The 72,089-nt window shown below is 28.8% G+C and overlaps 5 protein-coding genes and 2 pseudogenes across 5 annotated transcripts; 3 read left to right on the top strand and 4 right to left on the bottom strand.

The window, feature by feature from the left end:
• The first annotated feature begins 6,859 nt into the window (after positions 1-6,859).
• LOC107028885 (dimethylallylcistransferase, chloroplastic) lies at positions 6,860-9,459 on the top strand. The gene is made up of 4 exons (XM_015230126.2): positions 6,860-6,989; positions 7,117-7,463; positions 8,106-8,161; positions 9,019-9,459. Exons 1-4 carry the CDS (start codon positions 6,860-6,862, stop codon positions 9,455-9,457), a joined length of 972 nt encoding a protein of 323 aa, XP_015085612.1. The 3' UTR covers positions 9,458-9,459.
• Positions 9,460-15,406: 5,947 nt separating this feature from the next.
• LOC107028886 (dimethylallylcistransferase, chloroplastic) lies at positions 15,407-18,890 on the bottom strand. The gene is made up of 4 exons (XM_015230127.2): positions 18,749-18,890; positions 18,333-18,658; positions 17,542-17,597; positions 15,407-15,978 (listed from the first exon to the last, which is right to left on the bottom strand). Exons 1-4 carry the CDS (start codon positions 18,837-18,839, stop codon positions 15,540-15,542), a joined length of 912 nt encoding a protein of 303 aa, XP_015085613.1. The 5' UTR covers positions 18,840-18,890; the 3' UTR covers positions 15,407-15,539.
• Positions 18,891-28,982: 10,092 nt separating this feature from the next.
• Positions 28,983-36,195, top strand: LOC107028883 (beta-phellandrene synthase (neryl-diphosphate-cyclizing), chloroplastic). The gene is made up of 14 exons (NM_001323454.1): positions 28,983-29,058; positions 29,194-29,252; positions 29,765-30,053; positions 30,417-30,597; positions 30,996-31,186; positions 31,538-31,658; positions 31,774-31,871; positions 32,067-32,281; positions 32,529-32,638; positions 33,264-33,362; positions 33,688-33,903; positions 34,022-34,163; positions 34,945-35,193; positions 35,905-36,195. Exons 1-14 carry the CDS (start codon positions 28,983-28,985, stop codon positions 36,193-36,195), a joined length of 2,337 nt encoding a protein of 778 aa, NP_001310383.1.
• A 425-nt stretch (positions 36,196-36,620) lies between these two features.
• Positions 36,621-39,290, bottom strand: LOC107027396 (annotated as a pseudogene).
• On the bottom strand, positions 39,238-41,462 carry LOC107028887 (beta-phellandrene synthase (neryl-diphosphate-cyclizing), chloroplastic-like). Its single transcript, XM_027919048.1, has 5 exons — positions 41,303-41,462; positions 41,131-41,191; positions 40,442-40,730; positions 39,906-40,086; positions 39,238-39,286 (listed from the first exon to the last, which is right to left on the bottom strand). Exons 2-5 carry the CDS (start codon positions 41,131-41,133, stop codon positions 39,238-39,240), a joined length of 522 nt encoding a protein of 173 aa, XP_027774849.1. The 5' UTR covers positions 41,134-41,191; positions 41,303-41,462.
• Positions 41,463-53,244: 11,782 nt separating this feature from the next.
• Positions 53,245-61,721, top strand: LOC107028746 (long-chain-alcohol oxidase FAO4A). Its single transcript, XM_015229931.2, has 4 exons — positions 53,245-53,646; positions 53,914-54,183; positions 59,266-60,708; positions 61,086-61,721. Exons 1-4 carry the CDS (start codon positions 53,428-53,430, stop codon positions 61,476-61,478), a joined length of 2,325 nt encoding a protein of 774 aa, XP_015085417.1. The 5' UTR covers positions 53,245-53,427; the 3' UTR covers positions 61,479-61,721.
• Positions 61,722-62,282: 561 nt separating this feature from the next.
• On the bottom strand, positions 62,283-63,006 carry LOC107028244 (annotated as a pseudogene).
• Between the last annotated feature and the right edge of the window lie 9,083 nt (positions 63,007-72,089).

The following is a 72,089-nucleotide window of genomic DNA, read 5'->3' as shown; positions in this document are numbered from 1 at the left end:
CTTATAATTTTAATAATTTTAAAATAAAAATACCGCATTCACTTGCTTTAAAGTGCATGCGGTCACACATTTATCTAACTCAGTTATTTTAATACCACATAAGCTCGGCCAATGGTGAGAGGAGTTTAGAAAATAGAGTTTTATCGAGTTTAAGAGTTTATTTAACAAAGTAATGAGTAGAAGGATTCAACTGACAAATAGAGTCAAGTACACGAGTCTCCTAAATCATTCCGCCTATTGAAATATTTGAGCCAAATTAAAGCCAACTAAAAAAAAATATGAAAAAGTTAAAAAAGAAGGAATCATGAATATACACAATATATATGCATGTGACTAAACAAAGAATTAGTAAGTTTCATGTGACATTGCAATCATGAAGACGTAAAAACGATTCAAATTTTAAAAAAGTTTCTGAACAACTTACATTTACTTATAGTTAAAGTTAAAAATTAAAATAAAAGCGTCAATTGTATAGTGGAATGACAACACATGCATCAACACCCTCTTTGGAATCTTTTTGTTTGTTCTCAAACAACACAAAAAACTTTAAAAGTAAGAGAAACTTAAAGACCAACTACATCAATAATTAATAACCTACACATACAAAATATGTGCACATGGACATCTCTCAACTAATTACCCACAGGGATCCAATGATAACATTAGGATATCAATGAACAATTTTGCATACATAATCAATAAATATCTCATGAACAATTAGCAATTAATATATAGCTGTTTGCAACAAATTTTAAACATATGGAAAATAAACAATACAAATAAAAAAATCTGAAGAAACATGATTTTATTCATCAACATAGCAGGTACAATTCTGTTGATCTCTTGATTCTACTCTCTTAGGATTTATCCATGATTCGAGGGCCGCTAGTGGCGTATTTTTCGAACTAGGATGATTTAGATTTGACCTGTCTTTATGAATAATCCATCAATTTGTGGAGTATTCGAGATCTTGATCTCTTTATGAAATTTTCGAGATACCTTTTAAGAGAATTTAGTACCCTTTATATGGGCATAAATTAGGATTTAGGGTTGAGTAGCCTCCAAGAATCCTAATTTGAGTTGATCACAATTTGTAGAGTCCCAACTCAAATTGAACACGTCGTGTAGAGTTCCACAAAATTTCAATATTTACAATAGCAATAAAAGAATGGATGATTTTCTTATATGAACGTTAGCCATTCTCATTTTTTTTTACCTTGTTTTATAACTACCCAAATATTATAACATGTTCAAAATCATAAATTTTAAAATGTGAAATTCATCTGAACTTGCGGGTGATAATAGTAGTGGTGATACTTTTTTATTTTTAGTAATGTAATTTTTAAAATTTTATTTTATTCTAGATGGAATCATTTATCATCATACAAGTATCATTAGGGAATATACTATGTGATAGAAGGATTAGGTTATTTGATGTGAATGGAGTTGACAGCAGAAGGATATAGGTTGTATCGAAAGTCAAGATAATGATACTTGTAATGAGGGTGGTGAATGGATGGATCAGTGCTCAAATTTTATATCCACATTCCTGCTACCTTGGTTATTTTGCATGCTATTACGTGGTGGGTTCAAGTTGATCGATATGTGTTGTCTGTACTGATACTATTTTTGTTATATTATTTGGCATAGTTTGTTTGTAAGATTATATTCAAGAGTATTTCATAGTTGAAGACGATAATGATCTCCCAGTTTCTACTCTCTTTTGTTATGGTGGGAAATGTATCGTATTTTCTTTATACAATATATTTTCTTAGTAGCTCCTGCACGTATTTAGACTAGTTTCTTGGAAGGATTTTTCAATTAATTGTACAAAGATGATCCATAATCTTGAGTTTTCATGACTACTTCAATTATTAAAAAGCTTTCTTATATTTAATTAATTTTCGTATTGCCCTAAATTTGATGGTAAAGATTCTCTTATTTAGATATTAGAATAAGTATTGTACGTTTTTTTATATTTAATTAATTTTCGCATTGCCCTAAATTTGATGGTAAAGATTCTCTTATCTAGATATTAGAATAAGTGATCGTACGCTTTCTTATATTTAATTAATTTCTGCATTGCCCTAAATTTGATGGTAAATATTCTCTTATCTAGATATTAGAATAAGTGATCGTACACCTCCTAGATTTGGATGGTGATAAGCACATGCATCGTCATCGTTAACATATTTTTGCCATTTTTAATGATTTTTATTTTGTTCATCTTTTTGATAAATCAAAGATGAATTAATTAACTATGCTCACCCGCGTCCAAAATTAGTATTAATTTATTACTTAGGGACTCAAATAATCTTAATCTTCACATTACTGTTACAAAAATATTCTCTCTTATCTAGGTTGTCTCCCACGGGAATCCATAGTTAAAAAAGGAAAAATCCTTTTCACCAGAATTCGATCAAAATGGTAAAATTAGTAACATATTTCACACTATAATATTTTCGTTTTTTTGAATATTTTCTATTTTAATTTTAATACTTTTTAATTAAAAAATAAAAGAAATTAGACTTTTAAAATTTCTCATCAATTTTCAGGCCATTTAGCAGCAATAGCGTAGCCGGAAATTTGTCGAAGGGTGTTCAAAAATTACATTAACTAAAAAAATGATGAATGGGTATAAAAAGAATTTTAAAATCAAACTACATAGTATTAATAATTAAATTTCTTTTATAAACAAATATACAAAAAGAATTCTAATTAAACTATATAATACTTAAGTTTAATGTATATATTTAGTTTAATATAATATGATCGGACAGAAGGAAAAAAAAAAGAAAAAAGAGAAAATTCAAGTTAGAATAATATCATTTTTATGCTTCGAGCGACGATGACAGTAACAACGAGACATGTAAAATAAAGAGTACAATCAAATATGTTCTTTAAAAAGAATTCTGTCTAAAGTCTTTCTTGCTTTTAGTTGTTTTATATAAAATTTCAGGGTTATTTATTAACTTAAATTAAATTTTAAAAAGGTAAATTTTATTTATTTTTTAATAAAGGTCAAATCAATTACAGTTTTGGCTTCTAAAATTTTTAATTTTTTTTTCTTAAATTTTCAAGTTCTATCTAATTAAGGATTATTTTATCAATTAATATTAAATTTAGTTATTTGTAATAATAGCTTATTAAAGTATTATTTATCTTAAATTTTCAAGTTGTATCTAATTGAGGATTATTTTATAAAATAATATTAAATTTTAGTTATTTGTAATAATAGATTATTAAAATATTATTTATTAATGAGGATCGAACTTGCGATTTTCAGCTCCCATAGCAGCTATACATGCTTGTTGGGTTTATGGTGTCCAAAATACATTAAATAGTCTTTTAAAATATCATTTTATTTATATATACAATATAATTTTTCGACAAAGCGGATATCCTGACACCATTGTAGCTCTGCTCCTGTTTAGCTGTGCCCTTAAAAAGGATCATCTAGGAAAAATATACATTCTTACAAGAGTAAGTTTAGTCATTTTAGTTAAAATAAAATAAGATAATTGGCATATATATAAGTATAACATTAATTAAACGACACATATTTATATAACTAAAACCCATTAAAGAATCTATAAAAGGAATAATATTTAATAGATTTTAAGACTGAACTGATCGAACTCAAATTCATTTAGGTAATTTTAATATAATGCTTATGATGGTGAAATAAATAGAATAAGAGGCAATATTTTGAAATAATAATTCTTGTATTATGTTTAGAATATTTCTTTTTAGTTAAATTTTCTCAACTTTCGGAGTATTCAGTTTTCTATAAAAAATCTAATTAATCGAAATAAATTAAATAAAAAATAAAAATATTCTTAAAATATTAAAACATATTAGGAGTATCATTTTATAATTAGAAGGAGGTGAAAAAAAAAAGAAAGAAAAATAAATTTATGAAGAGTAGAAATTAAACAAGTGAGATTGAAGAAATTCTTTATTTTCATTGTGAAATAAATATTTTTAGTCGCTTCCCCACAATAAGCATTAATGTAAAGGGTATTTTTGTCATTTAATAATTTTATTTTATTATTTTATTTATAAATTAATATAAATTATTAATTGTGTCAACGTCAAGAATTAGTATTAAATATTTAAATCTTCTTAGTCTTTGAAATTAGTACTATACAAATAATTTTTCCCTTATCTATGTTGTCTTCCAAGAAAATCCATAGCAAAAAAAGTATCTTTCTCTGGGAAAATATGTTTATTACCTTCTTATACAGTAAGTTTTGTCATGAAAAAAATAATTTTTTATGTATATATTAAGTATCGATCTCCTTTCAGCTATTTTGTATGTCTATTCTTCAGATTTTAAACTCCTTATTTAAAATTCTGGTTTTGCCTCTGTCAGTATTGATATAAGGGGTATTTTTGCACTTTAATGGTTTCTTATTTCATATATTTTATTCATCTTTCGATAAATCAAGATAAAAATTTTTATACGTGTCGCTTACCAAAATTAGTATTAAATTATTATTTAGGGACTCAAATCTTCTTAATCTTCACATTATTACGATAAAAATGATTTTTCGCTCATCTATGTTGTCTCCCACGGGAATCAATAGTAAAAAAATATATTCCCCTCTAGGAAAAATGTTCTCTTATTATATATGAGTCAGTAGGTCTTGGTCGGCGTGCTTGCTTCGGCGTGTTTTAAAAAAATTAAAATTATTTTCGTATGTTTTATTTTCATTTAATTAGTGTATAATATTTTTAAAGATGGAACCCAATTTAGCTATCAATTCTAGTTTTAAATTTACGTTCTTTAGTTATAAGTTTATTATTTTGAATGTCCGTAGTATTTTTTTGTATATCCTGTAATTACTTTGAGTAAAAAATCAATGATCGATGACGAAAAATACTCTAGTCATGAACATCTAAATAGACTTATTCATATTAAATTTGCACAAACAAAATGTAATTAAGAACTTAAAATATCTAAAAATTATATTAAAATTTAATTAACTCTCTAAATTTTATCTATATTACATAAATTAAAATAAAAAATAATAAATATTAAACGCGTGCTAGCATAAACACCTGTGTCTAATAGTACATTCTTATAAAAGTAAGTTTAGTCATTTTAAATAAAATAATTTACTCTCTGTCGCTAATTACTTGTTCATTTTTGTTTTTTTAGTTATCGATAATTACCTGTGACCTAAGCAATTTCCTAAAATGTGAAGAAATAATTAAGGTGGAAAATTGAAAGATATGCTCTAAACAATTTCCTAAAATGTACTAAGATAATTAGTTGTATTTATTATTAGTTCTTCTCGAAAAGGAAAATTAAAGCACACATCTTGTTTACTCTCTAAATACGATAAATACAAAGATAAAATAATACTTGTTTCGTCTTTAATTATTTGTTCTTTTTTTTCTTCTATAGTTATTTTTAATTATTTGTCTATTTTGACAAATCAAGAAAGAATAATTTTTTTTATTTATTATATTCTCAATTAAATGACTAATTACTTTGAAAAAATGTAGAATTTTTCATCGGCTTCATAATTAATAGGAATAAATTGATAAACTCACTATGTCATTAATTATTTTCTTAATACGTGTGTCAATTCAAAGTAGACAAGTAATTAGGGATAGAGAGAATACATATTAATTTAATGTAAAATAATCCTAATATATTAGGATTTTTAATTGAACTATTTCTTTTAATACTATTAAGGAACACAGTTGTGACTTGTAATATATTGTTTTTTTTAAAAAAAAAATTAGATAGATTTAATATTTTGATTTATTTAATTAAGGACAACTTTTGTTAATAGCAAAAAATATATATATATATTTGTATGCTATAATAAAATTTGCATAATTGCGCTCCATAGCAAACATATAAATATATAGTTCGCTATACATATACAATTCGCTGCAATTGTATAATTCGCTGGCCTATTTCGCTGCAACATCGGTATAAAATTTGCATTTGTATACAATTGAATCGAAGTAAAATATTTGTATATTGTATAATTATAAGTGTATAAGAACAACATATATGTTTTTGCATGTGTATATACAATTTTCTCTCGCTTTCTACTAAACAGAAACACAATTTATACACTTTAATTGTATAAAGCGAGAGAAAATTGTATTTCGCTGCAATTGTATAATTCGCTGGCCTATTTCGCTGCAATATCTGTATAAAATTTGCATTTGTATATAATTGAAATCGAAGTAAAATGTTTGTATAATGTATAATTAAGTGTATAGCACGAAGATATATGTTTTTGCATGTGTATATACAATTTTTTCTCGCTTTATACAAAACAAAAACCTAATTTATACACTTCTGTTGTATAAACGAGAGAGGCGAGCAGAGGGGGAGTGACGAGCGAGAGTTCAGGGAGAGAGACGACTGACAAACGTTTGGTATGAGGCACAATTAAATCAAACGATAGCTACTCCATTTATTTTAGATTATTAATTTACTATTCTGTACAATTATCTCTTTAATTAATGACATGGTCATATCATAATTAACCACTTATAGCAAATGATATATTAAAATCAAATAGTTTTTTTTTTAAAAAAAAAATAATAAAATGGATGACCGCTTTGTTGAACAAATAGTGTGTTAATAGATCTACTCCCAAATAAACTTTTATTTGGTTCAAATATTGGGAAAATTCTTCATATCATGAACACTTGAACTTAAAACTTTTAATCAAATAGTACATGAATATCAACTACCATCACACCCTTTAAAGGTAAGTAGGGTTATAATATTATAAAATTGAATTGGTGAAACATGTTTTACACTATTTAAACACTACCCCTCCCTTGTTTCACTTCACTAGAAACTAAAGCAAAGTAATAAATCATGAACTCTTCATTAGTATTCCAGCACCTCATCCCATCAAAGAGCTCTTTAGGTCTAAAATCCCAGAAATCATCATCACCATCTCTTATTTTACGGCGAAATACATCAATAACCATGGGTGAATTCAAAGGTTAATTAGTTACGAGTTCTATCTAGTAGTTTTTGTTCATACCTTGTATACGTATACCCTATAATTTTTTTTTACTATTTACTATTGTAAATGGTAAATATTATAAATTAATGTAATATTATTGTAGGAACTCATGATAAACAACTTCAAATTCTGAATCTGCCTTTGACAGTGTCTGCTTGTAGACTCAACAAGATTTCAAGCTCATTCAGCTTACAAACTGAAAAGCTTTGCTATGATAATGATAATGATGATAATGATGATCTCGAGCTTCATGAAGAGCTTATACCTAAACACATTGCTTTGATAATGGATGGTAATAGGAGATGGGCAAAGGCTAAGGGTTTAGAAGTATATGAAGGTCACAAACTTATTATTCCAAAATTAAAAGAGATTTGTGATATTTCTTCTAAATTGGGAATACAAATTATCACTGCTTTTGCCTTTTCTACTGAAAATTGGAAAAGATCCAAGGTACGTGTTTTGTCATTAGAGTATATTCACTAATTTAATTAGTTTGTTCTGTTTTAATTTGACATGAAGTTCAAAGAAGTAATGAAGATTTTTAAATATTATTTTGTAGAATTTTAAATTAAAGATATGTTAAATATATTAAAAATATCTATTAATCTTATAATCTTAAACATGTACGATAAAAAATTGAAATTAATGATTTGTTAAAAGAGAAAAAAAATCATTCCTTTTGAAATGCAATGCCCAAAGACTCTCATGTCTTTTTTTTCTTGATCAACAACCAAGCAAATCTCCAACGGATCTAAAACAGAAAGTGGGACAAATAAATTGAAACGAATGAATACAATTTATAGAATTTATATATTTTTCTTTTGTTCAAGCATATATAACGAGTTCGGAGCCTAAAGGATGAATAATGTTAACAAAAATTTTAAAACGGTATATGAAATTTCTTTTTAATCAAAACGGCAAAATCGCTCACGAAGTAGTGATTTTGTCCGCTAGAAAAAGCAAAATCGCTGCTATAGCAGCGATTTGTTAAATTTGACTTTTAAAATTTTATATACTGTTTTAGAATTTTTATTAACATTTTTCACCATTTAGGCTCCGGACTCCATATATAACTATTTGTTTTTGGAGCAGGAGGAGGTAGATTTGTTGATGCAACTATTTGAAGAATTCTTCGACGCATTTTCGAGGTACTGAATTTTTTGAATAAAATATAGGAATGTCATTAAAGGATAATGATATTGTGTATATGTATTTTATTAAAAAATATATTTATTTTGTTAAAATTATGTGAACCCCTTGAGGTTGTTTCTTTTATTATTATTTTTTTTTGGCTGGAATCGATAGACTTCTAGAGATTTTATTTTATTCTTTAAAAAAAAAGAGAATTATTTAAAATGTCCTTGAACAATGTAAAATTAAATATAAATGTTTTTAGTAATAGTTTGATCTAAAAATGTTCTTGTTGTCAATAATTGATCCAAATCGCCCCTTATATTGCTTAATGTGTCGAAAAATGTAATTTTCTCAAATAAATGTATTATCTTATTTCTTTTAATCACATTCTTTTCCTAATAATTTTTTTATTAGCAAATATTTATCCTTACAATTCGAAAAAAGAATTAAAAATAAAAATACGTTTAATTTTGTTAGATTTATTATTATTATTATTATTATTATTATTATTGAAATGAAATTATTGATGAGGTTACTATGATCTATATTATCAAAAGGTACATATACTTATTTCTTAGTTGAATTAAATCTAAAAGAAAATAACAAGGATAATGTTCTTTAAATGTGAAGTTTTTATTAGGGACAAAATGTGTTTTATAAGAAAAAAAAATAGTACTATATTTACTAGGAAAAGGATATTTTTGACCCATTAAAAAATAATAGACATTTCTGGATCATATTATTGATGACAAAGACATTTATATAGCAAACTATTAACTTGAATATGATCTATATTATCAAAAGAATTAAACTATTTTCAAATATAAATATATACCACTGTTTTAATTTTTCCCTTGCCTTTTATCAATAGGTTTGGAGTGCGAGTGTCTGTTATTGGTTGTAAATCCAACCTTCCAATGACATTACAAAAATGCATAGAATTAACAGAAGAGACTACAAAGGGAAACAAAGGACTTCACCTTGTGATTGCACTAAACTATGGTGGATATTATGACATTTTGCAAGCAACAAAAAGCATTGTTAATAAAGCAATGAATGGTTTATTAGATGTAGAAGATATCAACAAGAGTTTATTTGAACAAGAACTTGAAAGTAAGTGTCCAAATCCTGATTTACTTATAAGGACAGGAGGTGAACAAAGAGTTAGTAACTTTTTGTTGTGGCAATTGGCTTATACTGAATTTTACTTCACCAACACATTGTTTCCTGATTTTGGAGAGAAAGATCTTAAAGAGGCAATAATGAACTTTCAACAAAGGCATAGACGTTTTGGTGGACACACATATTGAAAGCCATTGTTAGTTTTTAGACCTAGCCCCTTGTATGTCTTGTTTTATGTGTTGTAGACTACAACAAATAAAAGACTTTTCAATAACTATTTAGTGGTAGTACTATAATTATTGCTATATATATTTGTAACATCTCGCAACTCTATTTTTATAATTCGAATCTTTTGTTATAAGTTTATAAGCTTGAATCTTATGTATTTAGATTCATTCCTATGTGTGAGAAGTGGTTTAGGGTCATAAGAGACCTTTAATACTAAGTTGAGTTCAAACCATCTTAACGGCGAAGTTTTTGCATTAGTTCATTCAAGGGTCAATTTCAAACGACCATAGCTCTCAACATATAGTGAATTAGATGGCCATAACCTACCAAATTAAAGGCCTATGAGTTTTTTTATTTGAATGTCCCCAAGGTTTTGTGTCAATAAGTGTTCGGAGTAAAAAGTTATGACCGTTTTACCAGAATACTCCAATAGAGTTTGACAACTACGAACTCTATTTACAGATCGTAAATTGAAGTACGGCCCATAGCTTAGACTTGTGAAAAAAACTTCAGAAACTGTCTTGTTTGGTATGACTTTCACAGACCCAATTACGGGTCACAAACGCGTGTGTGGAGTTCCAAGTGAAGCTACTTGGGATGAATCACATAGAGGCGATCTCAAACATAAATACAATATTTTTCAAGACGTACGTAAGTCAACATAATTTCATGTATATGTTCATTGAAGCTAGAGGCAATCAATAGAATGAAATGAAAGAATGATAAGTCTAGGGCGACGATTTATATTGATTTATGGTCTTTTTTCCAAACTTCTAACACATCTCATCTTTGTCCATCTCCTAACCCCTCACACCCCTCCCTCCCATCAGCCTACTCCACCTCTTTATATTATTTGTCTACATAATATGTGAATACTTTTAGATAATATTATTTATTAACAGGCCGACTTAACAAGATTGGAGATCAAAAGCCGAACTTTTAAGAGGGGCCTTAATATAATTTTTCACGTACTATATATATATATTACGTGAAAGTTATCTTGATAAGCCAAACTAAAATTAAAACAAAAAATACAAAAGTTGTTACCTTATAGGTTTGTAAACCATTGAGGAGCCTCATGAATATACCGGTACAATTGCATAAATTATATATTTCATCACTTTCTAAAAGATCCATGGAGCTGTTTATTCCAAGATAGTATTGTGTTGTAAGAGGAACCAATCTTGAACCAAATATTATAGATGTAACATACAAATACTCTTGACGAATTTTTTATTAAAGTAAGTCATCATTTAAATCAACTCACTAAAGTAATATGTTTCTTTTTGAAAATCTACAAAATTAGTATAAACGTATTTTTGAGTAACGTTTTTTAGGCTATATATATTTAATTTAAAAAAATTCTGACATGTAAAATATATGGCTAACGGCGTTAAATAAAAATAAAAATAAAGAAAACATTAGTGGAGGTAACGTTTTAAGCATAATACGCTACTGTCAAATATGTTTTATAATTTATTACTCTGAAGCACATTTTATATCTAAACTAGTAACGTTTCTTTGAAATCCATTTAGAGACGCGGTCTTTTAGTTTGGTTAGGACATTTCTTGTTAAAATGTATCCAACGTTAAATTTTTTCCATTCTTGTCCCTTTTGAATAAACTATGTTTGTGTGCATAACCATGTTCGATTGGATTTTTCTTGTGAAAATCAAGTGATTCACCATCAACTATGTTATCGTTGTTGGTTCCAAAACTACATAAATTCTCACAATTTATGGCTAAGACAAGGTTGTTGCAAAGAAAAGGTTGGAGTTAGTTAGGGGCATGTCTTAGAAGCTCACACCTTATAGAAAATTCAAATACTTGTCTATTTAATGTTGAGCTTTAGATTTAACATCCTCATCAATTTTCAGATATTACTAATATTTCTCCCCAATATTCTTAGGTCTTTTAATGGAGAAAGGGATGAAATGAGGGAAATCGGTGAAATTGGGGCTGGTGAAAGGATGAAATGTGGAGGTTGGGTGTGTTGGCATGCACATGTGGAGGTCCGTGTGGCATTTTAATGAACATATGGATGCCACATAACTCTTCCGTTAAACAGAAGGGTAAGATGAGAAGGGCACTTTTGAGTCAAAATATAGTTAAGGTTATATTTTATCCATTTCGAATAGTTTAAAGATACCTCCCCTCAAGTTTAGCTTTATAAAACTAAACTTCCCTTGTAGATTCAGTCTTTCAAATATTACACTTCTCTTATTTTCACATTTATGTAACCAAACTTCCCCTGTTAGAATAAAAGTTGTCCTTTACTCAACTTTTGAACATTTAAATAATTTTCATAAATTTTAATGTTTACCCATTGTCCATACTTGGCAGTGGTTTTACATCCTTGAAATCTTGCCAGCAGCAGCATATTCCTATTCCTGCCTATATCAGTCCAAGAGAATATATCTATTTTCACAGAACAAATACAAAAGATTCCCTGCTTTACATTCAACAAAGACCAAACAGAAGACATTGCCTCTTTGACCATGGATAATTTTCACTTTTTTCCGGAATTGTATGTCCACAACATTTTTATGGACTAAAGAGAAAGTACAATCACAACGACATATTCAGTGAGATTTCATTGGAGAGGGTAGAGTGTACGGAGACACAGTATTGGCAGGTGGAGACACAGTGTATAAACTCGTGGGCTAAGAACAAAGTCTAGTAGAGATGCTGTAATAAGCTGCTTATTTGCAATGTCAAAAGTTGTCATTACCTAGGAGGGAATGCAATCAGATTAGATCCCAGACTGGTAAATTCATACAAGACAGAGTATGTGAGGAGATTGCCATCCACATACATAGCATAACTGCATTTAAACTTTGAACTTAAGAAAGGATTTCGACAGGAATATAGTTGAACGGAGCAGTAGTGAGAATCAATAGTAGTATTAGGTGATGGGACTCTCCAAAATGCCGATGGGTGCGTGTCTTCCAAAGGTACTGCATTTTCAGAGGATTTTGATACAGATGCAGCAACATTTTTAGAGAGTCCAAGCAAAATAGGTAACAATAATCTTTTTCCAAAGTTCCATAACAGTTTCACAGCATCGTAGCTTTTCTAGTCAGTGAACTCTATGACCAATTAGAGTATAAAAATGTCTATAAAAGGCCTTTGGAAGACACACACCCATTGACATTTTGGAGAGTCCAAGAAAACTCTATGACCAATTAGAGTATCCAAAACATCGTTTAGCCATTAGTTTCATGAAAATTGCTGCAATCCCAAGAGAAATGAGTGTTAGGAAAGCAGAAGTTTTTAATTAATTTTCTCTTAAAATCCACATTCAATCACATATACGTAAATCTTCTAAACTTCATGCTAACAGTATCACCAGAACTCAAAGATCAAATCTTTATAAATTTGCCGATCAATCTATCAGATATGTGTAGCGGTAAGGCATCAAATCACAGAAGGCATCGGTAAAATCTTGGAGGGTGTTATGAGCAAACATTTCTAGATATATAAAAGTGTTCATAAGAAACCAAAGATCAAATCTTTATAGTTTTTGCCTCGCAGTCTATCAAATATATGCAACAGTGTGGCATTAAATCACAAAAGTTTTCAGTAAAATCTCGGAGGGTGGACATTGATAATTTAATGAGAAAGAGTTATCTTACATGCTTCTTCATGTCAAATCACCAAATATGATTTTTCCCTGTTCATTTCATAAAAGAAAGACTTGGAACATGTTAAAGTAAAAGAGTTTCCATATATATAAAAGTGATCACAAAAATCAAATACAAAACCTTTAACAATTCGCCACTTGAATCCATCAAATATATGTAACAAGGGCATCAGAAAATCGCAGAACGCATTAGTAACAACTTGGAGTTGAAAAAACAAATACTTTACAAAATCTTATGATTAAAGAGATCCCAACTATAACTATAAACTTAAATCATATAAAAAGGATAAAATAAATTGTATCTCTAACTGCAATCTAATGAAAACCTCCTACGTCCCGTGAACTACTCCCTCCGCTCACTTCTACTTATAAATGTTTTGCTTCACAAAAGTCAATTTAACTAATTTTCAAAGCTAAATCAAATTAGCTTAATTCAATATCTAAGTTTTAAATTCCAAAGTTTAACAACTATACTATAAATTACAATACTTTTTCATAACATTCATCGTAAAATATTAGTCAAAATCCCTATAACAATATACATGTATGTACGTGTGTGAGTCTATATAAAAACAAGATCTAGAAATTGAATCGCATGCTCACCAATCTACAAAGTCAGATCCAGGCAAATCTAATCTGAAATATAAATTACAAAACTTATACACATAACATAATTAATAATCGGAATCGAATCGAACAAATTAAACCTGAGGCGAAGCAAATCGCCAATACTAGATCGATCTAAACCGAATCGGAATTAGATTAAATCAATCCAAAATCTTCGATTTACAGCTGTCTCCAATTCAGTTGATGCAAGGCAGGACCCAAATTTCGCCGCTAATCAAACATATATTCGTCGGTGACAGCTTAGTAGAATTAAAACCGCCGTCGTTCGTCCGCCATTATTCCCGGCGCCGGCGAATGAGGTCCCGACCTGCACCAAGCGAATAAGAGGCGGCCGCAAAAAAGTTGAACTGAACAAAGGGCAGAGTTATGGCTAAAGGAAGAAAAGATCTTATTTATAGATAAAGCTAACGAATTATATGAAGACACGTGGAAGGAAGATAGATTTTTTTTGGCAAAATTTGGTAAAAATCGAGAGGGAGAAAAAAGGTTTAAAAATTGTGACATATAAATGTTGGAATTTACGATAACACATACTATATTTGTTTATTTTTAACAATAAGAAAAGATAATTTTTTTATATAAATATATTTTATTTTTATCATTAATAATTTATTTCTTAAATCACTTTTCAAGACTTAACTTAATATTATTTATTTTAGTTTATATGAAGTAAAAATATAAGACTTTTTTTGCATAGTTTAAAATAAATATTCTTTTTCATAGCCAAAGAGAATATTGTAGCTTTATTTTATCTTGAAAATACTTCTTTTTAATGAGTTTCTTAACTACCTTATACTTGAAAGGGTATATTTCGTTGTTTTGAATATATTATAACATAAATAAAAACATGAAGATGTGTATTGTAAAATAATTACTTTATTACTGTATATTTAAAACTAGCTCATATATATGTATAATTTTTACATCCTATACAAGATATTTTCAATGCCGGAAGTGACTCAAACATCAACTATAATTGAATGGGCCTAGATAAAAAAAGCCCAAATAGACTTTGAAAGGTGGAAAAAACAATAATTGATCATATTGTTATTAATTTGAAGTATTTTGAAGTTGGTTGTTAAAGAAACTCTCAAGCTTCATCATTATTAGGATCGAAATAATTAAGTGTTCTTACCAAGAGAATCAACAAAACAATGTGAGGTTAATGGTTACATTATACAAAACAAAACAATAGCCTTAGTGAATGGGAAGGGACCCTTAATATTGAGACGATTCTGAGAAATTTTTCCTAACCGATTCAATAATTATATCGTTAGCGATGACGATGTGAAAATAAAAGGATTATAAAATCTATCTAACGAGTTTTTGGCATTTGGATTTGGAAAAAGAATTTGTCCAAGAATGTTATTTTTATGTGGCAAGCATTGAGCATCACCATATGACTAACAAGGTTTGGTCTTTTTAGAATTACTTCCTCTCCTACATGTTTCAATTTATGTAGCATGCGTCTTTCGTATTTAAGATCATCAAACTAATTTTTTAAAAGCCGTGCCTTGTTAATATCTTAATTATCAATTATTATTTACATGAACTAATTTTTCTTTTGCGGACACTTGTGAGATGATTAACTTTCTTTAACAGAATAGATGCGTTAAAATCTATCTATGAGGTTAGGAGGTTTGAAATTTGTTATTTTATTGAACTAGCATCGTGCATAATGATGCTTGTAAGATTTAACAAATTGACATGACATTATTTTAGAAAAAAAAAAACACATTAAACAAGAGATACTAGAAACCTCTTTTTGTTCCTCAATATGTGTGTCCACCAAAACGTCTATGCCTTTGTTGAAAGTTCATTATTGCCTCTTTAAGATCTTCCTCTCCAAAATCAGGAAACAATGTGTTGGTGAAGTAAAATTCAGTATAAGCCAATTGCCACAACAAAAAGTTACTAACTCTTTGTTCACCTCCTGTCCTTATAAGTAAATCAGGATTTGGACACTTGCTTTCAAGTTCTTGTTCAAATAAATTCTTGTTGATATCTTCTACATCTAATAAACCATTCATTGCTTTGTTAACAATACTTTTTGTTGCTTGCAATATGTCATAATATCCACCATAGTTTAGTGCAATCACAAGGTGAAGTCCTTTGTTTCCCTTTGTAGTCTCTTCTGTTAATGCTATGCATTTTTGTAATGTCATTGGAAGGTTGGATTTACAACCAATAATAGACACTCTTACTCCAGACCTATTCATAATGGGAAAAAATAAATAATAAAACAATGTTATATATTTATTATATTGAGAAATAATTTAATTTTTAAAATTTGATCTGTTGTAAAAGTGAATCATTTCGAGTCAAATACATCAAAAGACTCAAAATATCGAGAGGGGCATTACAGAGACGGCTCTATATGCATGGAAAAATGAGGCCTTTGCCTTGGGGGCCTCAAATTTTTGTCTAACAATAAATTATGTGATAAATTTTTTATAGGAAAAATGATTATTTATGATTAAAAAAAGTATAATTTTTTTAAAAATAAATTATTTTGCCTACTTTAGCTTCTTTTGTACTTTATTAAAAATAAAAATTAATAGTGAAAAGTGTTGAACAAAGTGAATTACAAATTTTCTTTTATTTTTTATAATAGTATCAAGGATATTAAAATGAGGTATACCAAGTCTCAACTTCTTGAGTTTCAAGCATTATTTCAAGCAAAATTACATGTACCGGGTGCTTACACCAAGTCAAACATGCATGCCATGTGTTTAAATTTATAGTTCATATTTACTTCATTAAATCACGTAATAATACATTTTGCATTGGCTTGGTGTAAACACTCGAAGCGGGTAAGTTTTTTCCTTTATATATTTATCACTTATAGCATTATGTTAACAATACATATAATAATTGCCTCACTTAAAGGATGTTTTTCAATATTGAGTTGATAAAATCTTACCTAAAACTAGTAACTGAGAAAACATTATTGAATACTAATAGTTTTTATCTAAATAGTGTGAGAAAAATTAATTTTGAATAAATATATATATAAAGTTTATTTTTCTTTTAGACCGCCAATTGAAATTTCGCTTTAGATATCCAATTACGTTGAGCTGCCCCTAAGGGGCAAATATCTAGAATTTAGAACGTTTTAGAGGAGAATTGAGTATCACAATTGAGCCGTGTATATGAATGTGTGTGTATATATAGCTATGGCCAATAAAATGCACCATTTAGGTTGAAAATATCTTTTTCTTAATAAATATATTATTTCTTTTCTCGTTAAATAGATTTTATTCCTAATAAAAATTTACTCAGTAAGAATTTTTATTCTTGTTTGTTTTTTCCTTTAGATTTACTTCAACTAAGAAATAAGGAGGCATTTTACTTCTTATTCTCATTTTATCAATCAAAATAGAATATTAAATGTACCTTTGTTTAATTGATAATATGGATTTTATATATAAAAGATCATAATAACCTCATCATTAATTTTGTTTCAATAACAATTTAAAACACTAACAAAATAGAATGCATTTTTATTTTTTAATCTTTTTCTAATAGAAGAAGTATAAGTATTTGCTAATAAAAGAATTATTATTACCAAAAGAATGTGTTTAAAACTAAACAAATACAATATACTTATTTGGGAAAATGACAATTTTGACTCATTAAGTAATAATAGGAGTGTTTTAGATTAACTATTGACGAGGATATTTTTAGATCAAAATATTTTTATTTAATTAATTTTACATTATATAAGGAAATTTTGTACCCTTTTTCTATATTTTAATTTAGAAAATTCAGTACCTCGAAAACTCATCATAGAGTTCTTCGAACATTTGCAACAAGAAATCAACCTCCCCCTGCACCAAAATAAATGGTTATATATACTTCAGCAAAAGAAACACAAATAGAAATTCAATAAATTATATTCATTCGTCTCAACTTATTTGTTCTATTTTTTGTTTTAGTTCATTTCAAAAGGAATGACTTTTTTCCTCTTTTAGTGAATCGTTAGTTCAAACTTCGCACCTTAAGAATCATAAGATTAAAAGATACTTAGATGTATTTGACATATCTTTAATTTTAAGTTTTAATAAACTTTAAAGTCTTCATTACTTGTTAAACTTCTTAATTCAAATTAAAACAAAACAAACAAATTACATTTCTCTCGGAGCTAAAAAAGATTTACATTTTTCACCCCATACATCAAAATACTTAAGCAACGTTTAGTATAAAAATCTGACTCTCTCTATATATATGAAATAATTGTACTCGTAGAAATATAATACTCCCTCCGTCTCATTTTTTATGGTATCTTTCAAATTTTAAGAGTTCTGTAATTGGGATTTTAGGAGGTAAAAAATGTTCATTTTAAAAAAAGTACACCAATGTAAGTAATTAAAATAAAAATAGTTTAACTATTTTGAAATAAAAATATTTACATAAATGAAATTAAACGACATAAAAGTACAAGTCATAATTTTTAAAAAAACATGAAGAATATGCAGGAAAATATCTAACTCTGAAGATCAAAGTACGATTATGAACACCACATAAATTAGGACAGAGAAAGTAAAATGTACGAAAGCAAATACCTTGGATCGTTTCCAATTTTCAGTAGAGAATGCAAAAGCAGTGATAACTTGTATTCCCAATTTAGAAGAAATGTCACAAATCTCTTTTAATTTTGGAATAATATGTTTGTGACCTTCATATACTTCTAAACCCTTATCCTTTGCCCATCTCCTATTACCATCCATTATCAAAGCAATGTGTTTAGGCATAAGTTCTTCATCAAGATCATTATCATTATTGTCAGAACAAAGCTTTTCGGTTTGTAAGCTGAGTGAGCATGAAATCTTGTTGAGTCCACGAGCAGACACTGTCAGAGGCGAAATTGGGATTTGAAGTTTATGAATACCTACAATATTAATAGTTAATTTTTTCATATGTACGTATATAAAGTATGAACAAAAACTACTAGATTAATTAAATCCCATAAGTAATTAACCTTTGAATGCACCCATGGATATTGATGTATTTTGTAGTAAAATCAGAGATGGAGATGATAATTTCCAACATTGAAGAACCAAAAAACTCATGCTTTATTACTCAAATTTATTTTATTGTGAAGTGAAACAAGGGAGGTGGTGTTTAAATAGAATTATGGTATGACTTTTTTGATCAATAGTTCTATATTGAATCAATAGTTCTATATAGGGTTGTTAATGCTTATGGTTAAAAAATCATATTGAACCGCATTTCAAACCGAAATTGATTAATGAGATGCGAATTACATAAATTATTGTCCTCTCTCGCTCGGCTCTCTCTTTCCTTTTCCATTCTCGCTCGTTTCTCTCCTTCCTCTCCTCACTCACCAGATATACAAATACGTATGTATACCAGTTACATATATACAATTATTTTGACAAATATGCATACGCAATTCGCCTCTCTCCCACTCTCTACCTTGTCTCACTCGCTTCTCTCTTTCCTCTCCCAATCTCGCTCGCCACTCTCCTTCATATAACACGTAGCTACTAATTGTAATTAACAAATTATAACTATGAAGCATAATTAAGATATTTTTTCGATAATCTACCATTTTGCTGCACCATATGACTAACAAGCTCAATGGTAGAGTAAATTATTCGCATTGGTTTTACAAATCTCATGGATTGACTTCTTTCGACTACACTAGGGCCGTCAAAAATGAACCCAAACATGGTAATTTGCCCAATCCGTCCAGAATTTTAAGGGTTGGGCTCAAGATAATTTGAATTGGGTTCAATCTCGACACATTCAAGCTTAACCTATTTGAAGAAAATTCTCAATTGAGCCCAATTCAATCACTAATTTCAACCCGTTTTAGAACTTAGTATTAAGATATGTTCCTATATTTACAGTATCAATTATTATCGATTTGTTGCTTTTTTTTTTATGATTTATCTATCCATTTGTTACTTTTTTTTTTAACAAAAAATTCTTGAACGGAGCTTCAAATTGTGATTATAAAAGTTAAATATCAATATGTTAAATAACTAAAATTAATCGGGTCAAATTGGACGGATCAAGATCCAACCCATTTTTTAGCTCATTTGAGCCAAAGTAAATTTGAGCGGATCAAGCCCAACCTGATTTCTTTTCAACCCATTGTAATATTTCCAATTTTAACCCAACCCATCCATTTAACACCCCTGAACTACGCCATCACCAAGTTCAAAAATGTAAGTTATGAATTTGTGTTATGTTTTATAAAGTATATATAAAATAGATAAAGACTAAAAATTACTAAATCAATTATCTCCTAAATAACTGATAATACCAATAAAGAACGAATAAACCTTTCACTTTACTTATTTATCTAAAATGTCAGATGCAACCTTTCTTTAACATCTTATCAACATAAATATCTATCACTTTTTTTCTATGCCCTAATTTAATTAGTTATAGAATTTCAAGATTAATCAAAGTTAATGTATTTTCAAGATTAATTTATTAATCAATAAGAATATAATGAACAAAAAATGATATTTTATGCATAAATTTAATAAAATAATATATATTATGATCCAATTATTTTTAGGAGGAGGTGACTTATAATATAGGACGAAAAAGAAAATAAGGGACCATGTACGAGGAAAGGATATAAAACTCTATTTAATGTGTTTTAGTGTACAATGAATGCACTTTTAGTGATAAAAGAAAAAAAGTAAAAAAGATATCATCCATTGATTATTCCCTTTAAAATTCAATATTAATTCACCCCTAACTACTTACTATAATTGTATTTTCCATGTGTCATATAGCTCATAATCTATATAAAGAAAATAGGTTGGTAAAACTTTGTGGTAGGGTTGAGATATTTCAAAATATTCTTATTATCTTTCAATTATTCTTCCAATTTTTTCATGATATAGCTTTCTAGATCATAAATTTTCTCAAATCGTCATATGTGAAAATCAGAGTCACACACTTTTTAATAGTTATCAAGTCTGATTATAGCTCCGCTAAGGGTCTTATATAACTATAACTATAGTCATAAATTACATGATGGAATTAGCCTCAAGTTTTTAATAACATGACATTCAAAAATATAACCATTGGATGAAAAAAATTTCAAATCATCTCGAGTTTATAAAAATTATTTGGGAGACAGTTGATTTTGACCTTTTTATCACGTGTGATTCATAAACATGATTAAAAATCAACAACTTTTAATTTTGAATTGACTTTAAAGGTTTGCTAATAGGCTAAATGGAAGTCAAATTTCAAACTCACTAATTTCAATTAATTATTAATCATACTTGTTAAAAATAAAGAGATCATTTATTGTTAAATATAGTCCACGTAATGGCCAACAACTAGCAAAACTTATCACGAGATTCTATATGATACTATATATGCTTTGTTTTTTCGATATTTATTTTATTTAAAGTTTGATATTTATATTAAAATTAAAATAGATTTTGAATTTGTATTAAGAAAATTCATTATAAAAGGTTGAAATATTTTCTAACAAAAAAGGTATGATGTCCACATGAATCAAAGAGTAATAATGCTCATATACTTTTTCTGCTTCGAAATAAGATATGCTACAATGATTGACTAATAAAAATTAAAGATTAGTCATTTATAGGCCAAAATTAAAGACTAGTCATTTATAGGCCAAAACGTGCATTTTTACATTTAATTACACATCAAGTTTATACCAAAACGTGCATTTTTACATTTAATTACACATCAAGTTTATACGAAAGTGAGATATTATAAGGAAAAAAAATTTTGGCTAAAATATTTGGACAGAACGATATTTTATTTATGTTATTTTAATTTTAATACCTTTTAACTATAAAATGGAAAAAACATCAGTTTATTATAAAATAAAAAAATATTATAGTTTTTTTATTTTTCTAGACATTTAGCTCTTTTCATATTTTTTAATAATATAGAGAGAAAGGTATTTCAAATATCTCTAAATTTGGTGTGAATTAATAGGTTTGTCTCCGAATTATTGACAACATTAAAACTACTCACTACTTGACAAATTGAACTTAAACATATATACCCTTATCTTGCCACATCAGTGATATACAATCCCAAATTCTCATCAACTTTAGGGGTGTTTTGAACACTTCTTTTGACATTTTATTAAGAGTCTCACGTTCCTACAAGAGTTTGAGACCACTTGATATGTCATGTGGCAGACTGGAGTGTATTTTAAGTTCAGTTAGTCAACTAAACGATTTTTTAGAGTAAATTTTAGGTTTAACAAAACATAAAAATCATATTTATATGTTAATAATTATAGTTGGTATAATTGCGCTTGATAGAAAACTTTATGTTTGTTATGACTATTAATATGTATATTTTGATATACATATACAAAAGAATGAATTGTAAAATCTCTGTTTGTATAAAGCGAGCAATTGTATAATCACTGTTTGTATAAAGTGAGAACGAGAGAAGACAAACGAAAACTGCAATTTGAATTTGTATAAAACGAGAAAGGGAGAAAGGCAAAAGAGACTTGGGCAGGGAATATACAATTGAATCTAATTGTATAAAACGAGAAAGAGAAAAATTATATACAATTTGAATTTGTATAAAATGAGATAGAGAGAAAGAAAAAAGAGACTTGGGCAGTGAAATACTTTTATTGTATAATTATAAGTGTATAAGACGGAGATTTATGAATTTGCATGTGTATATATACAATTTTTCTCTCGCTTTATACAATTAGAAACAGAATTTATACAATTCTATTGTATAAAGCGAGAGAGGTGAGTGAAGGAAGCGAGTGAGAGAGGGAGAGTGGCGAGCGAGAATATGAGGGAGAGCGGGACTAACACACAGTTTGCGATAGAACACAAATAAATCAAACGGTAGCTACTATATTTATTTTATTTATTAGTTTGTCATTCTATACAATTATCCCTTTATTTAATTGAAAGAGTGATATAGTAAAATTATCCCTTTATTTATAGTTTCTTAAGAAGTTGTCACGACCCAAAAATCACGAGTCGTGATGGCACCTATGTTCCCAACCGATAGGTAAGCCAACCCAACAAGTATCACCAATTCAACTTAAACGTGAGAAAGATAAGTATCAAACTAATATCTAACATACTAAGTATTCAAATAAATGCGGAATATAAATAAAACTACCCCAAGATTTAGTGTCATAAGTACAAGAGCTTCTACAATATGATACAATTCCAAACTAATATAAAAATCTAAACATAAGAATTATCCTATCAGCATAACAAAATAACCTAATAAATAGAGGTAGACTGAAGGTGTGGGCCGCAGAATATCCCAAACAGCACACCACAACTCCAAGATAATTCAAACTCATATCCAATCTCGAAGAACGTTCCCAAATTGAAAGTCAATCACTCAATCTGCACCACAAAAGTGCAGCAAGTGTAGTATGAGTACGAAACCACGTGTACCCAGTATGTCTCATTGACCGACAACGAAGAAGTAGTGACGGGAGTTATATAAGAAAATAAATTCTTAGATTATACAAGTATATATATATATATATATATATATATTAAACTTACTATTTAAGTTTCATCAATAAAGGAAATCAACATTAAGTATTTTCCAAACACCAAACGAAACATAAAATCATCAAGAATGAATGATGGGATGAAATGCAATGCAATATGATACCATGTAATGATATGTCTCAGAATACCCAGTACTCACTCAACCGTATATACATGATACTCCTCGGAAATACATCGAGAGTTCATGACCCATGGGGGACTCGCGAGGTCCATATACCGACACGGACGATCTCCACGTGTCTGTGCGGACGATCTCAACGCACTATCATAATATCAAACAATTTTCGCACGGACGGTCTCCACGTGCCCAAATTACAATCTTAACATCTCACCATCCCCAGCACGGACGATCTCCACGTGCCCAACTTATACTCAATCTCATGTCTATGCACGTGCACAATATTATTTCAATATAGGGGATGATGATGCATCTCAATCAATCAATATGAACATAATACATAACCACCTCAATAATCACAACTATACGGGTGAAATAAATAAAACACAATCACACAAGGAATTCAAGTCAATAATATATCAGCTAATGCCCATATGCTTTGGCATTCTCAAATTTCAGTCCACATTCTATAATAGTACTTTTCCTTTTTATAACACCGGTACTCGTACCAATGCCCGTCACACCATTGATACGAGACCACCATCTTTCCCCCTTACCCCTTGTCTATTTTCATTTTTTTTAATCTTTAATTAGGAAAACGTCCTTCAACAAGTCTAAAAAGTCTTAACATACCTTAGATGCCGAGCTTGTGCCACGAATCTTTTAAGATTTTTCCTTTCCTTTTCGCAAGGTTTCGGAACGTTCCCAATCTACCAATTTTGCAATATTCGTAAGTAAGCAATTTTTGTAGACATTCAAATTATTATATGTCTATCATAGACGCTAAAACTCACTCATATTTTTCAACAAACTCCAAATCTTGATATATATTGGCATGCCAAATTTTTCATACTTGCTAAATTTCAAGCCAAGAACTTAACTCTAACCTCTTCAAATGGACTAAAATTCAATGTTAGATCATATAAAATAACACCTAATAATTAATTACCAATTAAAAAATCTATTATCATTGTATACATTATTATTATTTTTATTTTTTGCAGAAACCCATTTGTAAACAAGTGCCAATTTTCTAGAATATTTATCAAATTCCAATCATTGGCAATCATTGACAATGATTGGCTCAATCTTATTCCTACCATTCTGAAACTAACAATATATATAATAAATTCTTTTGACAAAATCACAGAAAACATTAACCTGCAGCCATTCAACTATTCGACTTCGATCGATTTTTATATATATATATATATTTTTGAATACTAACCCAATTGCTAACAATGTAATATAATTTAGTAATCATCACCAACTTACCCATTATTTCTTATCACCCATTATCAATATAGCATAAAATAATAACATAATCCCAAGCACTCCGACAATATATTACTATATATAGAATTGAAAAGAACGAATATCTCATATCTTTACCTGAACAATGGCTATGATTTTTCTCCCTCTCGCTGGTCGCCTGTGGTAAGGTTTCGCATCCATTTTTTTTTTTAAACAAGAGTTTATTAACCGTGAAACCCCACTAACCTATTATCTATATTACTTATTTAATAAAAGTTTCATCAATTGGGTACTCATAGTTATCTAATAGTTTAAAAATACCCCTTTAAATTTTTAAATGGAGTCAAACTAGTCCTAGTTTTCAAAACGACCTAGCGGGTCGTTACATCATCTACCACTAAAACAAACGTTCGTCCTCGAACGGTAAAATAATAGGATATCAATAGACGCTCAAAAAGTTAGAGATATCTGGTCTATATGTTTGAATTGTACTCCTTAGTAGCCTGATCATCCAGATGATACTTCTTCAATATCAAAAACATTACTATTACACTCAACAATAAAAAAAAAACAATATAACTCAAGTTCAACTTTCCTTTCTTTTTGAATCTCATCACACCTTTTATGAGTGAAACCTTTAACAAAACATGTTCTCCAATCATGAACTATAAATCACGAACCTTTTTAATTTGTATAACTCTCACCTGTTTTTAAGCGATGAGAAACCTATCTTGAAGAACTTGACCTTATATAAGAATTTTCTCAATCGATCAGTGTCCCACAACCCAATCAGCTCAATACATCATATTTATCTTTTGGATATCAATATGTCCTACCATGCAATATCTCGAATGACGCTATCTCACTATTCAAATGATAATTGTTGTTCTATGTATACTCTACTAAAAATAAGAACTTGACCCAATCACCACTATAGTTTCTTAAGAAGTACTCCCCCATCCCATTTTATAATGACATCCCTTTCTATAAATAGTTGGTCTATAATACTTGTCACTTCATAAAATCAATGCATAAATTACCATAGAAAAAGTTCCCTTTACCTTTGTGAGTAATTAGCCTTGAAAATATACATTTGACCAACATAGAAAAACTAAGAAAATGATTCATCGTTTTATTAATTAATCAAGATAAATTAATTCATATTCATTGATTGAAAGCTTGCATGAGTTCCAAAAAATATAAATCAAGGTAAAATGGTAAAGTTACATCATTTTTTAATGCAACTGCAAAGTAAAAATATAACATATAAAATGAGACGGAGGAAGTATGTAAAATCAATAATGAATAAGTATTACTCCCTCTATTTCATAATAACTCAAGCTTTTAGGTGTTTCACACCCTTTAAGAAAAGTAGGTTAGGACATAAATTGAACATAATTTTTCATTTTTGTCCTTATCAATTATTGTCAAAAATAACTAAACATTAATTATAATAACTAATTCCAATACTAACTTGATGGGTAAAATTAGAAGACAATTTTAAAAATAGTCTTGAAAATTTAAAACAATAAGTTAATTTGAAAATTGGAAAGAAAAAAAAACTCAAAGCTTAAGTTATTATGTAATGGAGGGAGTATTAGACAGATAAATTATTAATTACTCCCTCCGTCCCATATTATAAGTCACTTTTTTCATTTGTACTTGCAATAAGAAATAAGATAATTTTATTTTTATGCCCTTATTTAATTAGTTATAGATTTTTAAGATTAGTCAAAGTAAATATATTTTCAAGATTAATTAATTAATCAATAAAGATTTAATAAGCAAAATATATTATTTTATACATAACTTTTATAAAATAACATATATTATGATCCAATTATTTTTAGAAGGAGGTGACTTATAATATGGGAGGAAGATTAATAATTTGGAAGAAAATGAGGGACCATGTATGAGGAAAGGATATAAAACTCTATTTAATGTGTTTTAGTCTACAATGAATGCACTTTTAGTGATAAAAGAAAAAAAGTAAAAAAGATATCATCCATTGATTATTCCCTTTAAAATTCGATATTAGTTCACCCCTAACTACTTACAATAATTGTATTTTCCATGTATCATATAGCTCATATCTATATAAAGAAAATAGATTGGTAAAACTTTGTGGTAGGGTTGAGATATTTCAAAATATTCTTATTATTTTTCAATTATTCTTCCATTTTTTTTATGATATAGCTTTCTAGATCATAAATTTTCTTAAATTGTCATATGTGAAAATAAGAGTCACACACTTTTTAATAGTTATCAAGTCTGATTATAGCGCCGCTAAGGTCTAAGATAATTATAACTATAGTCATAAATTACAGGATGGAATTAGCCTCAAGTTTTTAATAACATGACATTCGAAAATATAACCATTGGATGAAAAAAATTTCAAATCATCTCGAATTTATAAAAATTATTTGGGAGACAGTTGATTTTGACCTTTTTATCACGTGTGATTCATAAACATGATTAAAAATCAACAACTTTTAATTTTGAATTGACTTTAAAGGTTTGCTAATAGGCTAAATGGAAGTCAAATTTCAAACTCACTAATTTCAATTAATTATTAATCGTACTTGTTAAAAATAAAGAGATCATTTATTGTTAAAAATAATCCACGTAATGGACAACAACTAGCAAAACTTATCACGAGATTCTATATGATACTATATATGCTTTGTTTTCTCGATATTTATTTTATTTAAAGTTTGATATTTATATTAAAATTAAAATAGATTTTAAATTTGTATTAAGAAAATTCATTATAAAAGGTTGAAACATTTTCTAACAAAAAAGGTATGATGTCCACATGAATCAAAGAGTAATAATGCTCATATACTTTTTCTGCTTCGAAATAAGATATGCTACAATGATTGACTAATAAAAATTAAAGACTAGTCATTTATAGGCCAAAACGTGCATTTTTACATTTAATTACACATCAAATTTATACCAAAACGTGCATTTTTACATTTAATTACACATCAAGTCTATACCAAAGTGAGATACTATAAGGAAAAATCTTTTTGGTCAAAAAATTTGGATAGAATGATATTTTATTTATGTTATTTTAATTTTAATATCTTTTAACAATAAAATGGAAAAAACATCAGTTTATTATAAAATAAAATAATATTATAATTTTTTTTAATTTTCTAGTCAAATTTTTTTGACATTTAGCTCTTTCCATATTATAATATAAAGAGAAAAATATTTAGAATACCTCTAAATTTGGTGTGAATTAATAGGTTTGTCTCTGAATTATTGACAACATTAAAACTACTCTCTACTTAACGAATTGAACTTAAACATATACACCCTTGATCTTGCCACATCAGTGATATACAAATCCCAAATTCTCGCCAACTTTAGGGGTGTTTTGAACACTTCTTTTGACATTTTATTAAGAGTCTCACGTCCTACAAGAGTTTGAGACCTCTTGATATGCCATGTGGCAGACTGGAGTGTATTTTAAGTTCAATTAGTCAATTAAACGATTTTTTAGAGTAAATTTTAGGTTTAACAAACATAAAAATCATATTTGTATGTTAATAATTATAGTTGGTATAATTGCACTTGATAGCAAACTTTATGTTTGCTAGGGCTATTAATATGTATATTTTGATATACATATACAAAAGAATGAATTGTATAATCTCTGTTTGTATAAAGCGAGAACAAGAGAAGACAAATGAAAACTGGGCAGAGGAAGAGTTGTATTTGTATAATTATAAGTGTATAGGACGAAAATATGTTTATTTATATTTGTTTATGCAATTTTCTCTTGCTTTATACAAACACAAACACAATTTATACATTTGTATTTGTATAAAGTTAGAGAGGTGAGCGAGAGTGGCGGGTAAGATCTGGGAGGCCGGCGAGCGAGATTCTTTGGGGGAGGGATAGGCGAACAAAATTAAAAGATATGTAATATGTATATATACAGTTTTCTTTCACTTTATACAAACACAAAGGTAATTTGTACATTTGAGTTTGTATAAATTAAGAGAGGCGAAGGAGAGACTGGTAGCGAGAAATGGAGAGTGACGAAAGACAACTGTTTAATTTGAATCAATAATTTGCTATTTTATACATTTTTCCTTATTTTTAAGACTATCAATAATTGAGTTACGAAATTAATAATTTGCATTAAATTCAATTAGAAATGTTTTCAACATTTCACTCCGCTAAAAATTTATTTATAATGAGGAAACAAAATCAAAGACAAACACAAAATAGGAGAAATTTCTTCATTTTTCGACCCCCAAAACAACACACAATATTCAAGGATGATAGTTGGCTATAGAAGCACAATCATAACCCTTTCTCATCCTAAGCTAGGCAATGGGAAAACAATTTCATCCAGTAAGACACATATTTTTTTATCATTGCAAGAAGTAGCATTTACATAAGTCAAATTTAATTATATTTTGTGACACAATGCCCTAATTGACTTTAGTTTACCTTTTTCCTTTTTCTTTGTATCATTGTTGAAAACAGATGCAATTTTCCAGAGATCATGTAGAGTAAGATGCAGCCACAGTACCACTTCATCAATGGTAATTAAGTTGCTTCGCGCCTTTCTGAAACTGATCCATAATTTTAACTTTATGAATTCTGGTTGAAAATTCTCTACCACATTGTGTATAATATATTTTGTTTGAAATTTATTATTTATACTTATTTATTTATTCTTGTTAACAAATATGAAATCTAAGACAAAACTATTTGATATGAATGATGACACTCATAAAAAAGTTAGTATTAAAGCATTAACTAATGAGGAGATTCTTGTTATTTCATAGTATTTATTGAGCTTTCATTATCATATTATTTTGTCACAGTAGCTATTTCTTTTTAATTACACTTTGTCATTCTTTTAACATCATTTTGTCTTAGACTTCTTTTCTTCCATTGTTTTATTTTATTCGAACTACTTTAATTTGATCTGACAATCTATCAGAATCAGCCCCCCTATTTCACAAACTAGAGGTGATCAAGTCAATCATACACACTAAATTTTTTTCAAATCTTACTCGTAAAATTACACTGAATATATTTCTCATTGCAGAATGGTTTCGAAGATGCAAGGGATAGAATAAGGGAAAGTTTTGGGAAACTAGAGTTATCTCCTTCTTCCTATGACACAGCATGGGTAGCTATGGTCCCTTCAAAACATTCACTAAATGAGCCATGTTTTCCACAATGTTTAGATTGGATTATTGAAAATCAAAGAGAAGATGGATCTTGGGGATTAAACCCTACCCATCCATTGCTTCTCAAGGACTCACTTTCTTCCACTCTTGCATGTTTGCTTGCCCTAACCAAATGGAGAGTTGGAGATGAGCAAATCAAAAGAGGTAAATAGACTTTATTTGTTCACTTTCTTCAGTTCATTTTTATTTTTCACGTTTATTTCACCGTGTCTTTTAAGAAGATATTAATTAAATTAAATTATCATTATTTAATATTGATCTCAATTTAATAGAGAAAGAGTAAAAGTGACAACTAGTACTCCCTCGTGAAAGTATATACACATAATTATCCGTAAAATAACAAAATAATTATAATTATCCATAAAATTATTTATTTGTTGATATCTCTGCAAATATAATTAACTAAAAATATAATTAAGCCAATACAATATATAATAAGTTTTGTTGGAGTGTATATTTTTTTTATTATTATTAATTTACTTGAAGAGTTCCTTCATTTTCTTTCAGGTCTTGGCTTCATTGAAACGTATGGTTGGGCAGTAGATAACAAGGATCAAATTTCACCTCTAGGATTTGAAGTTATATTTTCTAGTATGATCAAATCTGCAGAGAAATTAGATTTAAATTTGCCTTTGAATCTTCATCTTGTAAATTTGGTGAATTGCAAAAGAGATTCAACAATTAAAAGGTACATATGTCATATACTTTTTTTTAAAAAAAATATTGATTTTATGTGTTCGGCATGGAGGAAAAATATTTCTTTTCAAGTCCGATTGGAAAGTATAATTTCTAGAAAAACATGTTTTTTTATAAATGAAGAAAATGACTTTCTTATTTAATGAAAGTAAAGAAAATAAGTTCTACAAGTGATATATAATTCACATTGATTATATCAGTAATCATTATTTTTTTCATTGAAATTTCCATTAATATTTTTTTTAGATAATATACAAATAAATTTTTCACTTACGTACCTAATAAAAAAGATCATTTTATTTTTACAAAAAAAAATATATTTCTTTCTTACCGGACACACCTTTATACACTTATTTTCTAACTATATATATATCTAAATAATTTCACAAGGAATGTTGAATATATGGGTGAAGGAGTTGGTGAATTATGTGATTGGAAGGAAATAATAAAGTTACATCAAAGACAAAATGGTTCATTATTTGATTCACCAGCCACTACTGCAGCTGCCTTGATTTATCATCAACATGATCAAAAATGCAATCAATATCTTAATTCAATCTTGAAACAACACAAAAATTGGGGTACGTATAGTTTCTTTTTTCTTTTTTTTTTTGGAAAAAAGGATAAATATATTCCCGTATTATTATAAATGGTATGAATATACCCTTCTTTATACTTTTGGGATATTGGTGCCCCTATCATCCAGAAACTAGAGCATATATATACCCTTTATTTTAATGGAAGACTAAATATAGGGACACGTGACACAATTTTATCCATCGATCCGATATTGAATAAATGTCGGATCAATGGATAAGATTATGACACGCGTATGTCAGTAAGTATAAACGGTATTTATTTTAATGGCTTAATAATTAAAAATCTTTGTTTTTTGCTTTCTAACATTTTTTTGGCCTTTTATGTTCTCATAGTTCCCACTATGTATCCAACAAAGATACATTCATTGCTTTGCTTGGTTGATACACTTCAAAATCTTGGAGTACATCGGCATTTTAAATCAGAAATAAAGAAAGCTCTAGATGAAATATACAGGTAAATTAAATCTAATTAATCAAAATCATATTTTATAATTGGCTATCTCTAGGTGTTTCACCTTTACGATTTTGTTAATCCTATAGTATATTATAATAATGTCAATTATTTATAGGCTATGGCAACAAAAGAATGAACAAATTTTCTCAAATGTCACCCATTGTGCTATGGCTTTTCGACTTCTAAGGATGAGCTACTATGATGTCTCCTCAGGTTTGTTACTAAAAACTCGAGTCGATTTCTCAGATGATCATAATTATTTTCTAAGAAAGTCAATTTTGTTGTTAGAAGAAAATTGAAATCAAGAAAACATATGACAGTTTGAGATAATAACTAAAAAATTAATAAGCTGAGTTATCACCAGTAAAAACTCCGACGTTTGTCTTAATGAATTCAATTAATTTGCAGATGAACTAGCAGAATTTGTGGATGAAGAACATTTCTTTACAACAAGTGGGAAATATACAAGTCATGTTGAAATTCTTGAACTCCACAAAGCATCACAATTGGCTATTGATCATGAGAAAGATGACATTTTGGATAAAATTAACAATTGGACAAGAACTTTTATGGAGCAAAAACTCTTAAACAATGGCTTCATAGATAGGATGTCAAAGAAAGAGGTATTTTATTTTGTGTATCTTAATTTATATCGTACATAAAGTTTGGGAACGTAAAGATATAACTTTTGAATCCTATAGTTTATATAAGCTAAAGGCTTACATGTACGATACTTTCTTGAATTCTATAGAATAATGTTATAACATTCTAAATCTCATTTCCGATATTTTCTTGAATTATATGTATATACAAGATATTTTATACATCGAAACTATATTTTTCTTCTATTACTAATCTTGGAAATATTAGGTGGAACTTGCTTTGAAGAAGTTTTATACCACATCTGATCTAGCAGAAAATAGAAGATATATAAAGTCATACGAAGAGAACAATTTTAAAATCTTAAAAGCAGCTTATAGGTATGATTGTCTATCATTATCACTTGTACATTCATTTTTTTAATTTTACGTTTAATTATGTTAAATTATTGTAGTGAAGTGATAAATTACGGGAAGAATGTATGGAGTATTAATCAATAATTTCATGATAATAATGTGTATATATAACTAACATATGTCATATATTTATTGAGTTGGTGTCATATCATATACTCATTGTAACTTTATATTATATATATATAAAAAAAGGATAAGTAGTCTATAAATATGGGGATAAGATATGAGATTAGATGTGTTAACTGAATTTGGGTTAGATCAAAATTAAGTGGACAAACCCATTAGATGTGAGGTTTGAAGTTTTGCAATCAATTAATACAAGTCCAAAACCTACAACAACACAAATCCAATCAAGTTGCGATCAAAGGTTGAATATGATTCCTACATGACATAATACAAATCAACTCGAGTGTCTCTCATACTCACTGTCATGTAGGACACATTATTTTATTTCTTCAATTTTATACAAATTCAAATTTATGTATGCACATAAAATTGAATGACATAAATATCAGCTAAAACAGAATTAAAAAACGCATTTATATGTTATGTTGTGCAAATTCTAATTTAAAGTTTTTCTCTCTATTAGGTCACCCAACATTAACAATAAGGACTTGTTAGCATTTTCAATACACGAGTTTGAATTATGCCAGGCTCAACACCGAGAAGAACTTCAACAACTCAGGAGGTATGTATATAGTGATATTTTTTTCTTTTTAATCTGTTTAAAAAATAACTTTTTTATATATATATATATATTTAGTGACAATTTAACTTAAATTTTCTATTTTACTTTTAATAAAATAATTTATAATTACACAGATATTTATAATTTATTTGATACCATAAATTTCAAAACTCATTTTTACCTAATCAAATCCTAATACCTATTTATCCGTCTTCATTGTGGCCCTAACCTTCTTAGGTAAGAAAACTACCACCATGAGCGATGAATTCTTTTTTCGTTCTTAAACTTCATGTGAAATCAAACATATTTGTGTATATGAATGTAGGTGGTTTGAAGATTATAGATTGGACCAACTCGGACTTGCAGAACGATATATACATGCTACTTACTTATTTGGTGTTACTATTATCCCCGAGCCTGAATTATCCGATGCTCGTCTCATGAACGCAAAATACATTATGCTCCTGACTATTGTCGATGAATATTTCGAGAGTTTTGCATCTAAAGATGAATGTCTCAACATCATTGAATTAGTAGAAAGGTATTTCTTATGAACTTATAAGCTCGTCAAATTGACTTAGTTTTAGTTTGACTTATAAGCATTTTTAGAGCTTATTTATGTTTTTGGTAATTAAGTGTTAAATGTTTGTTATTTACAGGTGGGATGACTATGCAAGTGTAGGTTATAAATCGGAGAAGGTTAAAGTTTTCTTTTCAACTTTTTACAAATCAATAGAGGAGCTTGCAACAATTGCTGAAATTAAACAAGGAAGATCTGTCAAAAATCACCTTATTAATTTGGTAGGGGAATTATTCTATGACTTCCTTCTTTAATTTTATTTTTTATACTTATTAGTGTATTTTAAAAAATAATATTTCTTTTTTCTAATTTGGCATGTCTTTAATTTTCACATTCAAAGATTATAATATTAAATGATATTTTGTTACATTAAGCATATTTTTAAATTATGGTAACAAGATTCAAATTATCTTTTTTTTTTATTAGTCTGTTTAAAAATAATGTCTTTTTTTTTTTAATTTGGTACTCTTTAATTTCAACATTCCATGTGACATATAACAAGCATATCTTTAATTTAACAGCACAAAAGTCAAAAAACTTTTTTATTGTCTTAAATTTGTGGAGTTTTAAAATGTGTGAATGGAAAATAAAGAATTGCAACTTTTATGAAAAATTATTTTTATGGAGGGTTGATTGTGACTTTTATTAAAGATTGTGACATTTTCGAAAGATTTTGATTTTTTCGAAGGATTGTGACCTTTCTGGTAAGGCACAATAAGAATCTTTTCACAATACCGTTTGTTGTCTATAAATACAGAGATTAAGAGACACAATTTTTAGACTTCTACTACTACTACTAAATATAGTATTGTAAGTGTACTAGTCTGTAGTTCAGTAGCTCGCTAACACTGTAATTGTAGGTACCGATACACCGGTGACACTGTGCATTCAGTGTGCTTGATTTTCTTCTTTAAGAAAAATATTTTATATGTTTCTGATTTTATTCTCTTCTAGTTTTGAAAATACTCTTTAAACTATGTTGTTTCTGATTTTGGATTCTAGTGGCTTGAAGTGATGAAGTTGATGTTGATGGAACAAGTAGAGTGGTGGACAAGCAAGACAATACCAAGCATAGAAGAGTATTTGTGTGTTACATCTATAACATTTGGTTCAAGATTGCTTCTTCTCACAATACAATATTTTCTTGGAATAAAAATATCCAAAGATCTTTTAGAAAGTGATGAAATATGTGGCTTATGCAATTGTACCGGTAGAGTTATGCGAATCCTTAATGATTTACAAGATTCCAAGGTAACAACTCTTGTATTCTTTTTTGTCTATATTGTAATTTGATTTTTGTATTCGAAGAAAAAAATTTGGTCATCTATAATAAGTTTTACAAGAATATTAGTGTAACATAAATAAATTTGATTATCAAAATAATAATTCTAAATTAGTCATTGAAACAAAAAAAAAGTCAAAAGAATATGTTTGACGAAGATTGAATTTACTGGGATTATATTTTTGTAAAAAAAATAATAATAAGTTAGATTAAAATTATATATTTTTTCATTTCCGTTAGAGGAAAAGGGTATATGTGAGTCATTTGTTTACAAGTAGGGGTATATATGAGCCACTTTCATAACAAGGAGTATATAAACTCTAAATGACAAAGTTGAAGGGTATATCAGACTCTTCTCCCATTAATCAATGTAAAATATCACTTGTAAAAACATATTTTTCGAAAGTCACTTGTAAAAACAATCAACTTGTGTCAATCATACCTATGGTACAAAATCTTAGATTACTGAGTGATCAGATGCTAATTTAGAATTTTTAAATTTATAAATTCTGAAATCATGTTTCTTATTAAATTCTGAATAAATTATTTATACTATTATTATAAAGACATAAATTGAACCTAAACTATTAAACTTTACCATTATAGTACATGTCTTTTTTAGTACTCCACATATATATTAATATTGGTGGATTGTTTAATTCCCACATGTTTTGCTACAGAGAGAACAAAAGGGGGTCTCAATAAATTTAGTCACATTACTAATGAAAAGTATCTCTGAGGAAGAAGCTATAATGAAGATGAAGGAAATCTTGGAAATGAATAGAAGAGAGTTATTGAAAATGGTTTTAGTTCAAAAAAAGGGAAGCCAATTGCCTCAATTATGCAAAGATATATTTTGGAGGACAAGCAAATGGACTCATTTCACTTATTCACAAACTGATGGATTTAGAATTGAAGAGGAAATGAAGAATCACATTGATGAAGTCTTTTACAAACCACTCAATCATTAATCCCTCATTTTGAATTTATGACTTTTGTTCTTTCCTTCTATTCCAACTGAATAAACTTGTTTGCGCAAATCCAGATAATAAAAAACCTCTATAAACCTGTGGTTTAATCTTTTATCTAATACCTTAATATTATAAAAATATATATTTTTCTCTTTATTTTTTGTTCAAAAATATAATACAAACGTATACGAGTTTTTCTTTAATTTTGAAAACGAAACCCCTAGCTTTGCTTTTCTTGCGGTTCAAGCCTATATACTTAGTTACTTACAATGAAAGATTCGAATCATAAGAATAGAGTTGCGAGATGTTACAAATATATATAGTACTACCACTAAATAGTTATTGAAAAGTCTTTTATTTGTTGTAGTCTACAACACATAAAACAAGACATACAAGGGGCTAGGTCTAAAAACTAACAATGGCTTTCAATATGTGTGTCCACCAAAACGTCTATGCCTTTGTTGAAAGTTCATTATTGCCTCTTTAAGATCTTTCTCTCCAAAATCAGGAAACAATGTATTGGTGAAGTAAAATTCAGTATAAGCCAATTGCCACAACAAAAAGTTACTAACTCTTTGTTCACCTCCTGTCCTTATAAGTAAATCAGGATTTGGACACTTACTTTCAAGTTGTTGTTCAAATAAATTCTTGTTGATATCTTCTACATCTAATAAACCATTCATTGCTTTATTAACAATACTTTTTGTTGCTTGCAATATGTCATAATATCCACCATAGTTTAGTGCAATCACAAGGTGAAGTCCTTTGTAGTCTCTTCTGTTAATGTTATGCATTTTTGTAATGTCATTGGGAGGTTGGATTTACAACCAATAACAGACACTCGCACTCCAAACCTATTGATTTGTAAGGGCAATGAGAAATTAAAACAATTATTCGCTATAATAAATAAAGAATTTTGCGGCAATTATACAATGACAATTTATAAATAGTGTATATGTATATATATGATACACAAATTATACATCATACATATACACATTGTACGCTATTTGTATAATATCGATACATTGCATATATACATATGAAATGCACCATTTGGGGCTGGAACTCCCATCTTTACTATGATATGAACATTTTTACACTAGACCATTGATGTTTTGGATCAATCTATTGACGACAGTCGATAAAGACATTTTTTTAGATCAAACTATTAAATAAAGACATTTTTATTCAATTTCACATTATCTAAGGAGATTTTTAAACCTTTTTTCATTTAATTTATATGGTATTAGACCAAACTATTAACCAAAGAAAATGTTTAAGTATCCTTATTGCTATTTTAGACATTTTTTATGTGTCATTTGCCAAATAATAAAATACAGACACACAAATAACATTATCCCTTAATGACATTTGTATATTTTAATCGAAAAATGCAGTACCTCAAAAATTCGTTAAAGAATTCTTCAAACAATTGCATCAAGAAATCAACCTCCTCCTGCTCCAAAACAAATGGTTATATATACTTCAACCAAAAAAAAAATACAAATTCTATAAATTAGATTTTATTCGTTTCAATTTATTTACCGTACTTTCTGTTTTAGTTTATTTTAGAAAGAATGTTTTTTTCCTTTTTCTTTTAGTGAATCGTTAATTCCTACTTTAATTTCCATCTTTCATGTTTAAGAAGTTAAACCATAAAATTAAAAGACGTTTTGATTCACTTGATATATTTTTAGAAGGTCAAACATAGTTATTTAAAAATTAAAAAAATGTTTGATCAAATTTTAAAAATAATAAGTGTTTTAGTAGCATAAACTGTTTTCGAGTAGCTGAAAAAAGTACTAGTTCTTTTCCAAAAATATTTTTGAAAAGATACACACAGAAACACATTTTATATATTTGGTGAAATAATATGGAAGTTCAAATGACCATACAATATTGAGATCCTATTTTCGAAAAACTTTAGTGATTTTAATACCTTGATTTATTGGGAAGAATAAAATGACGATGGAGAGCTATGAAGTTGGCGAGAAAAATAATCGGAAGGGACTAAATGTGCATCAATATATTAACTCGATAAAATAATGACTATTAATATTCTATATAAAATAATAAGGATGATTTTAATCTGAATTCAAAGTTAAAAGACCATTTTGGACTTTTCTCCAAATTCAAATGTAAAATGTTTAAATATTTTGAAATAAAAATATTTACATAAAAGTACAATAAGTTAGGGAAATGCATAAGTATCTCTCAATATATGCTCGAAATTTTAGAGATACACTTATATTATACTAAGATTCTATTAGCCCCTAAACTTATTTTGTAAATAATTTTTCACCCTTTTTTGGCCTACGTGATGGTAGCTTGAAAAAAAATGTCAACACGCATTGGGCTCTCAAGATAGTGTCACGTAGACCGAAAAGGACTAGAAAATTATTTATAAAATAAGGTCAGGAGTAATAGGATCTTAGTATAGTATAAGTGTATCTCTAATATTTCGGACATAGATTTGAGGTACTTGTGCATTTAAATATGAAGAAAATGCAGCCACGGAATAACTCATCCGACTCTCAAAATTGAAATATGATTGCCACATAAATTAAGACAGAGAACATAAAAAACAAATGCATCCATAAATTAAACACATATTATATCAAATTATCACATGTTCTCTTGATTTCAATTTTCTTCAATAACAAAAGTGACTTTCTTAGAAAATAATTATCAGTTAAGTGATCATCTGAGAAATCGACTCGAGTTTTTAGTAACAAACCTGAGGAGACATCATAGTTGCTCATCCTGAGAAGTCGAAAAGCCATAGCACAATGGGTGACATTTGAGAAAATTTCTTCATTCTTTTGTTGCCATAGCCTATAAATAATTGACATTATTATATACTATAAGCTTAACAAAATCGTAAAAGTGAAATATCTAGACAACCCCTTAAACTTATTTTATAATCTAAACATTTTAATTTTGACAAAAGTGAATTTTTTAATTTACCTGTATATTTCATCCAGAACTTTCTTTATTTCTGATTTAAAATGCCGATGTACTCCAAGATTTTGAAGTGTATCAACCAAGCAAAGCAATGAATGTATCTTTGTTGGATACATAGTGGGAACTATGAGAACATAAAGGGCCAAAAAAATGTTAGAAAGCAAAAAACAAGATTTTTAATTATTAAGCCATTAAAATAAAATGATCTTTTTTATCAGGTACTACGTAAGTGAAAAAATTATTTATATATAATTTAAAAAAATATTATTTGTTGTAAAGAAAGCTCAGAATATAAGAAGAAAAAGACAAGAAGTATAAGATAGAGGAGATAATTTTCTTATTCAAGTATATATCAAATGGTGAGTGATATCTCTATTTATAGTGTTGAGATATCACTCCCAAAAGTCATTTAACTAGTAGATACATAGTTATCTACATTGTTATCCAAAAGGGGGGTTCATATCATCTAGGGATACACATACATGAATTTAGTAGTTCATGAATAAACCAAATGGTCATCCACTATTCAATGGATTTATAACATTATTGAGAAATTTATATCACCTGTAGAACTTATTTTCTCTACTTTCACTAAATAAGAAAGTGATTTTCTTCATTTATCAAAAAAAAAATATTTTTCTAGAATATATACTTTCCAATCGAACTTGAAAAGAAATATTTTTCCTCCATGCCGAACACATAAAATCAATTTTTTTTAAAAAAAAAGTGTATGAAATATGTACCTTTTAATTGTTGAATCTTTTTTGCAATTCACCAAATTTACAAGATCAAGATTCAAAGGCAAATTCAAGTTTAATTTCTCTGCAAATTTGATCATAGTAGAAAATATAATTTCAAATCCTAGAGGTGAAATTTGATCCTTGTTATCTACTGCCCAACCATACGTTTCAATGAAGCCAAAACCTGAAAGAAAATGAGAGAACTCTTCAAGTAAATAATAAATAAAAAATATACAGTCCAACATAACTTATTATATATTGTATTCGCATAATTATATTTTTAGTTAATTTATATATGCAGAGACATCAACAAATAAACAATTTTACGATAATTAGAATTTTACATAACTTTCACTATGGAGTACTAGTTTTCACCTTTACTCTTTAGTTTCTCTAATAAATTGAGATTAATATTAAATAATGATAATTTAATTTAATTAATATCTTCTTAAAAGACATGGTGAAATAAACGTGACAAATAAAAATAAACAGAAAGAATAACATAATAGTGTTGAATTGAACAAATAAAGTCTATTTACCTCTTTTGATTTGCTCATCTCCAACTCTCCATTTGGTTAGGGCAAGCAAACATGCAAGAGTGGAAGAAAGTGAGTCCTTTAGAAGCAATGGATGGCTAGGGTTTAGTCCCCAAGATCCATCTTCTCTTTGATTTTCAATAATCCAATCTAAACATTGTGGAAAACATGGCTCATTTAGTGAATGTCTTGAAGGGACCATAGCTACCCATGCTGTGTCATAGGAAGAAGGTGATAGCTCTAATTTCCCAAAATTTTCCCTTATTCTCTCCCTTGCATCTTCAAACCCATCCTGCGGTATATTCAGTGTAATTTTACGAGTAAGATTTGAAAAATATATAGACTGTCAGATCAAATTAAAGTAGTTCGAAAACAAAAAAACAACAGAAGAAAAGAAGTCAAGACAAAATGATGTTAAGGATATGATTAAGGATACTAAAAAAATAATATGATAATGAATGTGTAAGAAATACTATGAAATAACAAGAATCTCATCATTAATTAATGCTTTAATACTAACTTTATTATGAGTTTGGTCAATCGAATCAGATAGTTTTGTCTTAGATTTTATATTTATTAAAAAGAATAATAAATAAGTATATATAAATAATAAATTTCAAAAAAAAGTGATCGAATTTCCAATCAGAATTCATAAAGTTAAAATCATGAAAGACGCGCGTGACTCAACTTACCATTGATGAAGTGGTACTATGGCTGCATCTTACTCTACATGTCTTTGGAAAATTGCATCTTCTTTCAACAATGATACAAAGAAAAAGTTAATTAGGGCATGGTGGTGACATAAAAGATAATTAATTGACTAATGTAAAATGTTGTTGCAATGATCAAAATTATGTCTCTTACTGGATGAAATTGTTTTCCCATTTCCTAATTTATAATGAGAAATGATTATGATTTTGCTTCTATAGCCAGTTATCATCCTTGAATATTGTGTGTGTTGTTTTTTGGGATGGAGGGATAAAAAATGAAGAAATTTCTCTAGTTAGCTACCACATTTATTGAGGTGAGGGTCATTTGCATTTTGCTTCTATTTTGTGTTTATCTTTAATTTTTATTCCTCATTATAAATAAATTTTTTAGCTGAGAAATATTAAAAATATTCCTAAATTTAGTGCAAATAATTAGTTGATAGCTTTAAGAAAAAAATCTTTACTTAATCAACTGAACTTAAAATATACTTTCTGTCTGTCGCATGACATATCAAGTGGTCTCAAATTCTTATAGGAGTGTGAGACTCTGAAAAAAATCGAAAAATATATTGAAAATACAAAATTGGCGAAAATTTAAAAGTGTATTTCACCAATATGACAAAGATCAGGAATATATTTAAATTTAATTAGTTGAGTAGAGATTGTTTTTATTATTATCAATTTTAAAAATAAAATTAATAATTTACTTCAAATTTAAAACTATTTTTTAAATATTTTTCTCTTTATATTATGATATCTCACGAGTTTAGCTCCATAGTCTTTAATTTATATTTGTCAATCATTGCAGCATACATCTTATTTCAAAGCAGAAAAAGTATATAAGCATTATTGAACAAATCTTAGAACAACAATCCAAAAGTGAAATAATTACTCTTTGATTCACGTGGACACTATACCTTTTTGTAAGAAAATGTTCCACCTTTTATAACATGATTTTTTAATACAAATTAAAAAATTATTTCAAATAAATATCGATCGTTAAATAAAATGACCTAGTATTCTTGACAATAAAATGATCTTTTTATTTTGTTTTGTCTTCTTTCTTATTTTTGACAAAGAAGTATGTATAATTAATATGTATTAATATGAATTGTAGTGTAATGATGAGACTGTTCCACTCATATTAGAGATTTTCAATTTGAATTATATATATGAAAAAAATCACATTAAAAATAGGGTTAATTTCAAATAAATTCTATAATGCGTGATTAAATCAGGTGAAAATAAAAGAATAGTAATTGATGAGTCAATGATTTTTCTGGACAATAATTCCGATTCACATAAAAATCTTTAATAGATTGGTGTGCTAATTATTGCCAGCTAAAAATAAAAAGGTAGAGGACAAATAAAATTGAACCACTTCTTAAATTAAATTTACTGAAAAGAGCATTGGATACAATTATGAATAATAAATTTAATATTATCAATTAGATCTTATGCTCAAATTAATGTTAAAGAGTTATTTATCTAAAAAAAAAAGAAACAATTATATCATGTACTTCAAATTATGTGTTAAGATTTTTTAGCAATATGAGGCCCAAACTATTTCGTGTGTTCAAAACTAGCCCAACATACCCAACATTTTATACTTCGGCCCATAAGAAAAAACGAGATATGAAATTACGTTGAATGATTTTGAAAATTGGTGAGTTTGAAATTTTAACTTCCGTTTACCCCATGAGCAAACCTTTAAAGTCAATTTAAAGTAAAATTTTTATTTTGAATCATGTCTATGAATCAAGCGAGATCAAAAAATTAAAATTAACTGGCTCCCTAATATTTTTATAAATCATTCGAAATGATTTGGAGTTTTTTTCATCCAATATAAATCTAAATGTCATGACAAATAAGGCCTTCTTATCAAAAACTTGAGTCTTTGATTATTTAAATTTAGCTCATCAAATTTATTTATTTATCTTAATTAATATTTTCTTTGAAGCCAAAATTCTAAATGTGCATTTATTATGTTCTAGAGAGTGCTACTAATTTCGAACAATATTTATTTGTTGTTATGTTCTTGGTGGCTCCGTCCTATATTAGTTGTAAGAGAGTTTTAAAGATTTAAATTTTATAGGTTTAGTTTTAAATTATTAAAATTGAAACAATTATATTTTTAAAGTTGCAAATTTATACTTATTATTTTGATAATTTTTATATGTACATTTATATTGCCTGTTCAATATTATGGGTTCAAAATCGAACACCTTACTATAAATTATAATGCTACCGTTTAAGTTGAATTCTTTTTTTTTTTAAATCATGTAATGACCTTCTTTCAATAATTTTTATATAATTCTTTTTTTTTTGGCATTTCAAAAGATAATAGAGTATTACTCTGTTGAAATTTTATTTTTATAACATAATTTGTTGATATAGTGTTTAAATGTATACGCATATTCATATAATTTGGTTTTTCATAACAATAAAAATTTAAATCAATTATGTCGGTTTATTAAATTTGTAACTTAAATCAAATTACATAAGTCGGGTTTTTTGAATTTGGCCTTTTCTTTTATTTTGATTTTTTTGATTTTTTACAACTATACGGTGTTAGAAAAAGAATCAAATATATTTTCACTTACCTGTGTGATTAGCTAAATTAAAAAAAAATGTTAAATGAATAGAAATCTTCAGAAAAAAAACGATAAAATTCAAATGAGTACAAAATATTCCTTTTGAATTATCAATGTCCACTATGTTAAATTAATAAGATTAAAGGCTACAATCAAACTGAAGACAAACGAAATATTATAAAGTAAATTGTTAACTTTGAATATGAGAAACTATAACAATATTACTGTAACTTCTAATTTTAATATAATATAAAATATTTACAAAACTTTACAAGCCAAAATTTGAAATTATATATATATATATTATTATTACAATAATATTTTTACCTATAAATAAAATAGAAATATATATTTATATCATGTCAGATTGATTTGAGTTCGATTTGACTTTTTTCATTGAATACCAAATTAAGAGTGCACCACACCAACAAACCAAGCCACAAATTGATTTTTTTTACTGTTTACTCGATTCGTCAATTCGATTTGACTTTACGATTTGACTTTGCGATTTGACTTGTACACCCTTATTTATATCTTAAGAAATCATCTTAATATTTAAATATATATTTAAACTCAAATATTTAAATCTTAAATCACAATTTAATATTTAAATATTAATTCAAAAGTCTTAAGTAATAAGAATAAATGAGGCCTTAGACTTTTACGTTTCGAAAGCCTAATTCACAATTTAATATTTTAGAAATTATTTAAATCCAAACGTTTTAATTAATCGAAAAAATAAGCATTAGATTTTTACGTTTTAAAAGCCTAATCTCAAACCCTTGACCGTACATCTAAATTCATATTTTATTATCAAAATATTTATTTAAATTCAGATGTCTTTATTAATAATAAAAAAAAATAAGGCGTTAAGACTTTTATATTTTAAAAGCCTAAATCTTAGACCCTTGACCCCTATCACTAGACTTGATGACAACAATAACTAAAAAGAAATTATTTGGAAGAATATCAACGTGTATGTCTCTGCTCCGCATAATAGCTTCGATAAAATTAGTAATCTAAAATTAAATATTAATATGAAAAGTTTTATGTAGATTTTTTTAAAAATTTAAATAAATTTATATAGGTAAGTGCAAAACTTAATATTTAAAAAAATATCTTTATGATTTGTGATTTTAAACATGATAAATATTTGCTTAGTTATAATACTTTTAATATTCACCAATATTAAAATGTCATAACATTTAATTGACTATAAAAAAGCTCTCATGAAAGTTAGGGTAGATAACTAAACTAAATTATTTTTAAATTTGAAATATTGAAACATCTCTTCTTTTGTATTGAATGGTGTGGAAATATAATTGTAATGTCTAAATATGAAATATTTATTGCGTGTTGAGTTAATAAACAATGATATAAATATAATATTTTTCCCCAAACGGAATAATAAGGGAAAAAAACTTATACATCAAACCAATTTACTTTACTATGATTAAGTAATTAATTAGGTAAAAATACATGCTTATTTTCAAGTATAAGGATCTATCTGAAAAATTATTATATAATTGAATTTGACATTATTATATAATTTAGTAATTGCAAATATATATTTATTTATCATAATGTATATATTTAAAAATGTTAATATTTGATTCTACGAATATAATACCATACTTGGATAAGTATTTTTAATTCAAAACATTTTGAAATATCTCATCTCTCGATTTGAGTGGTGCAAAAATATAACGTTAATATCTATAAATGGAATAATTTGTTGCGTGTTAATTTATTTTACTGCATTGACATATATGTAGATATAAAAATTTCAAAATCTAAATTATTCTATATGAAAATGATATTTTTTCTAAAACAAAATAGAAAGATGTTTTTTATGAATTGAACGAAATTACAATTGTATATAAAAATTTCAATTCTATATGAAAATGATTTTTTTCTAAAAAGAAATAGAATGATGTTTTTTATGAATTGAACGAAATTACAATTGGATATAAAAATTTCAAAATCTAAATTATTCTATATGAAATTGATATTTAATTTTTTTTTATACATAAAATTTTAGAGATTAATAATAAACATAACTTTCTGAAGAAAGTAATAAGAAAAAATATCATAGAAATTTTATATTGTATTTCCTCTGTGTCTTGCTATACAATGCATCCTCTGATTTATACCAATTTGGTGGAAACCCTACGAATCAAAATGAAAATTCTATCCTAACAAATTCTGTAACAAACTACAAAAAATAAATACAAAAAGAAAATTATTTACAGTTCACTTTACTAATATACCCTTTCTAGAAACATCTTGTATTTTTGCTATGTTTTAACTCCACGTGTCTATCCTTCTTTTCCTTTCACCTGTTTCTTCTTCATTTCATTTAAACAGCTGGGAATTTGATCTTCTCTTTCATCTTTACACTTATCAGAACTGTGGGATTTAATTTCTCTGGCAATACCCCTCCTCAAGTTGGAGCCCGTTGTTCGGACACCTAACTTGCCTAGCAAAGATCGATGTAAAGGTCCTGCAAGAGACTTTGTGAACAGATCTGCTAACTGAGAAGAGGAAGGCACAAAAGAAAGGGAAATTAATCCTTCCAAAAAATTTTCTCGCACGAAATGACAATCCAATTCAATATGCTTCGTCCTTTCATGAAAGACCGGATTTTTTGCTATGTGGATGGCTGCCTGACTATCACAATGAAGTGGTACTGGTAAAGATGGTTCTGCAGCCAAATCATTTAATAATCTAACTATCCATGTAATTTCTGCGACTAATCTTCTCATTGATCGGTATTCTGCTTCTGCAGATGAAAGGGCAACTACAGGTTGCTTCTTTGATTTCCAGGAAATTGGACATCCTCCCATGCTTAGAAAAAATCCACTCACAGATCTTCGAGTGTCTGAGCAAGATGCCCAATCTGAATCGCAATAAGCTAATAGTTGGAAGGATGGGTCTGGTGTCAAAAATAATCCCAAATCTGGAATTTTACAGAGATATCTTAAGGTGTGCATTGCAGCTTCATAATGTCCAGAACAGGGGGAATGCATATATTGACTTAGCGTTTGAACGGTGAAAGAAAGATCTGGTCTTGTATTAGTCAAGAAATTTTAATTTTCCGATGAGTCTTCTATATTCAATTGGATTTGTAAGAGGTTCTCCACAGTTGGATGTGAGCTTGAGAGTGGGATTTAGAGGAGTGGAAGTAAACTTCGAATCTAGACAGCCAAACTCTGTGAGAAGCTCAAGTGTGAACTTGCGTTGTGTAACAACCAGTCCACCCCCCTCACGAACAAGCTCCAAACCCAAAAAATAATGGGCGATACCCAAATCTTTAATCTTGAATTCAGAGTTCAAGAATTGTTTAACTTGGGAAATCTCAACAGAATTGTTACCTGTCAGCAAAATATCATCAACATACACGGCAATCACAGTAATCAGAGGACCAGAAACTTTGAAAAATAAAGAGTAGTCATTGAGGGACGAAGAGAAGCCTCGAGTCTTCAAAGCAGAAGAGAGCTTGGAATACCACTGACGAGATGCTTGTTTTAAACCATATAAAGATTTCCGCAATCGACAAACAGTAGAGGAAGAAGAAGAGGGCAAACCAGGGGGAAATTTCATATAGACTTCTTCATCCAAATCGCCGTGAAGGAAAGCATTGTTGACGTCCAATTGAAACAAATCCCAGTTTCTTTTGACAGCGATGGTAAGAATGCACCGGATGGTTGTCATCTTCACAACAGGACTGAAAGTCTCAAAGTAATCTAATCCTTCTCTTTGTGTACCACCACGTATAACCAATCTGGCTTTAAGTCGTTCCAAAGTGCCATCTGAACGTACTTTAACTTTGTAAACCCATTTGCATGGCAAGGCAATCTTCCCAGGAGGTAAGGGCACCACATCCCAAGTGTGGTTTGATTCAAGTGCAGCAAACTCTTGTGACATAGCAGCTTTCCATCCAGGGTGCAACACTGCTTGTCGGTAAGAAAGAGGTTCCTGAATTTGGCATATAGCGGTAACTAGGGATTGATTCTGCGGGGTGAGAGAAGTAAAAGAGAAAGAATGTAAAGGAATGCATGGAGGATCAGGGGAGATTAATGAAGAAGCAGAATTGCAAACATAATCAGAGAGATATGTAGGAGTAGAAGTTACCCTTTGTGACTTGCGCAATACCTGGCCTTGTGGAGAAGTCAACACCTGCAATGGGACAGAACTAGTAGGGGAAGAAGAAGAAGTAGTAGATGGAGAAATAGGAGAATGCATAGGTGTGTGATCACAAAAAGGTGTAGATTGATTAAGAGAGGAAGCTGGAGAAGAAGAAAAAGTAGGAATAATATCATCATTAGGAAAAGAGGCAGGAAAAAGTTTGCTTAAAGGAGTAGAAAAGGAAAAAGGGAAAATATGTTCATAAAATCGTACATTTCTGGAAACCGTAACTTGGTTGGTTTGCAAATTAAGAGTCCTGTACCCTTTCTTTCCAAATGGATAACCCAAAAATATGCTAGGAACAGCTCTAGGACTGAGCTTGTCCCGGTGTCTAGGTAAAGTAGATGTGAAACACAAACAACCAAAAGGCTTTAAATATGAGTAATCAGGTGTCTTGCCAAAGAGGATTTGATAAGGTGTTTTGTTGTGCAAAACTCTAGAGGGATATCTGTTTATCAAATGAGTTGCAGTGAGAAGGCAGTCCCCCCAATATCTCTTAGGTGCATGTGACTGAAACAAAAGGGCTCGACAAGTCTCAAGTAGATGTATCATAGAAATTTTATATTGTATTTCCTCTGTGTCTTGCTATACAATGCATCCTCTGATTTATACCAATTTGGTGGAAACCCTACGAATCAAAATGAAAATTCTATCCTAACAAATTCTGTAACAAACTACAAAAAATAAATACAAAAAGAAAATTATTTACAGTTCACTTTACTAACCCTTTCTAGAAACATCTTGTATTTTTGCTATGTTTTAACTCCACGTGTCTATCCTTCTTTTCCTTTCACCTGTTTCTTCTTCATTTCATTTAAACAGCTGGGAAATTGATCTTCTCCTTCATCTTTACACTTATCAGAACTGTGGGATTTAATTTCTCTGGCAATACTTTCACATGTATAAATACTTATATGTAGTTTATCTTTTCTTCTTCACTAAGCTAAACAAAGCTTCTTTATTTTTTTTTCCTCTCAATATTATTTGGATTTTTTGTTTTCTGGAGTAAATGAAAAAATTATTTGCTGTTTGCTCCTTGTACAAGTAATTATATCGATTTCTCCGTAAAGAGGTTGATTTCAATAGGTCGTTCGCTCAAGTAAAAGTATATCAAAATTAATAAGAAAAAGAACACAATAATAACGAAAGTACATAAAAAATTAATTGAAAAAAAAGACAGTAACGACAACACATAATACAACAAAGAAAAAGAAAATTTAAAATTATTATTGATTGGGACCAGCAAACGAATCAAACAAAAAGACAATAACAACAACACATAATACAACAATCGAAGTAAGAAAAGCGACAAGCTAGTAATAAAGAAATAATTGAAAGAATAAAATTGTAAGAGACTATTAACAATAAAATTGGTTCAAAAAATAATTAGACGATATTTTACTATATATTAACCTTCTAACCAAAATAAATAAATGATGACACTAATGAAAATACACTTTTATCCTAATTCTGGATCCTCATACATTCGACACAACATTGCACCTTTATAAGCTAATTATGATTAATTAATGTGTGTATTTTTAATCTAATTTATTGTTTAATCATAGTAAAATATTGGTTTAGGGTATAGCCACACTTTTATCCCTTTTTATTCTGTTTCGGAAAAAATATCATGTTTCTAAAAATTAATTTAGCTTTGAAGATTTTATATTTACTTGCAGTAAAATAAATCAATACGTAACTAATTATTACAATTATATTTTGAACCACCCAATATAAAAGAAGAGACGTCTCAAAATATCTTGAATTAAAGATCCAAAGTCATAATTGTACGATCAAATATTATATTTGAAATTATATACATTATGATAATTTTTTTTTTTTTTATAATTACTAAATTGGATAATAATATCAAAATCAATTAGAATAACTTTCCAAATAGAAAATAAGATGTCTTTACGGAGAAATCGATATAATTACTTATACAAGGAGCAAACAGCAAATAATTTTTTCATTTACTCCAGAAAACAAAAAATCCAAATAATATTGAGAGGAAAAGAATAAATAAAGAAGCTTTGTTTAGCTTAGTGAAGAAGAAAAGATAAACTACATATAAGTATTTATACATGTGAAATTTATGTTTATTATTAATTTCTAAAATTTTATGTATAAAAAAATTAAAAAAGAATGGTAGAGAAAGATAATAATTATTTAAGTTTATGAAAGTCTGTTTCTTTAACGTATATACGGTAGTTTACGTTACCAAAGCAGAAATTGGCGTTCTAATTATTTTTTTTGTTTGAAAAACGTGTTTTAATTAATTTGATTAGTCTTTTATATAGATAAGAGGCAATCGTATACATGTGAAGTATGGGTTTCGTATTATTTTAAGAGAAAATTATGCGGTTAAGCAAATTTTTATATAATTTAATTACTCATTGTAGTTATAGTTTGCTATAATTATCACTCGCGACTAACGTTATACATTAATTACGTAGGCTGACTTCGAGTTTTGTATAATTAACCACGTTTGTATATGTATAAATTCGTCATATTTGTATAATTCACAGCTAATAATTTTTTGTTTGATTTGTATTTGTAACCGACTGTTTGTATTTATATAAAACGATGATTTCCTTTGGTTTTTCAGTTTTGTCATCATATACATTCAAACTTTCGTGTATAACTTTTTAAAGTTTGTATAAACGTGTAGTTGGATTTTGTATGAGATAATTCATATAATGTAATTTGTATAATATATTTTGTATAATTTTTTAAAGTTCATACGTTTATGTTTGTATCAATTCGTTATTTCGAGTTTTTTCATGTGTATAATTTCAGACTTTATATACCCAATTATACAAAATACGTGAATTCTACAAACATACCTGCAAATTGTACCTCTCTCCTTCCTCTCCCAATCTCGCTCACCTCTCTCCTCCCAATCTCTCTCGCTAGAATATACAAACATATATATATAATATACAATTATCTAATCAATATACATATACGATTCACCTCTCTCCCACTATTATAATAATATGAAAATGGGAAATGAGAGAAAACTAAATTACAAACTAATTAATTATTTAACTTTGCTATACTATTTTAAACTTGAAATCCAATCATTGTGTAATTATGGAAAATTACTATTCAGTAAATCATGAAAGTAATTGAGAGCTTGGTCTAAATATTTTATGTAGTGGACGTAAGTAGGGATAATGGTTATGAATTAAGTTTGGTTTTACAATCCCTTATAGTTCACAAGTTATGATTCAAGTTTTGATATATTGGTATATGAAATTAATTATTTGGTATATTATTTAATATGAACATTGTCAAATTTATGATATTTGGAGGAAATTAGACTTAATCTTAGGCTTAAAATTTAAGAGAATGATATGTAGCCTAGCGGTTGGAATCAATAATTAGAAACTTTATTATAAATTCGGTCAGTTTTTGGTCTAAGATAGACATATGATAATATGAGTGTTAGTTCGAAAGTCTTATTGTAATTACTTATTATTTGAATAGATTGCATTTAATTGGAGGCTGAATGAAAGGGAAAAACTCAAGTTCCGGAGAAATTGTTCGACTATTTGACTCAAGTATTCTAAACCCTTGTTAAGTATATGAAATTTATGTATTTCCTTATGGTATGTGTTCGGAAGTAATGGAACTTGGTGAAGGTTTAACTTTTCCACCTTGATTAATTCTAATGATGAAAAAGGATGATAAAAGACAATGTGATTAATTTTTTGTGTGAAATGGGTTGAGAATGGTACGAGTACCGGTGTTATAAAGGCAAAATTTATTATTATAGAATGTGGATTGTAATCCGAGAATGCCAAAGCATATGAGCATTAGCTGATATATTATTGACTTGATTTATTATGTTCTTTACTAAACCCGTATAACTGTGATAATTGAGGTGATTATATGTCATAGCGATTTTTGATTATTCAGATGTTGCATCATCTCTTTTATTTGACATCATATTGTGCACATGCATTGACATGAAATTGGGTATGAGTAAAGGTCTAACACATGGAGATCGTTCGTGTTGAGATCAAGTTATGATTATTTAGGCACGTAGAGATCGCCAGTGCGATGGAGAAATTATGATTATAATTTGGGCACGTGAAGATCGTCCATACGGAATTTGTTTGATTTATGATAGTGCATTGAGATCTCCGGACAGACATGTGGAATCGTCCCTGTCGATATATGCACCTCGCGGGGCCCCCATGGGTCATGAACTCTCGATGTATTTTCGAGGAGTATCATGTATATACTATTGAGAGAGTATTTGGTGTTTTGAGAATATCATTTCATTTTGTCATATTACATGTATCACATGACATCCTTCATTCTTTATGATTATGTATTTTATTGGTGGTTGGAAAGTACTTGATATTTGGTTACCTCAATTTGATGAACTTGATCTTGTTGATATTGTGAGTGCCTTTTTCTGGAGGTTGTAATTGATGGATATAGAGCTTGTTGTTGAGAATATGTGATTGTTAGAATGTTGTTGTTGAGAAATGTGCTTTTAAATGGTGAACTGTTAGGTTGGGCTGGTTTTATGCAGATTGTACTTGTGAAAGTTCGATTGGTATGTAAGGAGTACCCATATTTTATCCCCTTCACTTGTGTTTAGAAGTTTACTTGCTGAGTACCTTGTGGTTTGATACTCCTTGCTTCTACAATTTTTATAGGTTACTAGCTTGGACCTTTGTGATATTTGCTCTTCTCCTTGTCTAAGGCTTCTTATGGAGATTTGTGAGGTAGTTTCTTGTCATTTCAACGAACCTTCTTACTCCTATTTATGATCTTGTTCTACTCTAGAAACAATGTCATATGACACTTGCATTTTTCTTTCGATTCATTTGTAATACTTAAGAGACTTGTACACGTGACAATCAGATTTTGGGAGTTAATCAAGTTGACCTTGTTTTCCACAATATTTTATCTTATTAGACTTTATTCACGTTATACTTCCGCATTCACTATATTAGTTGGGTTTTAGGCTGACTTGTTTTGATGGGATAAGACGAATGCCATCACGTCCATTTTTGAGTCGTGACATTGTTTTCTTTTCTTTGGTCGTCATATTATTTGTTACTGGAACATTCCTTTTTTCCGTTATTTTTTACATAGTTTTTTTGCTACAATATTTTCTTTTTTTACTGATTTTGATATGTTTTACTTAAGTGTGAAAAGTCTAGCGTAAGCAACTTACACCTTCACAAAATAAGATTAAGACTACATACAGATCATCCTCTTCAGATCCCACTAGTAGTTATCGTTGTTTTAAGCTTGTACCAATTCTTTAAGAAACCAATTTTTCTACATGGACCACTATATGGTACGTCGATAGTATCTAGAACACAAAAAATAACATCCTCTCCCTATATATGGTGCCCATTCTCGTGGTGATAATTGAGGTTAGGTGTACCCTTTTTCATTCTATAAATTCATAAACTCACATAATTTTCTTATCAAATTAAATATAAGAAAAATAACACTATAGAATATGGCTTATCAAAATGGTGGAAATATGGAGAAAGTGAAGGATGTTGAAAAAAAGGGACATTTTGGCTCACTTTCTTTTAGTCAAATGGATTCACTTAGTGCTATTTGTGACACTTTCTTGCCATCCATTGATACTAATTCTCTTCATCAAGAAAATATGGATGATTCTCTCATCAAATTTCTTCACACTTCTGCTTCCATGAATGGAACTCCTCAACATGTAAGACTTGTTTTACAACACTTATATTATTTCATTTTTTCTGGTTGGAAAAAAGCATAAGAACATACTCAGTAATAATCGGATTTTCAGTTACACAGTTATACTTTACAAAGACCTTCCTTTTTGAGCCAAATATATTCATAGCAAAAGTAAATTATTTGTCACATCCTTTTTTAAATCTCCTTGTTTATTAGGTAAAGATTTGCTATATATGTTTCTAATTCCCCTATAAATCTTCTTAAATTGCTATTTTATTATAATTTGTAGCTTGCATGGATGTTAAGTGAGAGAATACAACACCCTAAGCTAAACTTATGCAAATTAGCTCTATGGTTACTATCAACAAGGATAGGAACTTTCATACTTTGTGGTAAGGCAAGCTTGTCAAGCCAATTTCCATACTTGCAAAACTTCTCTAGAGTTTCACCAAACAAGAGGGAAGAAATAGTTCAATCATGGTCATGCAGCAACCTCAAATTCATCAAGCTTCTCTTTGTTGCCTTGAAAGTTCTAACTCTCCTTGTATTCTTCACTCAGGTACGAGATTTAAGTTATCTGCACTGACAATATAAATGTGTAAATTTATGTGTTGTTGGGGGCATGGCAAGAGTTCAAGTGATTTTAGGCAAATTTTGATAAAGTGGTTGGGGGTAAATCTTAGTGTTGAATATAGCTAGCCAAACTCTATGTAGTGGGGACAAACCTCAGCAAGGAAGTTGAGTCCATAGAGGAGGTGCACGTGACACCTTAACTTAAGATCAGAAGTCTCATATCAACAAAATTCATGAAATATGTTGAGTATATAAATAAGCAAGCCTTACTTACTAGTGACATGTTTTAAAGTCATGCGAACCTAAGCCCCACACAAATAATATCGTTAGCAAATTGAACCGTTTTATGCTTATGTTAGTACTTTTTAAGTGATCTGATAGTGAAAGTATCTTTTTACCTTGTTAGTATATAACAGATTTAATACGTTGAGTTTAAGAAGAAAAAAAATTCGAACCACAAGAGTCTATGATGGTTATGTTTGTGCTTTAATGGTGAACGTGCTACTTGCACCAACCACCTTGATGGTGGCTTAAAATTGCATTTAATTATTCATGACGTACGGATCATGCTGTAATTGTATTTTTCCTTTTTAGTTTTGCCCATTTATTTCCTTTTATGGAATATCTTTTTTGTCTTATTTATCCATTAATTCGTCATTCTCAATTAATAAGGTTGACAAAATTGTTATGAAAAAAATATTAGTTATTCGATCTTTATCTAATTTCTAAGTATTTTTTTAATTGAATAAACTATCGTAGTAATATATATATATATATATATATATATATATATATATATATATTTAAAATGATATTGTATACATATAGTAGACGTGAAATTTTCTTTAAATAGTTTCGTATATTTATTTCTACAAATTTTAAAACTTCTTATTTAAATTTTGATTTCGTCACTATTGACGTCTCACTATTGAGAAGATAAAGTATAATGGTATAGTTAAAAAAACATATTTAATTTTGTTTTATATTATTCGCTAAACGATAAATATTCAAATGATATCAATATTATCAATATTTATGTGTCACATGTTATTTTCATGAGTTTTTCTTAGTCTAAATTTATTTTGATTTTTAATTTGTACCTGGATGATAGGGTATATCCATATTATTTGTTGATTAACTTTTTTTATTCATATTAAATAATAAATGAACTAAATATTTTTTCTATTTTTAATTAACTTATTTTCACCTCACCTATATTTGCTTCGATCCCTTGTTTGCCGCTCTTTAGAATTCTCTAATTTAGATAAGAATTTATTGATTTTAGTAATAATTGTAGTAGAAATAGTTTTCAGTTTTTAAGCAAAAACAGGAAAAAATTTTCTTCTAAATAAAGGCTTTAGATTTTTATTTGGACAAGTTTAACCATATAGAAGTCACAATTAGCTAAATACAAATAATCATTTTCTCAAAGCATTTTCGATAGGAAGTATTTACAAATTGATTTTGATATCTTGCTAAATAAAACCCACTCCTGAATTTGTCTATGTTAAAGAGAAATTTATACAATAATAAACTTTATCTATCGTTGCTCAAACAATTATGAGTTAATAGATATGAGTTATATGACACATGATAATTAAAATACACAATGGAGCTTATTTGGTTTGACCAATCTAAACGGGCTTTTGTTATAGATAGTTACACCCTATGATGGAGAGTTGGAGTTGGTCGACGAGAGTTAATTTTAAATTCTGAATTCACCTAGATTAAAAGAATATTCATAATAAACCTCATCTATCGTTGCTCAAATAATGATAATTTATTGAATATCACCCACAGTATATAAGGCTTAAAAATTGATTGGCAATTGAGATAAGGGAACTAGAGAAGACACCCCCATAAATTAGGTTAGGTATAGGATATAGACAATTCGATTCACATGGACCTATCAACCCCATCACATGTTATAGATATGAGTTATTTAGATAATTAGGGGGGGGGGGGGAATTAATATTGATTTTTGATCAATTTTCACTTAATATATTTTTTTCCAAATTTTTTTTTGGTGCCTAAGCACATGGTGGTTCATTGAGAACCTACCATTTTCCCAAACTACTCATTCATTGTACACCAACACATTCAATAGATCTTTATGTTTTCATCATGCATTTTATGACATCCTTTCCACATGCATGGTCCCTGATTTTCTTCAACATTAATTAATATCTCTCCGTTTAATAATATTTATTCACTGTTTACTTCGCATAATTTTTAAGAAATTACTTTTTTCGTTCAATTATTATTTGTTGAATAAGATCATTCACGGTTTTTAAGAAAATTTTTATATAAAGTATAATTTGATTAATATAATCTTATTATTAATCATTATTAAAATAGTTTGTACTTTTTGAAAACTGTAACGTTAAAATGACTATTTTTTGAAAAAAACAAGTAGCTATGTAATTATTAAGGGCATAATTGGAAAAAGGTGACTAATTGTATCTTGATCGTTTAAATTGACAATTAATTTTGGATAATTATTTTTAGTATACCTGACAAATAATAGTGGATAAAGGGAGTATAAATAAAAGGGTAATTTTATTATATTATCTTTTGAATATAATAAATACGATGTCTTGAAAAATGTAATAGAGAAATTACTATAATTAATGATAAGAATAAATTAGGAACTAAGTGTAAAATTATCTATTAATTTTATAAAGTGAACAAATATTATTAAACGTTTCAAAATAATATAGTAGACTATTATTATTGGACGATGAAAGTAAGTACTCTGCCCCGATGAAGGGCAGACCTCGAGGTAGTCGATGGGGCTCACCTGAATTTTCTCTATAAGAAGTTTTATTGTATATATGAGGTGTTTTTAAAAAAATTAATGCTTATATATTGATTTTGACCTTTACGTTGTTTAGTACTGGATGTGTTCAAACCTCACCTTAGGTTTTCAAGTTCAAATCTTGGACATTACTTTTTTTTCGAACTCCTTTAATGAAAATATTGAATGTGATATTGACTAAAATCTACCTTTTATTTCTTCGATTATAACTGTCCAACTAAGTTTCAAGCTGATGAACAAAAGCTATTAACTTCACATAAACTCGTAATTAGGCTTTTATTATAAGCAGTTATACCAAGAATATATATAACTATATTTATTTAGAAATGTACTTGTATGATTATATTTGGCTACAAAATAAGTGGCTATTTCTCAAGCCTAGTAGTTACAAGATGTACAACTTCTTGAGGGTATATAAATTAATGAGCATGTATATTAAAATTCAAAAATATAATGTACTGCCTATACATATATATTAAATATATAGGCAGTACATTTGTGAATAAGTAGATCTGAAAAATAATATTTTGTTTTCCTATCTTTAAATTAAGAGTTTAAATTTTATGCACCGTTAGTGTATAAGATATTCTCTATATTATCAAATAATTTTTAAGATAAACATGGTAATTTAATTGAGTAATTAATTAAATATCTTTTTAAATATAATTATAATTACTATAAAATATATTAATTTTACTGTAATATTCAAAAACATATTTTATTAATTATTTATTAAGTAACCTTATTTATCATAAAAATTATTTGATAGTGTAGAAAATTTTATACACCGACACTGATAGTGCACAAAATTTAAACTCTTAAATTAAAGTTGCCAACTCACTTTGTTCTGTCATGAGGTGCATTTTACATTCTTTGGTCCCCTTTTCTGTTATTTATGTATCCTAACACTTATGATTATATTTTCTTTGGTCCTAAGGATAGTTTTATAAAATTATTTATTGTTGCTATTATTTTTAATATGACTTCTACAATTATAGTTATTTTATATATTTACTTTTTTGACTCAGAAATTTATTAGAAATAGTCTTTTGATATTTATAAGCTAGATCGAGATAAGTAATGTGCATATCGTTCTTTTCAAATCTCAAATTATGCTAGATATATTTTTATTATATTAAGAGTTCGATGCTATAATGAGGAACATATCTAGACACTTCTGCTTATAAATGGAAATAGTATTTGTGGTTCCTAAGTTAGTGGTAAATATTATTTTGTCTTTATGATATTAAGACTTGACATATATTTATTTTTTTAATTAATGAAATGTATATTATCTATTCTTTAACGTTAACAATATATGTTATATCATTCTTTATAAAATTACATTATCATTGAATATGAGGAAGCATATTACAAATTATAATATACACATAAATTATGTGGTGATTGATATGATTAATAATTATAAATTTATGATTATGTGAGATGTAACCAGACATAAATAATAAATTAATGTGATATAAATGAATAGCATCTCGAAATATAGAATTTGAATGTCATATGTTACAAAATCTTAATAATGATACAAGTACATAAAATTAATAGTAGTTTTATTGAAGAGTTTCTTACAATCGACAAACACCATCTGATCTGATGATGTTCTAACCTACAATCTCATTTAGATGGGTTATTCTATACCTTGTCAGAGTACAAAACCTGTCTATCTAATGTGAATCTACTAACTGAATCTCCGAAGGTTAAAGGAGTTGACCATCAAACAACATACTCTTAAGGCTCATCTGCTAGACAAAGATGGGTTAGCTTGAGGCTCTTGAACTAAGTGTGATATTGTTTCCTTATTAGTCTGTTAAGAAACGTTCCGATATATTTCTACATTTCAAATTAGTTATAAGTTTTAAACTTCTAATTTTATCTTACTCATATGTTGTAAAAGTTCTTATTTACTTTTTAAATTTCGTATCTAATTAAATTACATTGCATGAATATGTTGTAAACGTTCTTATTTACTTTTTAATTTCGTATCTTAATTTACATTACATAAATTAGAATATATATAAATCAGTGTAGAGAATATTCTTGTATGCTATTTGTTAATTGTTGTAGGGGACAATCCATCTTATTTTCTAGTTTACTAATTTCATTTTCCATGAAAACTTATCTATAATTATCTTAAATACATCTTGATAGTCTAAAAATTCTTTATATCATCAGTATGTGTAGTAGTTAAACACATTTTTATATATTTTCCTTTCTTGTTGAGTTTTTCAGGTGAATGAAAAAGGCCAGAACCCATCATGGAAAGCACTAGGCTATTGTGGGCAAGACCCGGATTTCAAGAAACAAAAACAAGAAAAAATGAATAGTAAACAAAGTAAACACGAAGAATTTTCAGACAAAAGAGATGAACATCTATATGGACCACTTTACAAGGGAATCCTTACCCTAAAACAACCACAAAATGCCCTATTCAATAAGCTCCAAAAACTAGGGTTTCATGTCTCAAAACCAAATTCATCATCAAATTGTCCTTCTTTCATCATAGAATGTGATGCAGTGGTAGTTGGTTCGGGCTCTGGGGGTGGAGTTATAGCCGGTGTTCTTGCAAACGCGGGACACAAAGTACTTGTTTTAGAAAAAGGAAGTTACCTAGCTAGAACAAATCTTTCCCTTCTTGAAGGACCTTCAATGGATCAAATGTTCCTTGGAAATGGACTAATGATGACCAAAGACATGGATGTTTTTCTCCTAGCCGGTTCCACCGTTGGTGGTGGCTCAACGATAAATTGGTCAGCCTCAATTGACACCCCATCACATGTTCTAAAAGAATGGTGTGACATCTATGAATTGGAATTGTTCCAAAGTGAATTCTACAAGGAGGCATTAGAAACCATTCGCGAAAAAATGGGAGTTCAAGATAAGATTGATGAAGAAGGGTTTCAAAACATGATTTTGAGGAAAGGGTGTGAAGAATTAGGGTACAATGTGGAAAATATACCAAGAAATGCACACTCAAATCATTATTGTGGTTGGTGTAGCATGGGATGTAAAGATGGTAGTAAAAAGGGGACAAATGAGACATGGCTAGTTGATTTAGTGAAATCAGGCAATGGTGCAATAATTCAAGAATGTGAAGCTCTAGAGGTAATTCATGAACACAAAAATAATTATAACAAAAGTAAAGCTATTGGAGTTGCTTGTGAATTTCAACATGATGATGGGGTAAAAGAAATCTTCATGGTGAGATCCAAAGTCACAATTGTAGCATGTGGTGCACTTAGCACTCCTTCATTACTCAAGAGAAGTGGTTTAAAAAACCCTAATATTGGTAAAAACCTACATGTCCATCCGGTTGTATTCGCTTGGGGACACTTTCCAGATACAGACAGTACTGACAACGTAAAGAATTTTGAAGTATGGCCTGAGTCAGACAAAAAGAGCTATGAAGGAGGAATAATGTCAGTAATGTCTAAAGTTGTCGCGAATACCGAGGAACCGGGCTATGGTGTGGTTATACAAACACCATCATTGCACCCTGGCATGTTCTCAGTAGTAATGCCATGGATTTCAGGCCTTGATATTAAGATGAGAATGTGCAAATATTCAAGAACTGCACATATATTTGCTTTGGCTAGAGATAAGGGCTCAGGAGAAACAGTTTCACCATATTCAATATCATACAAATTGGATCAAATTGATGAACAAAATATTAAGGTATGGTTAGTTACTAGTATTATTTTATGCTTCTAGCATATCTTATACTCTAATTTTATTAGTACTAATGTTATCATAGCACTTCTCATGATTTTTAGTCTTTCATTTCTTTCATTTAAAAAAAAATAGAAATCCATTAGCAATAATAAGGTCTCCATTCGCCCCACCCTCTCCAGACACAAATTGTGGAACTATTTTGGATATATCGTTGATATTTTAGGTCTAGCATGTAAGCATGGGCATAACTATATATGTATGTCGAAGGGAATACTTTTCATGCGAAACTTATTATATTGTGCACTATATAGGTCCAATGTTACCCTTAAATACCTCTTAATTAATTAATGAAATTTCTGGCTTCGCCACTGAATGTATAGGTCGGTATAGAGAAGCTATTAAGAATATTGGCAGCTGCTGGAGCAGAAGAAATTGGAACTCACCATGTAAAAGGAAGGAAATTTAAAGTGAAAGAATCAAGTGTTGATGAATTTGAGAGTTTTGTGAAAGAAGAAAGTTCAAGAGGATTAAAAGATCTGTCAACACCTATATGTTCAGCACATCAAATGGGAAGTTGTAGAATGGGAATTGATCCAAAAATATCAGTTGTAAATCCAAAAGGAGAAACATGGGAAGTTGAAGATTTGTTTATTGGTGACACAAGTGTTTTTCCAACTGCTCTTGGTGTGAACCCTATGCTCACTGTTCAAGCAATTTCATATTGCACTGCACAAAATGTGCTTCAACTACTTAAGGCTAAGAAGTTGAATTAAATGGAAAATGTTACCTATCGTATTGTATCGTATTGATATTTTAAAAAATATAATGTTATTCTGATTGTTATGTATTTATATTTTACTGTATCGTATTGTTGAATTGTTATTATATAGCTATGAAAAATGTCATTTTGTGTAACGATTTATTTAGTGTGATCACTTAACGTTACACATTGTTTGGATAGTGGCTTCATTATAGCTAAGTTTGTATATAAATGAATAAGACCAAGATCACCTATATGGATAAATTTTTCTTGGGAGTAGTAGTCTGTCTAGACTAATTTGTTCAAGGTAAGAGTCAAAGGTTCAAACTCATTATTTTAATTTTTCACTCGGTGTTCAGTATTTGTATTTAGGTCTAACTAAATTTGGATACGCTCATTGCATGGTCCATTTTTGGAGATGGCCGGCGCTTCCAACAAGATTTTTTTCGTTGCCAATAGCTCGAATTTAAAAACTCTAATTAAGGGGTGAAAAAATCTCAATCATCCCATTAGGTTACAACCATGTTTGAACCAAGATACACATAAATACACTCTAACTCTTTCTAGAACCTTATTGCAAATAACCAATTATAATACAAAGACAAATCAAATAACTTAGAAAACTAAAATAAAACAAGTTTATTTTCTGATTTCAAATTATATACCTCATCAGTATAATGATTATTCACACTATCAGGTCACATCAAGTGTTATTCGATCCATAGATATCATTATTTGAGGGACCTGATAATATATATATATATATATATCTTTTTACACTAACGTCATATAAAACATACACTCTTTAATTATTTTCTTTTTAAAAAAGAAAGTTTATTAGCTCTTTAATATTTAAGGACATTTAGGTTTTCCCTAGAGTTCAACTTGTCTCTATAACAAGGACATTCAGACTTGTTTCCATATGTGCCAGAAGGAACACATTTGCATGCAAAACAACATATTCCACAATACTTTAAACAACGTTTCTTTAGTCCTGCCTTCCAACATCTTGCACTACACTTTTCGTCACAATAACCTACAAAAAAATAAAATAATCTTAGAACTCTGTGTTTCAAATTATATAAGATAGTTTAATTTGACATAAAGTTTAAGAAAAAATGACTTTTGAAACTAATGGTTAAAATAAAATCATAAATATTTGTGTGATTATAAAATCATTTCATTAACGTTAAAATAACATTCTGAAGTTAAATTGTTAGTTACTGAATAAAGAAGTATGTCGTTTTAAAAAAAATGAGTCATATAAATTGAGACACAGTGAGTAACCTTTTTAGTCAGCGATAATTACTTTATCTTGTTGCAAGCAAGGAGTAGTATTAACAAGAAAACAAAATATATATGTGAAAATTGAAAAATATTATTTGCAATTTCATTTTTTTTTTAGAAAAAAGAGTCTTACTTGAAGTAGCCATTGCTGCATTTTCTATGAAAGAGGAGCTAAAGAGTATAACAACAAGGAACAAAACAGCAAATGAAGTCTTCATTTTCTCTAGAAAAAATAATTCCAAACAATATTGAGAAAAAATATATATGAAGAAGCTTTGTGTAGATTAATGAAGAGGAAAAGAGGAAATTATACAAGTATTTATACATGTGAAATGTAGCTTTATTATTAATTTCTAAATTTATATATATTATAAAAGGAATTAAAGTTGGTAGAGGTAAAAGACAAGATGATAATTATTATCAAAAGTTGTTTTATATTGTACATAATGTAGTTGCCAAAGTAGAGAGTTGGTGCTTTAATTAGTTTTCTTGTTTTTTTTTTTTTTTTTGGTTTAAGTAGAGAAGCAATTATATAAATATGGAGCATGGTTATCGTAATATTTTATAATCATTTGTTTTTTTAACTCCAAGTATCATATTATTTATCGTTATTATTGTTCTTATATTCATTACCTTCCAAATGACTTTTTTATTATTGTGTTTTCTTTTCAAATTTGTTTGGAAATATTGTACTTAAATTAAGAATTTGTAAGAAATAATGTTTTTATAAAATTTATAAACATCATACTCTATTTGTAAAATTATATTGAATATATTATTACTGTTTTTTTAATATTTATGAAAAGGAATTCAAGTTGGTCTTAATTAAAGGACAAATTAAGTAATTATTTAAGTTTATGAAAGGCTGTTTTATTATTATACATACTCTAGTTGCCAAAGTAGAAGTTGGTGTTTTAATAAGTTTGCTTGTATATATATATATATATATATATAGAGAGAGAGAGAGAGAGAGAGAGAGAGAAAAGCAATTGTATGTGGAGCATGGGAATTTTCACCTACTAGTATAAAATGATTACCATACAGGCTGGCTTCTGTTCTTTTTTGGTCTAATAAAAAATGAGTTAAATTAAAAATAGAAAATTAACACATTATCGCGAATCTTAATAGCTTAGTTACGTTGGTTGACTACTTGAAGTTTCACTCTAGTGGTGAAGGTTCCATTCATCACCTTGTAATCCCCTTCTCATTTCCCCTTTTCCTACCCCAATTTTCGGAAAAAAAAAGTCTCTAAATAGGACAACGTGTAGATCGAGTATTAGGGTATAGAATTAATAGGTAATTGAGTATTGTCTTACATGTGGTAAAGTAAAGTATATAATTAATAGGTAATTGAGCGTCGCTTAAAAATGATCTTTAGACCATGATTAAATATCTACAATTTACGATAAATTTTTTTAAAAGAATAATTTACTAAACAGTTATCCAAAAAAAAAAAAGTAAAAATTTCACCTAGTATGAATGTGTTATTTCAGTAATATGTATAGGCTCATGAGTTAGCTTCTTGGGCTGCAGCCCAAGTTGTTAAGGTTATGCTATGCTTTGGGCCTAACCAACTAAGACCCATAAAAGAGAATGTTCTTTTAGATTTTAGGTGTAAAATATATTTAGGGACGTATAGTTCAAAATTGAGTCATTCTTATAAAAGAGAAGTATTAAAAATATTTTTAAATTTAGCGTGAAATATTAGAAGTTTTATCACCAAATTATTGATAACTTTAAAAATACCTATTATTTGACTAACTTAACTTAAATATGCTTCTGATCTTACAACATGAGTGAGATACACACTTAAACTCTCGTCAAGCTTAGGAGTATTTTTCAATACTTCTTTTGGCTATTTTATTAAGGCTGCGACTCCTACAAGAGTGTGAAATCACTTACTATGTCATGTGGAAGATCGAGGGTGTATCTAAGCTTAGTAAATCAAGTAAATGTGTGCTTTTAGGACTGTTAATAGTTCAAAAATAAAACTAATAATTCAAATCAAATTCAAAAATGTTTTCAATACTGCATTATTATTTTGATTTTGTACCCTGTAAAAACTTTATTTAAAAAATTCTCTTCTTTTTTTAAAAAAATGTTTTTCTCTGAATACTAGGTAACAATCTTATCTGAATATTCTAGCCCCAATTTTCAAGATAGGGACATGATAAGAGTGTAATAATTCAGTAATAGGAAAACCTTTATCCCTATCGAATATTTGTAGCAAAAAATCAGTAGATTATTTGAATGATTCTTTTTGACTTATAACATAAATTTATGTGACAATTTTACAAAAAATTAAAATTATTATGAGTATTTCTACAATGGTACAATAATTATGATTAATAAATTATTTAATCATGATAATTAAGATAAATTTGTTATAAATATTCTCTATACAGATAAATATTTTTTTTAAAAACATCTCATAGAAAGATGATAATATGATAGATTTTCACGTGATAATAAGGGAAGAAAAAGAGGACATCAATGCAGGAACAACAGACAAGTGTTCCAAAATTCATAAATATAATAAGAAGTTTTCATGAATTAAAGTCATCTACTTTATTAAGCAATTTAATCCATCAAAAAGTCAAATTAATAAATTAATTAGCATTGGACCACTAGTGATAATTAAGTGATGACATGTGCAGTTGGACACTAGGTAGTTGTACAATTTTATTTTACTTTTTAAAAATAAAGTTATTAACAAGGGTATATCAAAGTCAACTAGGAAATAGAGATGTCATGGTGATACAAAATTGTAATATTGTTGTTCAAATTATAACCTCATATGAAGGTAGTGATGAAGGATAGGCTAATAGGACGGATCAAAGAGAAAGACTGATAGATATTTATGTTGAGAAAACTTTAAAGAAAGATTGCATGGTGACTTTTTTAGATAAATTTAAATTACGTTAGAAGAGTAAAGTGCAGAGCATTAAGTGAACGGTGTATCCGTTCTTTAGTGGTATTATCAATTATTTTTGAAGCTAGTTGATTTAGCAATTTTTAGTCTTTATCTAATCAATACACGCTTGATAAAACATAACACAAGTTTAGGAACGTGCACTTTTGCATCAGGGATTTGTAAAATCAATGCGAATAATATGTGTCATGGGTTTAGATTATGATAAGTATTGTATCAGAGCTTGACACTCTCTTAATTAGTGCAATGACTAGGCAAACCTCAACGAGGATAGTGAGCCCCTAAGAGGAAGGTGTATGCAACGTACGATGGAGAATTGATCAACGAAAGCTAATTAAATTGAATAACACTTGTTATGAATTTGAATTGTGATTCATCAAATTTTGTACCTAACGATATAATAAAGTCTAAATCACTATTAATAGAACGAAGATAATTATATCGAATAACACGTGCTATGAACTTGAGTCATGATTCATCACATTTGTATCATACAATATGATAAAGTCTGAGTCAATACTGATCAGTAGTATGATTCAAACTTTGTGCTATTGAAAACTATAGCCTCTTAATTAGACCTAAGGTTGTTCACCTGTCATACATACATATGCACTTTTCAGTACTTTCAAAAAATTAATGTTATAAAAGTAGGACATGACATATTCATAAAACATAACATGATTCATCATGTTTGTGAAAGTCAAGTCAAATATATACATTTAAGTCAAAATTCTAAAATGCAATAGTTTGCTATATATCCCTATCTTCATTAGTGTCAAATTAATTGTTAGTCAAATGAGAAGATAATAGAAGATGAAAGTTCAAACTAATTCGGTATTTTTAACGTAAAATATATAAAATATAAACACTATAAACAATGCATATGTACATCTTTAAAATTTCAAAATTTTTGAATCTGGTTGATTTTTCGTTAAAAATTGAATCTGAAATGTTTATTTTACTCTTTTTCAAGAATAAATGATTGAGATTTTCTATTATTAATTCGAGATATAGTTTTCGATCACTATAAACAGCAATACTCGTATCAAATCACAAGGAACAACTCCGTCTTAAATGAATCTATACACAATACAAATTTAGAAATTAATTGAGTCTGTGAAGCATCGAATATTAGATGATATAACTAAAAGAGCTTACTAGACCAAAACTTTATATTATTAAAAAGTATATAAATCCACTTTCACATTCAATAAATATTTATGATAGGTATAAAAAAAACCTAATAGGTAGGGTAGCTCTTTCTTTTCCTTTCCCCTATTAGTTAGTTTCTGGGCGAAGGTTAGATTGGTTCATCATTTGTATCTATTATTTAAAAATAAATATATATGTAATTATTAAGTTGGTATACATATCAATTAATTATAAAAGTAAAATATATAATTTTAGATTTGAAAACCATACAATAGTTCAATTTGCCTGTTGGTCAGAATTAATTTCGAGTTCACTTATAAAAAAAAATGGGAAATCAATTATTTGGTTAGTTATTATTTTATTCTTTAGAAATTAATTCATTCTATCGTAATTTATTTTTTTCCAAAATTACTCATTTTATCCAATTATTATCAAATTAAGTTGTATAAAAATATTGTATACAACATTGCAAGCAAATGTAGAACTAACAACATCGTTTACACTACTAAATGATGTGATGCAGTAAATGTGGATTTCAAATTTGAGCCTTGGATAAAAAAAGAAAAATTGATAGGGAGGACTATCTTCAATGAGGCCCTACCTAGGGCCGATTTAGATTAGTCGAATTTCAATGCGGGATTGCGAGTACTGATCACCAGATGAATCCCCTCCGAAAAAAAAACATTGTGTACAATGTAATCTTACGAATAAAGTTTGAGTGAGAGTGAAATATATGCAGATTTTCTTCCTATCTTTATAATAGAGTTATTTCCGTTAGACGTTCGGCTCATAAGAAAAGTACATAAAGTAGGATTGCAAGAAAAATATGACAACAAAATGGCAAAATATAAAGCAAATAAAGTAACACATAGTAATATTCATCGAAGAATAATAGTCAACTAGGAGTAATAATAATAATAATAGGAGAGGAGGAGGCTTAAACCCCCTAATTCCTTCTACAACCAACATTTGACACACCTTCGTACTAATGCATTCGTGCACCTCCTCTTCAAAGCAAATGAACTTTATATTGAAGATAGATAGTTAGTTGGCTAATTAAGTGTAGTTAGTTTGTTATTAATATTGTTAGGATTTAGTTAAAAGTTAGTTAGAAAGTTTGTTACTATTTCTTCTACTTGTATAAATAGTATTCCTCCCACATCGGGTGAGGAACAATTGTTCATTTTTCCTCAATATAAAATTCTCAAATCTCTCTCATCTCTCTCAATTTCTACATGGTATCAAAGCTGTGAATCAATAATTTTTTGATTCAATCTAATAGTTTGATTCTGATTTTGAAGTCAAGCAGAAACAGAGCTTCAGTAGCCTGTAATGGTGATCGAAAGTGCAACGCCAGTGGCTCAATCGTCTGCATCAGTTCCTGCAGCAGAAACACTTGAAATGGTAGAATCAAAGAGAAATCATCCTCTTCATCTTCATCCTTCAGACACTCCTGGATCTGTACTGACTACAGTTCAACTTACTGGTTCAGAAAACTACTCTTTGTGGAGTAGATCGATGATTATAAACCTCCGAGCTAAGAGCAAGCTTGGTTTTGTGCTTGGAACATGCAGAAAGAGTGATTATACGCCTGAGTTGGAAGAACAGTGGGAAAAATGCAATGCATTTGTCTTAGCATGGATCATGAATACAGTTTCTAAAGAGTTGTTAAGTGGAATTGTATATGCTTCAGATGCTGCAATGGTGTGGGAGGATCTGAAGGAACGATTTGATAAGGTGGATGGTTCTAGAGTGTATCAACTTCATAGGGACATATGTACAATTCATCAAGGTAACCTAACTGTTTCAGCCTATTTTACCAAGTTGAGGTTGCTTTGGGATGAATTTGATGCACTTGTTCCACCTCCTTCATGTAATTGTGATAGATCTAGAATATATGTGGATCATATGCATTATCTGCGATTGTTTGCATTTCTAATGGGCTTAAGTGAGATCTATGGCCCTGCACGAAGTCAAATATTAATGATGAATCCTTTGCCAACTGTTGGCAAAGCATATGCCATGATAGTTTCAGATGAAAATCAAAGGATCACTTCTGGCTTGCGAAATGGAGGAGATGTAATTGAGGCCACAACATTATATGCAAACAGAGGTGGTTATGGTTATAGAAACACAGATCGTGGTGATGGAGACAAAGGTGAATATAATAGAAGTGGTTATGGCTATAGAAACACAGGTCGTGGTGATGGAGATAAAGGTTACAATGGTAAGAAGAAGGTAAATTGGAACTTATTCTGTGAACACTGCAAGTTGCATGGACACACTAAAAATATCTGTTATAAGTTGGTAGGATATCCTGAAGATTGGAAGTTCAAAAGGAAATCAGATACTGGAATGACTGCAAACAAAGGAAAAGGCATAGCAAATAATGTACAAGTTGATAAAAATGGTGAGGAAGATGTGTTTGGAGTAGTTAATGAAGGAGATAAAAATGAACAAGGATCACATGATCTCAATTCTGTTCGAACAAACTTACAAGCACTGACAATGAAATCGACATACACTCCTGACCAATATCGAAAGATAATGAAGCTATTGAATGAAGAAAAGCAAGCTGAGGTCAACATGGCAGGTATTTCCAATGATTTTGATTCTTTACTAGAATGTGATAGAAGAAGAAGTTATGATGATGCTATGAATGCAAGTAATGAACATAATATGTTTAGCAAGAAAGGTCATTGGATAGTGGATTCAGGAGCTACATGTCACATGACATCTAAATCTGAAAATTTAGATACGATTAGCAGAAACAACAAGAATACAGGAAGAAAGGTTTATCTGCCTAATGGTCAAACTACATTAGTGACACAATCAGGAGCATGCATGATATCAGCTAATGAAGAACTTGAAAATGTTCTAGTTGTCCCTGAACTTAAACATGATCTATTATCAGTATCCCAATTAACAAGACAGTTAAAGTGTTCTGTTCAATTCTTTCCTGAATTCTGCATATTTCAGGACCTCTTCAATGGAGAGGTGAAGGGGATTGGTAAAGAAAATGATGGGTTGTATTACTTTCCTAGAAATTTGTCAGAAGAAAAGACAGTTGCTGCAAATGTTGAAGACAGAAGGTCCATGAACAAGGCAAATTCACAGTTTATGATATGGCATTACATAATGGGACATCCTTCATATAAGGTCTTAAAGCAATTGTATCAAAGTGTTCCTGCAGGGGTATGTGATGATTGCCCTATATGTCCATTAGCCAAACAAACCAGGCTTACATTTCCTATGAGTAGCTCTAGAACTAATGATGTTTTTGATCTCATTCATCTTGATGTATGGGGACCATATAGACATACTACTCATAATGGTTTTAGATTCTTTTTGACTGTTGTGGATGATAATTCAAGGGTGACTTGGTTGTTTTTACTAAGACATAAAAGTGATGTGCTTGCTATCTTGAAGTCCTTTTTTGTGTTAGTTAAAACTCAGTTTGATAAGCAAATCAAAAGGGTAAGATCAGACAATGGTACAGAGTTCTTTAACAATGAATGTAAAACATTGTTTACTTCTTTAGGAATTGTTCATGAAAGTAGTTGTCCACACACTCCACAACAAAATGGAGTGGTGGAAAGGAAGCATAGACATATTCTTGAAGTGGCAAGGGCTCTTAGATTTCAAGGGTCCATTCCTATTAAATTTTGGGGTGAATGTGTGTTAGCTGCTGTATATTTGATCAACAGAATGCCCACAAGTGTATTGCAGGGAAGGTTACCATATGAAGTCTTTCACAAGACTAAACCACAATTAGATCATCTAAGAACAATTGGATGCTTATGTTATGCAACTAAAGCTGTTAAGGAAGATAAGTTTTCTTCCAGAGTTGATCAATGTGTTATGATGGGGTACTCTTTAACTCAGAAGGGATATATACTATACAACCTGGCTCTAAGAAAGTTTATTGTGAACAGAGATGTAGTCTTCAAAGAACACATATTTCCATTCAGTCAGCTGAAGGATGAGAATGTGAGAGTGTTCATTGAGCAGCCATTTTGTGACTATGACATTGCTGATGAACATGCTGAACAAACACTTGTTCCTACTGAGCATGTTTCTGAGAATATTACTGAAGAGCATGGTGATGACAATATGGTTGATGTGCCTGGTCCTGTGCCCAGAGTTTCTTCAAGAATGTCTCATCCACCTGTGTGGATGAAAGACTATGTTACTCATCTGACTAATTCAGTCCATCCTCATTCTTTAGCCAACTATATGTCATATAGTCATTTGTCTGGATCTTATCAGACATATTTGAGTACAATGTCTGCAGAAGTTGAACCCAAAACATATGAAGAAGCTATCCAGGATCAAAGATGGGTAGAAGCCATGAAACAAGAGATTGTTGCATTAGAAGATAATGGTACATGGAAGGTTGTGACTTTACCTTCAGGGAAACATGCCATAGGCTGTAAATGGGTGTTTAAAATAAAATACAAAGCCACTGGAGAGATTGACAGGTTCAAAGCTAGGCTTGTAGCTAAAGGATACAGTCAAACTGAGGGAGTTGATTATCAGGAAACATTTTCACCAGTTGTGAAAATGGTTACTGTTAGAACTATTATTGCAATTGCAGCTGCTGAAAATTGGCAAATATTTCAGATGGATGTTTTCAATGCCTTTTTACAGGGTGATTTGGATGAAGAAGTGTATATGGAACTTCCTAAAGGTTTCATAAGCAAGGGGGAGCATAAAGTTTGTAAACTAAAAAAGTCATTATATGGTCTCAAGCAAGCATCTAGGCAATGGAATGTTAAGCTCACTGATGCATTGTTGAATTCTGGATACATACAAAGTCATTTGGATTACTCCTTGTTTACAAAGAGGAAGAAGTCAGCACTAGTTATTGTGTTAGTTTATGTGGATGATTTGTTGATTACTGGAAATGATCATACACTGATACAGGAGACAAAGCAGGTTCTGCATCTTCATTTTAAAATAAAGGATTTGGGAGAATTGAGGTACTTCTTGGGAATAGAATTCTGCAGATCAGAACAAGGCATAGTGATGAATCAAAGGAAATATGCATTGGAGTTAATTTCAGAAACAGGATTATCAGGAGCTAGACCATCTTTAACACCTTTGGAGACAAATATGAAGCTTACAAGTGCTGATTATATGCAAGATGTCCATGATGAACTATTTACTGATATAAACAAATATCAAAGATTGATTGGCAAACTACTATACCTTACTAACACAAGGCCTGATATTGCCTTCTCAGTTCAGTGT

Source organism: Solanum pennellii, chromosome 8 (genome assembly GCF_001406875.1).
Source record: "Solanum pennellii chromosome 8, SPENNV200".
NCBI classification, from domain to species: domain Eukaryota; kingdom Viridiplantae; phylum Streptophyta; class Magnoliopsida; order Solanales; family Solanaceae; genus Solanum; species Solanum pennellii.
This window is presented reverse-complemented; position numbering and strand designations above follow the sequence as displayed.

Coding starts and splice junctions, on each gene's coding strand:
- LOC107028885 (XM_015230126.2), top strand. CDS start 6,860: ATGAACTCTTCATTAGTATTCCAGCACCTCATCCCATCAAAGAGCTCT. Junction 7,464..8,105: donor AAAATTGGAAAAGATCCAAG/GTACGTGTTTTG, acceptor TTTTTGGAGCAG/GAGGAGGTAGATTTGTTGAT. Junction 8,162..9,018: donor TTCTTCGACGCATTTTCGAG/GTACTGAATTTT, acceptor TTTTATCAATAG/GTTTGGAGTGCGAGTGTCTG.
- LOC107028886 (XM_015230127.2), bottom strand. CDS start 18,839: ATGAGTTTTTTGGTTCTTCAATGTTGGAAATTATCATCTCCATCTCTG. Junction 18,659..18,748: donor ATCCATGGGTGCATTCAAAG/GTTAATTACTTA, acceptor TTAATATTGTAG/GTATTCATAAACTTCAAATC. Junction 17,598..18,332: donor AAAATTGGAAACGATCCAAG/GTATTTGCTTTC, acceptor ATTTTGGTGCAG/GGGGAGGTTGATTTCTTGTT.
- LOC107028883 (NM_001323454.1), top strand. CDS start 28,983: ATGATAGTTGGCTATAGAAGCACAATCATAACCCTTTCTCATCCTAAG. Junction 33,904..34,021: donor ATCATTGAATTAGTAGAAAG/GTATTTCTTATG, acceptor TGTTATTTACAG/GTGGGATGACTATGCAAGTG. Junction 35,194..35,904: donor ATGATTTACAAGATTCCAAG/GTAACAACTCTT, acceptor GTTTTGCTACAG/AGAGAACAAAAGGGGGTCTC.
- LOC107028887 (XM_027919048.1), bottom strand. Junction 40,087..40,441: donor AGATGAGCAAATCAAAAGAG/GTAAATAGACTT, acceptor ATTTTCTTTCAG/GTTTTGGCTTCATTGAAACG. Junction 39,287..39,905: donor AAAGATTCAACAATTAAAAG/GTACATATTTCA, acceptor ATGTTCTCATAG/TTCCCACTATGTATCCAACA.
- LOC107028746 (XM_015229931.2), top strand. CDS start 53,428: ATGGCTTATCAAAATGGTGGAAATATGGAGAAAGTGAAGGATGTTGAA. Junction 54,184..59,265: donor TCCTTGTATTCTTCACTCAG/GTACGAGATTTA, acceptor TGAGTTTTTCAG/GTGAATGAAAAAGGCCAGAA. Junction 60,709..61,085: donor TTGATGAACAAAATATTAAG/GTATGGTTAGTT, acceptor CTGAATGTATAG/GTCGGTATAGAGAAGCTATT.